The sequence below is a fragment of the Gossypium arboreum genome, chromosome 8, assembly GCF_025698485.1.
Source record: "Gossypium arboreum isolate Shixiya-1 chromosome 8, ASM2569848v2, whole genome shotgun sequence".
Classification (NCBI taxonomy): Eukaryota; Viridiplantae; Streptophyta; class Magnoliopsida; order Malvales; family Malvaceae; genus Gossypium; species Gossypium arboreum.
In genome coordinates, this window is record NC_069077.1 from 15,554,628 (window position 1) to 15,626,277 (window position 71,650).

The window sequence follows — 71,650 nt, forward strand, 5'->3', positions numbered from 1 at the left end:
CATCTAGTAGTAGAAGGCTCGAATCTGAGGGCCGAGGTAAGGAGGCAAAAGAAATCTTCTTCTAAATGATGAATGAATGGTATGGTTTACAAAATTTATAAGAACAAATCCTGTTGTACGACAACCTCCCCCACCTGCTCCTCAACCGGTTCTTGAGATGCCACAATGTGCTAAACCTATTAGAACTGGTAAGCCTCCGGTAGATAAAATCCGTAAATATAAGGTAGAGGAATTTAGAGTTACTGCTGATGATGATCCGGAAATGGTTGAGTTTTGGTTGGAAAATATAATCAGGGTTTTAGATGAATTATCTTGTACACCAGCTGAATGTTTGAAATGTGCAGTTTTTTTACTGAAAGTGATAAACCGTAATTTATACATATTTCTATCCCATGCTTAGCATATTTTATGGATGATTTTTCCTTAAAATTGGTGAATTAGATGCTCCTAATGCCTTAATTTCATATTTTATACTTAGGTGAGCATAGAAGAGAGAAAAGAATAAGAAATGGGCCACAAATAGAGAAAATGGGCCAACATAAGAAATCAACACGGCCTGGACCTCCTCGCACGGGCAGACCACACGGTCGTGTCAATTTGGAAGAATCGAAGCACGACTCACAAGAGTGGACCACACGCCCGTGCTTCTTTAACAGGCTTGACCATGGCCTAAAGTAATCACACACAGGCGTGTCACACGGGCGTGTCCTTGTCGAGCCCAAGTTGAGTCCAATTCGAAAAAGGCTAATTTTGAGGGTCCTTAGGCATTCCAAAGCCTATAAATACACCCTAAAGGAGGAAGAAAAGGGGGACACACAGGAAGAAGCAGGGAACTGCTCAAGAAAAGCCGATTGATCCATCTCAGAAGCCGGATTCATGATCAAGACTAAAGATCTCCCCTTAATTTCCCTTCAGGAATTTTGGGTTTTTCTTTATGTTTTGTATTCATTATTCTTCTGAGATGTTTACCTTTTTAGTAATGAACTAAAACTCCTAAATACCTAAGGGGAATGAAACCTAAGACAGATCTTGTTATTATTATCTGAATTGTATGATAAATATTGGGCTTGTTCTTAATTATGTGTTCTTAATTCTTGTCTTGATATTCCAGGATATTGATTCAAGTTAAGCTCTTATTCAGAGGAGGAATAGACCCTGTCTAAGAGTACATTTGTCATAATTAAGCGGAGTTGATTGCGCGCCAGAGATAGGGTGACAAGATTTTGCCAGATTAGGATGAAACTTAATAAGGGGATCCATAGATCGAGTTAATGCAACCCTAGGAAGTTAACTAGAAAGAGATTTCAATTATTCAACCTAGGGTTAAACGTTGTTAGTCTCGAGAGGGATAATAATATAACTTAGGGATTTTTACGGATCAAGTCAAATGAATAAATCGTCTGATTCAGAGTCAAATAACAAGTGAAGTCTAGGTGGATTTTTCCTCAGGTATTGTCTTGATTCAATCGTTTTCCCCAATTCTATTTTCTGTGATTTCTTAGTTTAGTTAATTAGTTAGTTAAAATAAACCCCATTATTCTTAGGCTAGATAATAAAAAGACAGTCATTACTAGTACTTTTAGTTCCTTTGGGTTCAACAATCCGGTCTTGCTAAAACTATACTACTGTTCGATAGGTACACTTGCCTTCATCATGATAATAGTTAGTTTCAAGAACGATTCATTATAAATATTTAAAACCTGTTACGAATATCACGTACCAAGTTTTTGGTGCCGTTGCCGGGGAACTAAGATATTATGAACACTCGATTTTTATTACTTTAGCCATTTAATTTTATTGCAATTTAAATTTTATTCTAATTTTTATTACTAATTCTTTCTTTTCCTTTTTTTCTGGCAGGTTCTTATTGTTTATGACTAAAAGAAACCCGTCAGGACCATTACTTTTTGATAGTGAGATTGATCGTACAGTTTGCAGAAACTAAAGAGAAATAAGACGAAGCTTAAGATACACAAAGAACGAGCAAGAGGACGATATTCAAACCACAACCAAGGAGATAGCTGAAAACCAAGAAAATCCACTACCTCCTGCGATTGCTGTTAATTAGAATCCTACTCCGCGCACTATGTATGATTATGTTAAACCTAATTTAACACGAACTGAGTCAAGTATAGTTAGACCTGTTGTAGCTGCAAATACTTTTGAACTGAACCTAACACAATTCAAATGATACAGCAATTTGTTCAGTTTGATGGTTTGCAGGACGAAGATCCCAACGCTCACTTGGCAAACTTTTTGGAACTATACGACATATTTAAAATCAATGGCGTTTCTGATGATTTCATACGTCTTCGGTTGTTTCCCTTTTCATTAAGGAACAAAGCTAAACAGTGGTTAAACTCGTTACCACGAGGGTCAATTACTACTTGGGAACAAATGACCAAAAAGTTTTTACTTAAATATTTTCCGTCGGCTAAAACGGCTAAATTATGTAATGATATCTCTTCTTTTGTGCAGATGGATTTAGAAACACTCTACGATGCATGGGAGAGATACAAAGACCTTTTGCGAAAATGCTCTCACCATGGGTTACCACTCTGGCTATAGGTTCAAACCTTTCATAATGGCCTGAATCTTTCGATTCGACAAATGGTTGACACAGCTGCTGGCGAAACCATCAATAATAAAACACCTAAAGATGCTTATGAGTTTATATAGGAGATGTCACTGAATAACTATCAGTGGCAAGTCATGAGGACAAAGCCAACGAAAATAGCTAGTGTTTATAATGTTGATTCGGTCACCATGCTCTCTAATCAAGTAGAACTCTTGAATAAGAAAATTGATGGTTTTCTTAGTTCTTCACAGGTTCACCCAGTAATACTATGCGAAGCAAGTGGAGGTGGATCAAGCAATTCAGAATACCAACCTTATGGCCACAACATGGATAACGAGCAGTTAAATTATATGAGTAGTAATCCTCGATCTCAAAACAATCCATATAGTAACACTTACAATGCAGGTTGGAGGACCCACCCAAATTTCTCATGGGGAGGCCAAGGAAATCAGAGACTACCTCCAGGCTACCAACAACCACCCTATCAACAGGAAAAAAAGCCTAACCTTGAAGAGATGCTCTCAAAGTTTATATCGGTGTTAGAAACTCATTTTCAGAATACTGAGACATCACTTAAGAATCAACAAGCATCGATCCAAGGGCTCGAGACTCAAATTGTATAGCTTACAAAGTTGATTTCTGAATGACCACATGGTAGCTTGCCAAGCAATACAGAATCTAACCCAAGGGAGCAACTCAACGTGATTACTAGTCAAATTGAGGAAAGGTTAGTCACACCTGAACCAGAATCAAGGCAAGAAACTGAGATAAGCAAAGGTAAAGGTGAGGTAAACCACAATGAGCAGAAACTGGTAAGTACAGAATACAAACCTCGTGTGCCATATCCTAATGCGACAAGGAAAGATAGCTCAGATGAACAATTTGGTAAATTCCTTAAACTCTTAAAACAATTGCATATTAACTTATCGTTTATTGAAGCTCTATCGCATATGCCAAACGCAATGAAATTTTTAAAGGAGCTTTTAGAAAATAAGCGGAAGTTGGACGAGAGGTCGCATGTAGAGCTAAACGCAGTTTGCTCAGCTATTCTACAGAATAAACTACCCAACAAATTGAAAGATCTAGGGAGTTTTACAATTCCTTGCTTAATTGGTAGTTTAGATGTTAATAATGCATTAGCTGATTTAGGGGCTAGTATTAACGTTATGCCTTACAAAATGTTTAAAAAACTAGGTCTTAGGAAACCCAAACAGACTAGGATGAGCATTCAATTAGCAGATAAAACTATCAGATTTCTTAAGGGTATTATTGAAGATGTGCTAGTTAAAATCGATAAATTTATATTTCCCTTTAACTTCGTCGTTCTAGACATAGAGGAGGATAGCAACACTACTTTGATTTTAGGAAGGCCCTTTTTTGTAAATGCTAAAACGATTATTGAAGTTGGCACAGGTGAGCTCACACTTCGTGTGGGAGACGAAACAATCACCCTTCAAGCTCGCAATTTCAGCAACACATTGAAAATTGAAGGTGATTGTCTAAACCATTCTACTAAAACTGACAATATAGTGCAACCTACTTTGTAGGAAATGAGTTTGAAGGAAGTACATGAGCCATTTTCAAGCAATAGTAGAGGACTTATTTATGAAGAACGAAGGCTACAAATCGAAGAGCTATATGAATGGCGGACACATAAATCGAGAACACACGATAAACCAAAACTACACCAGAATGAGCTTAATACCTTTCCAAATCAACTTAAGGTTGGAGATAAAGTTTTATTAGATGCCGCAGATCCTCACATTGTCACTATCAAACCAAATGAAGAAATCCCTCTTACGGTACTTAGCATTTTCCCATTCGGTACAGACGAGGTAAATCATCCCAAGTTCGGCACTTTTAAGGTAAACAATACCCACCTAAAACCTTATTTTGATGAGATTCACAGCAGGAATGAGGAGTCTAACCTCCTCGAACCACCATGACCATTCAATAGAGAGGTAAGTCGAGCTTAGACTATAAATAAGCGCTTCTCGGGAGGCAACCCGAGCACTAACAATATTACTTTCTTTAAATTTTAGTTTTTAAAATCTAACATACTAACCAAATCATTGAGCACAGGCTTTTCAGAACCACACGGCCGGGCACACAGGTGTACCATAGGCCGTGCACATACCATGGGATGCAACACGGTCGTGCGATACAGCAGTGTAAAAATAGGACAAAAAATTTCTTCCCCAACACGGGATGCGATAAGTAGCCACGGCCGTGCGACATAGCGTGGCTGGAACTGCCAAAATAACACGGGTGTGCAACACACTCGTGTTTTGAAACCGTGGTTAAACCTGTCAGTTTACCACGGGCGCGCGCCTTCCTACACGGGTGTGGGAGAAGCGAACAGAGATTGACACGGCCGTGCAACATGGCCGTGTACACCAATGCGCCTAATTTCAAAAAAATACAAAACGCACGGGCTGAGCTTAGAGCACACGGGCGTGCCCCACGGCCGTGTGTCCCAATTTCTCTATGAACACCTATTATTTATTTTATTTTATTTTTATCTCTATATTTTGAAATTATTCTTTTTATTTTATTTCCTTTTACTATTATTTCATCCTGAGTTTTTTTATTTCTATTCTTCGGCTATTTCATTACGAGTAATTATGTTTCAGTATACATCTTAAAGAATTTCTAATTTGCTCTCAGTCAGAAAGAGCTTCAAAGCTCACTATTACTCAAGAACTTGAAACTCCACTGGGAAAGGTTCTCCACGACTGCCATGTCCTGCTCGACCATGACCATAGCTACCACCAGATATAATATTCTTTTGGCGCAGGACTTATGGACTAATGAATCTCTACCACCGCCGGAGTATCCTCCTCCACCCTCACGCCGATTATTCTCCAAAACTCCAGTTCAAGGAAATTCATTCATCACTCAAGAAGTTTCACTTCTCTCCCTATCTTATATTTATATTATTTTCTATATATCTATCTTTGTACATTAAGAGCAATGTACATCTTAAGTGTGTAGGTAATTCATTTCACTATCAGAAAAATCCCTGAAGGATTGTCTTGTTCTCTTGAAAAGCTCTCATATGATGTTTAGGATAAATTTTGATTGGTTTATGACTTTTATTGATATATCTTGAATTAAAACATAGGCATTTATGCATTGATTGTTTAAACTTTAAGACATCAGGGAATCAAGCATGATAAGTTGATTTTTGAAGAATTAAAAACTTTTAGGTTGTTTCCCTAAGTTTAGGTATTATCTTGAGTTGGAATTCACAAGTTTAAACATCAAAAAGCCATAATTTTTGTGAGATCTTGAGCCTTTAGAGCATTTATTATTTCTTTCATGCTCACTTTCATTATGAGTGTATCAGTATTGAATTGTTATTCTAGAACTTGCTTGATTATGCATGTCAAGACCACACCATTTGATTTGATATGTCAAAATGAGAAAGGCACTTGGGTTTAACCCATTCACTCCATAAAAGCCTACCTTCACAATTAACCCTTAGTGAAACCTCTTGAGCCTAACAACCCATTTATTGATTTACCATTAAAATTAACCCATAACTCATTATTGTTGAAATCTCCTAAATTAATTTGATCCCTATTTTTGTCGAGATTTGAATTGAAATAGTTGCTCAGCTATGTCTTGTTCTTCATAATTAGTCTATGTTATTTGACTTGTTTTATATAAAAAAAAAAGTGTATACACATTAGTAGTAATCTTTTGTTTTTGAGCTTAAGTATTTAAATTCCATATTCTGAGAAGAAGTTCTGTTGTACGCAAGTGATGATTAAATCTTTTTCTAGTTAAGTGATTTTTTAATTCGATCACGATTCTAACCTTTTCTTTCAGCTTGTGACCACACCCCCTAACCAAGCCTCGTTACAACCCTCTAAAAACCTTTTGGTTGATGTTTCATTTCAATTTATAGTGGTGGAGATTTGATTTTCATGCAAGCCTATGGTAATGACTTTTCATTATTGACTATTGAGTGCTTCATTTATTGTCCTTAAATACCTTGAGTGATTTGAGTGAATCTTTAGTGAGGATGTGAAACTCTATGACATTTTGAATCAAAGGTAATTACTTAACGAAGGGAGACACCTATGTTTTCATGATAAAATACTCAACTTGGAATGTTTGAAACTTTGATGTTCTTTCAGTTGAATTTTCAATGTATGACTACCTATGGATTATTTTGAGATATTAACGATAGAAATTATAAGTTGAGAAGAATTTATTTTGATTATGAGTTGAGGATTTTGCTTGAGGACAAGCAAATGCTTAAGTGTGGGGGTATTTGATAAACCGTAATTTATACATATTTCTATCCTATGCTTAGCATATTTTATGGATGATTTTTCCTTAAAATTGGTGAATTAGATGCTCCTAGTGCCTTAATTTCATATTTTATACTTAGGTGAGTATAGGAGAGTGAAAGGAACGAGAAATGGGCTAAAAACAGAGAAAATAGGCCAACGTTCGAAATCAACACGGCCTAGACCTCCTCACACGAGCAGACCACATGGCCGTGTCAATTTGGCAGAATCGAAGCACGACTCACAAGAGTGGACCACACGCCTGTACCTCTTTAACAGGCTTGACCACGGCTTAAAGTAATCGCACACAGGCGTGTTACACGGGCGTGTCCCTGTCGAGCCCAAGTTGAGTCCAATTCAGAAAAGGCTAATTTTGAGGGTCCTTAGGCATTCCAAAGCCTATAAATACACCTTAAAGGAGAAAGAAAAGGGGGACACACAGGAAGAAGCAGGGAACTGCTCAAGAAAAGCCGATTGATCCATCTCAGAAGCCAGATTCATCATCAAGACTAAAGATATCCCCTCAATTTCCCTTCAGGAATTTTGGGTTTTTCTTTATGTTTTATATTCATTATTCTTCTGAGATGTTTACCTTTTTAGTAATGAACTAAAACTCCTACATACCTAAGGGGAATGAAACCTAAGACAGATCTTGTTATTATTATCTGAATTGTATGATAAATATTTGGCTTGTTCTTAATTATGTGTTCTTAATTCTTGTCTTGATATTCCAGGATATTGATTCAAGTTAAGCTCTTATTCAGAGGTGGAATAGACCCTGTCTAAGAGTACATTTGTCATAATTAAGCAGAGTTGATTGCGCGCCTAGAGATAGGGTGACAATATTTTGCCAGATTAGAGTGAAACCTAATAAGGGGATCCATAGATCGAGTTAATGCAACCCTAAGAAGTTAACTAGAAAGAGATTTCAATTATTCAACCTAGGGTTAGACGTTGTTAGTCTCGAGAGGGATAATAATATAACTTAGGGATTTTTACGGATCAAGTCAAATGAATAAATCGTCTAATTCAGAGTCAAATAACAAGTGAAGTCTAGGTGGATTTTTCCTTAGATGTTGTCTTGATTCAATCGTTTTTTCCAAAAAGTAATTCCCCAATTCTATTTTTTGTGATTTCTTAGTTTAGTTAATTAGTTAGTTAAAATAAACCCCATTATTCTTAGGCTAGATAATAAAAAGACAGTCATTACTATACTTTTAGTTCCTTTGGGTTCGACAATCTGGTCTTGCTAAAACTATACTACTGTTCGATAGGTACACTTGCCTTCATCGTGATAATAGTTAGTTTCAAGAACGATTCATTATAAATATTTAAAACCTGTCACGAATATCACGTATCCGAAAGACACAACTTATCATTGGTGGAATACCATAACTTCTTTGGTACTAAGAGAAAATGTAACATGGGAATTTTTTCAGACTAAATTTAGGAAGAAGTGCATCAGCCAAGGATTTCTGGATCAGAAAAAGAAAGAATTTTTAGAGCTTAAATAAGGAAACATGATTGTATCGAATACGAGCGGGAATTTGTTCGATTAAACAAATATACCAGAGAATGGGTTCCAAACGAGGCTGATATGTGTTAATAATTTGAAGAGGGCTTAAATGAAGATATCAAATTGTTGATTGGAATCTTTGAATTGAGGGAATTTATGGTGTTAGTCGATCGAGCACATAAAACTGAGGAATTAAGTAAAGAAAAGAAGCAAGCAGCGCGGGAAGCTTGGATTTCTGGTAAAAGATTTATGGGTAAATCACAATCATTTGCTTCAAAGAAATAAAAAAGTACCATGATCGTTCTACCACCTTTACGGGATATTCATGGAAAGAGCGAGACTCTCAACGTTCTAACCTAAGATCCTCATCTTCGTCTGTAACCAATGTTGGAAGTGTCAATAATCCTAAACCGAATTGTAAATATTGCAACAAATTTCATTTTGGGAAATGTCGTTTGAAAAGTGGAGCTTGTTACCGATGTGGTTCTCTTGATCATTTTCTCAAAATTGCCCGGAAAGAATTGAAAAAGATATTGATCAAATTTTTAAGCCGAATAATCCCGCTTTGAGAGGCAAACCACCCCATCACCCCGGCAATGTCAGTGGTAGTCGAGGTACTGCAAGAGATTTAACAGTAAAGTCTGAAGCTCAAGCACCAGCAAGGACATATGCTATTCGTGCTAGAGAAGATTGACCAGATGTCATTACTGGTATATGTTCTCTACTTGATACTGATATTAATGCTTTGATTGGTCTTGGTTCAATGCACTCATACATATGTACAAATTTAGTGTCTGTTAAAAATTTACCTGTTGAATTCACTGAATTGGTGCTTAAAGTCTCAATCCCCTGGACAAATATGTTATGGTGGATAAAGTTTGTAAAAACTGTCCATTGATGGTAAAGGGTTATTGTTTCTTAGCTGATTTGATGTTGTTTCCATTTGATGAATTTGATGTAATTTTGGGCATGGATTGGCTAACTCAGCATGATGCATGTTAGAATGGTGAGTTACTCCATGTTGAATCTGATAAACTGGATGGGTTATCTAATGTGATTTCAACAATATCAGTACAGAAATATGTCAGAAAGGGTTATGATGCTTATCTTGCATATATGTTGGATACTAAAGTATCTGAGTTGAAGATTCAATCAGTACCAGTTGTTTGTGAATTTCCTGATGTATTTCCAGAGGAATTACCTGGTTTACCACCAGTTAGAGAAATAGAGTTCTTTACAGATCTTATACTGGGACAACACCGATATCCATAGCACCCTACAGAATGGCTCCTACCGAATTAAAAGATTTGAAAGCTCAGTTGCAAAAATTGATTGACAGAGGCTTTGCTCGACCTAGTTTCTCACTTTGGGGTACACCGGCTCTGTTTGTAAAAAAGAAAGATGGATCATTGAGATTGTATATAGATTACAAACAATTAAAAAAAGTCACAATAAAGAATAAGTATCCACTGCCTCGAATTGATGATCTATTTGACCAGTTGAAAGGTGCCACTGTATTTTCAAAGATTGATCTCCGCTTACGCTATTATCATTAAGGGTAAAAGATTCAGATGTACCAAAAACAACTTTCGAGACCGAATCACGGCACTATTAGGTGTGCACAATTGGTAAAATCGAAAAATTTGTTAATCGATCGATTCATTAATCGATCGATTAACCTAATTTTTTGGTCGGGGGTCGTTAATAAATTTTTGAATTTTCGTTAACAGTTAATTCGGTTCGAATCAGATTAGTTAACCGAATTTTTTCAGTTAACTAAAAAAATAATATATAAATAATAGTCCACTATTTAATATTTACCCAAACCCAACCCAACATAAAACCCAATCTAATATATTTAAACCCAAGTGGCCAACCCAACCCAACCCAATTACCTAATTTAATTACCCAACCCAATACAAATAATTTAATAAATAAAAATAAAAATCTAAAAGTAAAAAATCTACTAAAACTAAAACACCCTTACAGCCCTAATCACTCACACTCCCACAGACAGTCAGACGATAGAAAAAAAAAACCCCAACTTTTCAAGTTTGAAATCCCTAATGAAAATTTGAAATCTCTTAAAACCTTCAAAATCTCCCAAAAGGCCAAGTCCTTCAAAAGTATCATAGTTGCTGGAGGCTAGAGCTATAGCTGATTGCAACTCGCTGGTGTGTCTCGTGAACCTAAGGACAAGGTGCTGGTCGGCTGGTCCAAAGAAAGCGATAGGTAAGACTACAGATGAAGGATAATGAAAATAAAAGAAGAATATTTTAATTTTTAGCCTTACTTTCCTAGTTTCGTTTGTTTCTTAATATTTCTAAACCAACCGACATTTAACTTGCTGTCCATCTCTCATTTCTTCTTTTTAATACCGTTGCATAATTGGTTTATTAATCTCCATTAATTGTAATGTGAAAATTGGTTCATTAATTGAAAAGAAATCATTTATTAAAATTGGTTCATTAATCTTCACATCCAACTTCTTTTCAACTACGCATGAAAATTGGTTCATTAATTGTACCAATATTTTATTTAATTTTGTTGTAAATTTTATTTAACAAGTATTCTATTTACTTTTGTTTATCCTCGTATTTTATGAAAATTGTTTAATATTATAAATATGTATTTTAATATTATAAATGTATTTTAATTTATTATATAATTTTTTTCTTGCAGAATGTCCACCGAACCAACATCTATTGAGGGTAGTGTTACACCTCCTACTTTGATAGATTCTGAAAATCCGGGAGTTAGAGCTTCAAGCCAAGCAAATGTGACTACTGGGAAAAGAAAAGCCACTCCTCAAAGGTCAGAATTTTGGTCTCACTTCACTAAGATTATTAATAGTGAAGGTGCAAGTAAGGCTAAATGTAATTATTGTCAAAAGGAATTTTGTTGTGATGTGAAAAAAAATGGTACAGGGTTATTGAAATATCATATTGGTTCATGTAAGAAAAATCCTAGCAATGTTGTTGACCCTAGTCAAGGGCAACTAGTTTTACCTAAAAAGGGAGTTGAAGGGGGGAAAGGGCATCTTTCAACTTGGAGATTTGATCAAGAAGCATGTAGGAAAGGATTAGCACAAATGATTGTGATTGATGAATTACCTTTCAAGTTTGTTAAAAGTGAAGGCTTTAAGAAATTTATGTTTGTGGCATGTCCTATGTTTCATATTCCTTCACGAACTACTATGACTAGGGATGTTTACCAATTGTATTTAGATGAAAGGGTCAAGATAAAACAACTTTTGAGAAGTTCTTGTTCTAGAGTTTGCTTAACTACTGACACATGGACTTCTTTGTAAAGAGTTAATTATTTGTGTATCACTGCTCACTTTATTGATAACGATTAGAAATTGAATAAAAATATTTTAAACTTTTGTCCAATTTCTAGTCATAAGGGTGAGTCCATTGGGATGGTGGTTGAGAAATGCTTGTTGAATTGGGGGATTGATAAGTTGTTTACTGTTACTATTGATAATGCAAGTTCAAATGATGTTGCTATTGGTTATTTGAGAAAGAAATTTAACCCCTCGAGGGGGTTTCGTTCAAAATGGTAAATATATTCATATGAGATGCATGGCACACATTGTGAATTTGATTGTTGTTGAAGGCTTAAAGGAAATGAATAAATCTGTTGAACGTGTTAGAGGGGCTGTTAGATATGTGAGACAATCTCCAGCTAGATTACAAAAGTTTAAGGAGTGTGTTGTAGTGGAAAAGATAGAGTGCAAGAAGATGTTGTGTCTTGATGTTTGTACTAGGTGGAACTCGAGCTACTTAATGTTAGACACTGCTTAGAACTTTGAGAGAGCTTTTGAGAGATTTGAGGAGCAAGATACAAACTTTAGGGCTGAACTTGAAAGGGGAGAGGGTTGGCCTAGCGTGGATGATTGGACTAATGTTAGAAACTTGAGGGATTTCTTGGAACACTTTTATGAAGTCATTTTGCGTATATCTGGCACTTCATATGTCACATCCAATAATTTTTTTGATGAGCTTTTTGAAATTGATATTCTTTTACGAGATGCTCAGTTAAATAGTAATGTTGATTTCAATGTTATGGCCATCAAGATGAAAGAGAAGTATGATAAGTATTAGAGCGATATTGATAAGATGAATTTGCTTATGTTTGTTGCTTGTGTTTTAGATCCTAGACAAAAACTAAAGTATCTTGAATTTGCACTTAGTGAAATGTCTAGTTCTGAAAAAGCTTCTGAAATGATGCAAAAATTGAAAGAATCTTTGTATGAATTGTTTGATGAGTATAAGCCTTCACTTCATAGTACTTGTAGCCAATCGAGTGTGTCAACACATGTTTCTCTCGGTGAACCACAACAAAAAATGAAAAGGCGAATGCAAGCTTTGTATAAAAAGCGTGAGTTGGAAATTTGTGGTGAGGATAAAACATCTGAGTTGGATAAATATCTAGCTGAGGCTAACGAGGAATTTGTTGAAGATTTTGATATTTTATTGTGGTGGAAAGTGAATAGCCCTATATTTCCCACTTTTTCAAAAATGGCCAGAGATGTGTTAGCTATACCGGTTTCTACGGTTGCTTCAGAGTCTGCATTTAGCACCGGGGGACGTGTGCTTGATCAATATAGGAGTTCTTTAACTCCTAAAATTGTACAAGCTCTTGTGTGTACTCAAGATTCGATTCGAAAATTATCATCACAAGAAGACATCAAAAAGATTGAAGAACAAATCCAAGAGCTTGAAAAGATTGAAAATGATATATTTATTGTTTTATTTTAATAGTTTCAATATTTTTACCATATCACTCCTACTTATTTATTTGATTCAATGTTTAGACTTTTCTTGAAATGCATCAGAACTTACCCTAAATTCATGAGCTTTCGTGAGTTGAAGGGTATGTTTACTATCTTATTTTGTTAACTTATAATCTATTCGTTTGTTTATATTATTTGATTTTTATTAAATACATATATTTAATATTTCTATTATATGCTAAATTGTTGTACATGTTTTTTTTTTTGTAGATTTAATGCAAAAATAGATCTTTTGGAGAGAAGAAATGGATGCAAATGAAAAATATTAAAGACTTACATTTCAATTATGTGTTAATTTCAAGACTTATGTAATGTTTTTAATTATGTAGTGATTCAAAGACTTATGTAATGTTTTTAATTATGTAGTGATTCAATTTGAGTAATTCGGGTAATCGGTTAATTCGGGTAATCGGTTAATTCGGTTAATTTGGTTAATTCGAGTAATTCGTTTAATTCGGTTAATTTTTAACCAAAAATAAAAAAAATATAATTTTCTGTTAATTCGGTTAACTGACCAAATTAACCGAAAAATTTCATTTCGGTTAATTTTTTTTTAAAAAAATTCAGTTCAGTTAACGGTTAAAAATTTTGAAAGGTCGGTTAATTCGATTAATGATATTTCGGGTCGGTTAATTGAATGAACACCCCTAGGCACTATGAGTTTCTTGTAATGCCGTTTGGGTTGACAAATGCACCTGTTGTATTTATGGATCTGATGAATAGAATCTTCAGACCTTATCTAGACAGGTTTGTGGAAGTATTTATTAATGATATTTTGGTTTACTCCCGAGATGAAAATAAACATACAGATCATTTAAGAATTGTATTGCAAACTTTGCGTGAGAAATAATTATATGCCAAATTCAATAAATGTGAATTTTGGCTTCGGGAAGTTGGTTTTCTCAGACATATAGTTTCTGCTAATGGTATCAGGGTGGATCCGAATAAAATTTCAGCTATTGTTAACTGGAAGCCACCGAAAAATGTGTCTGAAGTTAGAAGTTTTCTGGGATTAGTAGGATATTATCGGAGGTTTGTTAAAGGGTTTTCAATGATAGCTTTTCCAATGACTCGATTGTTATAGAAAGATGTGAAATTCGAATGGTCTGATAAATGTCAGTAGAGTTTTGATAGGTTGAAAACCTTATTAATAGAAGCATCAGTGTTAGTTCAGCCTGAATCAGGTAAAGAATTTATAATTTATAATTTATAGTGATGCGTCATTAAAAGGTTTAGACTGTGTATTGATGCAAGAAGGTAAAGTAGTATGCTATGCTTCAAGACAGCTAAAACCACATGAAAGAAATTACCCGATACATGATCTTGAATTGGCAGCAATTGTGTTTACATTGAAAATCTGATGACATTACTTATTTGGTGGAAAATGTCACATATTCACTGATCATAAAAGTTTGAAGTATTTGATGTCGTAGAAAAACCTGAATTTGAGTAAGCGTAGGTGGCTTGAGTTATTTAAAGATTATGATCTGGTTATTGATTATCACCCAGGAAAAGTCAATGTGGTTGTAGATGCTCTGAGTAGAAAATCCCTGTTTACTTTGCTAGCGCTGAATACCCGATTGTCATTATCTGATAATGGTTCAATCATAGATTAATTAAAAGCTAGACCGACATTGTTGCAGTATATTTCTAAAGCTCAGAAATATGATATTAAGTTACAAGCAAAACAGATATAGTGTAAATTGACTCCTGAATCAGAATTTTAGATTAGGTCTAATGATTGTTTATTATTCAGAGGTAGAACATGTATTTTGAAGAACTCGGAACTAGTACAGAAGATTTTACATAAAACTCATAAATGTACTATGATTATTCATCCTGGTAATAACAAAATGTATAATGATGTGAAAAAGATGTACTAGTGGCCGAGAATGAAACGAGATATTTTTGAATATATAACTAAATGTTTAACATGTTAGCAAGTAAAAACTGAAAATCAGGTACCTTCAAGACTATTATAGCCAGTTACAATACCGGAATGGAAATGGGAAAGAATTACTATGGACTTTGTATCAGGGTTACCTTTGTCTCCGAAGAAGAAATATGTTATTTGGGTAATTGTCGATCAATTAACAAAGTCTGCACACTTTATTCCGGTACGTATGAACTTTTCCTTGGATAGATTGGTTGAATTATATGTTTCTGAGATTGTTAGATTGCATGGAGTGCTAGTCTCCATGATTTCAAACAGAGATCCAAGATTTACATCTCGATTCTAGAATAAATTGCAAGAAGCCTAGGGTACACAGTTACATTTCAGCACTGCATTTCATCCTTAGACTAATGGATAATTTGTACGTGTTATATAGATTTTAGAAGATATGCTTCGGTGTTGTGTACTTGAATTTGAAGGTAACTGGGAAATATATCTACCTTTAGTTGAATTTTCCTACAATAACAGCTATCAGTCCAGCTTTAAAATGGCATCGTACGAGGCTTTGTATGGCCAAAAATGTAGAACTCCATTGTATTAGACAAAATTTAGTGAGAAAAAGATACATGGAGTTGACTTGATCCGTGAAATAGAAGAAAAAGTAAAGGTAATTTAGGACAATTTGAAAGCAGCCTTTGATTGTCAAAAGTCCTATGTTGATCTTAAATGGAAAGCAATAGAATTTCAGCTCAGCGACAATGTATTTTTGAAAGTATCACCTTGGAAAAAAGTTTTCCGATTTGGCTGTAAAAGAAAATTGAGTTCACGGTTCATTGGGCCATATGAAATCACAGAAAGAATTGGACCTGTTGCATATTGGTTAGCATTACCACCAGAACTTGATCGGATTCATAATGTTTTTCATGTGTTTATGTTACAACGGTATCAATCGGATCATTCACATGTTATTTCTTCAACAGAAGTTGAGATTTAGCCTGATATGACTTACAATGAAGAACCGATTAAAATCTTGAAACGTGAAACTAAAGAGTTAATAAACAAAAAGGTGGCTTTAGTAAAAGTTCTTTGGCAACGACATGGTATAGAAAAGGCTACCTAGAAACTGGAGGATACAATAAGAAAACAATACCCGAATCTTTTTACTGGTAAGATTTTCGATAACGAAAATTTTTAAGGGGGAGAGTTGTAACAACCCATTTTCAGTGAAATAAAAAAAGTGGTTTCGAGACCACAAATTCGAGCTAAAAATATTTTAATATTATTGCATGATCTGCATTGTGATAGGAATGTCATATGAAAATTCTGATAAGAAACTTTCATCGATTATGTCCTTAATTGTAGAAAGGACCAAATTGCATAAAATGCAAAAGTTGGATTCTAGTAGCTAGAAGAATTAAATAGCTATAGAATTCAAAATTTGAGGTCCTTATATGGTAATTAGACTATAAAAGAAAAGTTAGTAGATATTTTTTATGATTCATCCATGGAAAAATTAAAAAAGGCTAAGGACTAAATTAGAAATCAAAATAATTAAAGATGATAAATAATTAAATAGAAATATCATCTTATACTATTATCATCTTCATTCCCAAGTTTCATGGAAACCCTAGGAGAGAGAGAAAAAACTAATCAAGCTTAATTGGGTAAGTATTCTTGTCCCGTTTTTAGTAATTTTTATATTTTTGAGATCGGGATAGTCTAATCTATCTATTTTGACGATTAATTTAAAAAGTTATCAAAGTAACAAAGTTTTTCCATGGATGAATATATTGAAAATTTAAAATTTATAGTAGAAAATGAAAGATTGTTGATTGATAAACAACTTTTACAAAGAGAATTTTGATGAAATCATGATTTAGGGACTAAATTGAAAATGGTAAAACCCATGGAAAAATTCTAATTTTTGTGAAATTATACGGTTGTTATTGTAATATGTAAATTTTGGTTAGGCTTGGAATAAGGATTAAATTGCAAGAATTTCATTTTCCGAGCCAAGGGACGAAATTAGAATTTATAAAAAGTTTTGGAGCAAAATGGTAACTTTTCCTAGGGCGTAAATTGAATCTAATTGAATATGAAATGGATTAAATTGATGATTAAATTCATTTATATAGATCCGGACAACTCAAATTCGAAACTAGATCGAGGAAAAGAAAAAGTTTCGGATTAATTGAATTTCTTGTACGAACGATTATTAAGGTAAATTCGTGTAACTAAATTGTGTATATTTATATGCTTGTATTGAATGTGTTATGTGATTGTATAAATTATAAATGTTTAAAGTATGAAATAAATTATATGCCCGATATAGCTTAAATAAATGTTAAGTTCCGTTTGAATAATGAAATTTGATGGATATATGTAATTTCCCAATTTGAATGTGGCCCTGCATATGTTGCAGGCATGATTTAGCTCAGACGAGTAATCCTAATAAAGCCCTCTCGAGTATCCTGATAAATAGTTCTTTCGAGCATCTTGTTCAATAGTGAATTTTGCATGTGTTGCATACTATTGCAGCTCTGTGTGAGCGTCTTGTTACATGATTTGATCGGTTGTGATCCAACATACAATGCAGACACAAACGCAGCTCTACGTGAGCGTCCTGATATAAGCTCTTATGGGCTTCTTAACATGGCTCGCTTTAACTCCCTGCTACCTTATCCAATGCTCCCTAATTTTAACTCTCCAGAGTTATCTGTTACGCTCTATGAGCTCTCTGAATAAAACTCTTATGTATTTCCTGTTTAGCCCAAATAAGTGTCTTGTTACATAGTTCAACTGAGCATCCCGATATGTGGCTCGAGAGTGTACTCCTTGTGTGTATTACTTGAGTATCCATCGAAATTTCAATTATTCAATGGGTAAATTCTTGAAACAAGAAATTATAAGATTAAATGAATTCTATCTCAAATGTGCCTGAAATACTTGAAAGCTTGTAACATGATGAGCTCATCTATGCTTATTTGGTGTAAATGTGAATTATGTGACTAACATACTTGTTTGAGTGTATGTGTTTAGGCAAACTTGTCAATTTGTTGGGAATCGTGTTATTGTATGTTTATTATAATTAATGTGCATGGTAAGTTTAATTCTTGTTATTCGAACTTACTAAGTATTACATGCTTATTAGGTTTTATTTTCTCTGTTTTATAGTGCTCGGAAGCTTGTAAAGGTTGGAGGTTGATCGGAGCAACATCACACTATGCTCTAGCTTGTTTTGGTATAATTAATAAAATTATTTTGATATAATAGCATGTATAAGCTATCTTGGCCATTGATGGCATGTAAATGTTTGTAAGTAATCTAGCCATTCGAATGGCTAGGGTGATATATTTTGGCATGTTTATATAAAGGTTATAGTATAATCAATATGTTTGAGAATGATTCAATAGTAGATGGTATATCTAATGAAGGGTAAATTTGAATTAGTAAAATTGACTAATCATGTATGCTTACAAAAGGTAAAAAGTTTTCGACATGAATGCATGAAAAGATATATCATTTAAATGTTAGAATTGACTTGATTATAATGCTTGTATTAGTTGGTATATGTTTGTAATTGTTGGTGTAGGTTGTTTGGAAAAATTTGGGTGAGAAATAAAGTTAGGAAATGGCTCTATTTTGTCTACACGGGTAGACACACAAGCGTGTATCTTGACCGTGTGTAACACATAGCTTGGCACATGGGCATGTGGTTTGGCCATGTGTCCCCTGTATTTAAAAATTTGAGAAATAGATTGATCAGAATTGGGCACACGGGTAGAGACACGGGCGTGTGTCTCAGCCATGTGTGCTACACGGCCCAGAACATGGGCGTGTGTTTTGGCCGTGTGAAACCTGCACATAAATTGTAAAAAAATTAAATTTACGATATGGCCTAGCACACAGGCATGTGGCAAGCTGTGTGACACAAGTCAAAAAGTTATACGGGGTCGGACACGGCCTACAGCATGGGCATGTCCTATGGTCACACGGGCGTGTCCCTTGACCACACAGGCTTGTGTACCTACACCTAGGAAAAATTTTAAAATTTCATGAAAATTTTTTTGAGTTCCCAATTTAGCCCCGATTCGATTCTAATGTTTATATTAGGCTTCGAGGGTCCATTCAAGGGACAATATGACTAGTTTTATAAATGAGTAATAATTAATATGAATTATCTGAAATTGTTTTGTAAAGTCCGGTAATACTTTGTAACCCTATTCCGGTGATGGATATGGGTTAGGGGTGTTACAGTGAATGTGTATATGTTATGTATATGTTAAATGTTAGTGACAGTGTTTCGCTAAAGATGCAAATATGCAGTGAGTGTGCACGGATAATCAATATTTGTTTGATTTAAGATATTTTGGCCTTGTGATCTTGAAACCGTTGGATATAGTTAGCATGCAATAGGATTGTGAGTACTTACCTATATGTATAGTGATTTTTGGCATTGAGGCCCTAGGACATATTGGAGGGATAAGGGACTGTGAGCTAAGCTCCATTCAACGGGACATGTGAGGGGAAATAAAAAGAGTACTAGCTTTATGCTTCACTTTTGGGACATGTTTGACTCTATGAGTCTATGTTTGGTGTCTTGGAGATCCGTGTATTCTATGTGTGATGATAGAGCTCGCTTTTATGTTTCATAACTTAAGTGTCGAATTATCTTAAATTATGAATATTTGTGTATTGTGATAAGTGTTTATATGACATGTGACCATTATGAAATTTGTCTATAAAGATGTTTTTGAGTATGGTGATAAACGTTTGAATGTTATGTAATTATATGAGTATTGTGATATATGCTTGAATGTTATGTGATTATATGTGTAATTTGATATATGCTTAAAATTGAATGTGATTACTATCTAAATGAACTAGTAAATAATGCATGAGTGAGTATAATATAACACTAGAGTTGGAACTGTTGTGGTTGTGCTTTATGGTTGTTTTGTTAATAATTTATGAATTGTTTGCATGGTAGTTGTTCTAGGCACTCACTGAGCTTGTTAAGCTCACCCACTCCTTTTAAACCCTTGTAGAGTGGTTAAGTGTTGATGTGAGCAGTGTGGTTCTGAGAGATGATCCAAGCAAGTTCATTTCTGTGATTTCGTAGGTGTTATTTTTATTTGTTTATGTTTAGGGAATAAGGCAACGTGATAGACTTTTACTAATATTGGCTATGACATTTTGGATGCTTCCAGAGACTATTTATTCTTAAGTTTATGATATTCCTTTCGTATTACGTTGATTATAGCTCGGATTTACTTTTAATTGTTGAGACTAGTATTACGGTCGTTGATTCTAATTTAATAGTCTCTATTGGAATTCTCTACCTATTAGATAAGTCACTCAAAATTTACAAAGGTGTAGAACCTTAATCTACCACCATGCTTTTGTTGCCTAATCTGGCCTGAATGAAACCCTTAACAAGCACTCCTATCAAAATTTCCAACTTACTAGCTAATGCACTCAGAACATGCGAATACATCCGCACTCACATTAACATGTCTAGGAGGCATATCTAATAATCTAGCATACAAACGAACGAACAAATAAATGGTGTGAGTGGCAAGGAGATGACCCAAGTCTCATTCCTACAAGCAAACCTCAAGGCTAACGGCAATGTGTTATCAATCCTACTCCGCATACAATTCAATCAATGGCATTTTCCACAATCTCATGCAACTCTAATAGTGATATTTCAAACAATTCAAGTATCCAAAAAAATTTAAACACATGGGTTTCGAAACCCCAAACACACAACAACCACCTAGGTTCGAGAGTTAATAAACCTAAAACTTTGATACCACCAAATGTAACACTCTATACCTAGCTCTTTCGCCAAGCCAGAATATCGGGATGCCATACCACCATCTCATGTCATACACAACAAATAAAAGGCTCATTCTAGAAGAAATGTCTTTCATATTAACATTCGTATAGGTTTCAAGTCAATCATACTCTTTAATTATCTGTTAAACTATGTTTCTTTATTAACATTCTAGAAATGTCCTTCACAGAAAAGGTTGCTTCTTGTTTGTTTTATTGCAGTTTTATGTTTTTTTATTATAGTTTAACAGTTTGTTGATGATGATCTTCTTTGAAGCCATCGTAATTTTGAACTTTGACTTTTAGAGAGGAGATGAAAAGAAGAAATTGTTCCATCATGCTAGAAATTTGTCCACACAAATTTTGAATCGAATATTGATTTGAAAATTTTGGTGTAAAATTTTATTTATCCAATTTATTAATAAATTGCAATTACTTTTCCTAAAAAGACCTTGAGAAAAAAATCTCATCCCACCATACATGCTAATAATGAAGCATTATTTCAACGCAGAAAATGATGGAAGGCCACAAATCAAGTTGAATTTAGGGACAAGTTTAAGTCCAAGTCGCAATCATCTTGTCTGTATCTAAACAGAAAGAACACAATACTTCTTGTCTTGGTCTCCACTTTTTAAATCTCAACTATTAAATCGTAGAAACGCATCCGTACACATTTTCACATGCCTCTATTTTGCCTCTCTTCCCTTTCCTCTACTGGCCTTTGCTATTTAGTCCTATTCTTCTTCTTCTTCTTCTTCTTTGCAGGGCTGTTAAAGTCACCATTCAATAATTAAAACATCCTCCTCCTTAAAAAAAAATAAAAAATAAATGAAAACTTCAATTATTTAATAAAAAAAGTTGAAAGAAAAACAGATGGGACGTATCAGTTGAAACCCAAATCTATTTACCTTCACATATAGTGCGATGATCATACTTATGTGGTCCCTTTTATTACAGTTCATGATGTATATAATCTTATTCTTCATGCATAATTATAATATGGATTACTTTTATATTGATAGATAAAGTTTAACGTATTATTGTATAATTTGCATGAAATCTATTTATAAAAGATACAAATTGCATTAAAAAACCGTCCAACCAATTGGGTCTCAGCTGTTGAATAAATATTTGTTTAATTTACCGATTTGACTTAACCTAGTTTATTTTAAGTGTCCAGTGTCAACCTCCCAATTTGTTTAGTGGAATGCTTCATGGTTCAAGTTATATATATGTATATATATTTATGGTGGGGTCTAACCAAATCTTGGTTGCTGATGGTGTAGAGTATCAAAATTTTCTTCCTCATTTATGAGTTGATTGTCTTAGTCAGTGTTTTGGTTTGGCTTTTATAACATGTCATCAAGTTTCTAAGTTTGTTCTCAACATTTGTGGTTGTAATTATTTTTCTTGTTATTTTAAGGGTGACTTGATGACCTGGGTTCTTAGTATGTTTATAGGTAAGGAGCCAGCAGTTTTTCATCAATAATTGTATATTATCTTTTAGGTTTAGCTTGTTTGGTTCAATTCTGCTGGGTTTTCATACGAGTTAAAAATTTTCCTCTTTTAATGTCAATGGATTCCTTGACATTTGATTGCTTGAATACAAAGCATGTTGCATTATAATTTGGTTTAAGACACTATAGTTTTCTTGTATTGAAAGCGACATTTTGATTTTTACGGGCCTGTTCTGGGGGATTACAACTTACAACTTATAATATTATGATTTGCTTAGTTTGGCATTTTAGATCAGGCAATTGGGGTGTGGGAGGAGAATCACTCAGAATACCTTTTTTTCTTTTTCTTTTTTAAAAGTTATTTTTGCAATTTGAGGTTATGGATGTCTGTTAAAAATGGCCATAGTTTTGCTGTCCTTTTCTGAATGGTCCTAGCATGAATTTTCCTTGTGCTTGGCATCAAATAAGCCAAATTAAGGCCTCTGTAATGGGTTTTGAGATTTCTATATATTAATCTCCTAGAACAGTGACAATCATACTCCTGCTCTTGTCTCTCCGTATTCAAGGTCAAGGACCTGTTTTTCCTTTTTTTTTGGAAACTTACTATATAAGTTTTTTGTACGCTGTCTATTCCTCGAATTCTGACTATGAAAACTAGGAGGGGAAAGCGTTCTGAGGTATTGTTTTGATGCTTGTTAAGTTTTTTTTTTTTTTTTTGCTTGTACCCAAAATTGCAATTTAGATGAAAGCGATGGTTTAATGATTAACTTGGTCAATTGTGTTTGATTGCAGGCCTTTTGGCCATCCATTGTGATGAAGAAATGGTTGAATATAAAGCCCAAGGTGTATGATTTTAGTGAAGATGAAGTCGACACTGAAACTGAGAGTGAAGATGATGGTATTACCATCTTATGTTTACCAACCTATCCTTCCTCGTTCTTTCTGTTGTTTGATGATGTTTATTTTTTCTGCAATATCCATCCAGCTTATTCTCTTAAAGATTCAAGATTGCATGGTAGTGAGGATCACAACCATAGGACATTGGAGAACCATTCTGAGTGCAGAAACCAAATTCCAGGCACTATTTGATTTCTTCGTCTGTGCTTTGCCTGATTTACTAGGATTGTTCATAAATATCTGCTCTACTTAGTCATGAATTGCAGTTATTATCTAAACTATTTGTCAGCTCTAAAGGTTTTTGTGTATGGTGTTGATGTTTCATCATTCAGATGCACCTTCCAAGGGTTATCGATTAGGACACAGGAGGGGAAAGTCGGAAACTCTGCGTGCACAGTACATAAACACCAAGGATGTGAGGTTTGACTGCAAGATGCTTAAACTTAAAGTGTAAGCTTTAAGGTGTTACTGTTTTAATTCTTATTGAAACATGTATTGGTTGCCTATAGGGTGACAATAAGCACTTGGAATGTTGCTGGAAGACTTCCATGTGACGATCTTGAGATTGATGATTGGCTTTGTACGAAAGAGCCAGCTGATGTTTACATTATTGGGTGGGTATTTTCTTTCCCTGTTGGATTCTTTTCTCTAGATTTCTTCTCAAATCTTAGTAGTCGGTACTCGATTATAGGTATTGATGTTAGATGTTCCACTTTTTCCTTGAATAATCTAATACAAGATCTGGTTTGGACAGCTTCCAAGAAGTAGTCCCTTTGAATGCTGGAAATGTATTTGGAGCTGAGGATAGCAGGCCAATTCCAAAATGGGAGGCAATCATTAGAAGAACACTGAACAAATATTGGGAACCTGAAACCAAGCACAAATGCTATAGTGCTCCCCCTTCTCCCGTTTTAAGAACTTCTTCAGTTGCAGATGCATTAGCAGATAAAATTGATGCTCTGCCATCAGAAGTGATGATTAATGAGCATTTGGAGACTGCTATTGGCTATGACTTTGAAGGGCAAGATTTGAAAAAAGATGCTACTATTGGACAAAATTTACAGCTGAACAGAATATATGGTATCGATTTTGACTCTAGGTTAGACTGGCCTGAATATCCATTAGATGCAACCCCACAAGTTATCTCTTCAAATTTGAAACTTCGGAGAGTACTGAGCAGCTCAGCAAGAATTGGCTTTAATATGACAGAGAACTCTATGTTCTACAGTTCTCATGATGTGGTGTTAAAAGAAAGCATATTGAAAAGATCCCACCATAGCTTTGGAAACCTCAGGTCAACGTGTGTGCATGAACAACAGGAGCTAGAAACTGTTGATTCTTCCTCTGATATATCTGATGAGAAGTCTGAAGAAGAGGATGACGCTTTCCTAAAAGAACCAATGGAGGAACAAGACAACAATAAGGCAAGGTCAACCCCAAAGTACATTCGAATAGTTAGTAAGCAGATGGTTGGTATATACATATCTATATGGGTGACAAAGAGGCTGAGGAGACATATAAACAATTTAAAAGTCTCTCCTGTTGGAGTTGGTCTTATGGGCTACATGGGAAACAAGGTAATGATCGTTCTTCTGTTCTAGGTGTCGTTTAGTCTTTTCGAGGCTGTATTTGGCACCTCAATTGTGATGCTCATAACTTCTGTAAATACATGTAAAGTGGATGTTTTGGGTAGCATCACTGTCTGGAAGGATGCTTCATTTCATTTCAATTTGACATGAAGCTTCTTTTGGTTTGTTTTTAGATTGATGAAATCAATGCCCTCCATATTTTGATGTGTTGCAGTTCATAGTTGGCTGCAGGGTGGATGACAATATACCATTAACACTAATCAATCGCTGAAAATGCCTGTTAAATTATTATTGAATGACTAAACGGCTTTTTCTTTTGCAGGGATCTGTTTCTGTTAGCATGACACTTTTTCAGTCCAGGCTATGCTTTGTGTGTTCTCATTTGACATCAGGTCAGAAGGATGGAGCTGAACACAGGCGTAACTCAGATGTCTATGAAATTATACGACGTACCTGTTTCTCATCTGTCCTTGATTCAGATCAACCACAAACAATTCCAGCTCATGAGTAAGCAAAATTTCAGCATCTAGTTTTGTTTATGCAGCTAGCAAGAATAATTAGTTTCCCTTACTGATCTTTTCTGGTTGTTACCTATATTCTAGTTTTAACAGCATGAACTGTGCCAGCTTAAGAATATGCCATACCTCTTGTTTCTTAGTTTAACTGTTACGAAAGATTAACTTAAAGTGAAATAAGGTTAATAAGAGATAGATTAGTAAAATAATGAAGTTAGACTTGAAATGATGCTGTAATTTTGAGCAAACTTGAAGAACTGGAGGTTTTAGAAAAGGTTTTATCAGTAACTTCTTCGCTTAACTACTGAGTACCTTTGATGGTTGTGAAAGTTTCTTCTGATTGCATCATCAATTCATTCAGCCTGAAACATAAAGTTTTAACTGGTTGCTTCTGTAAATAGTCAGATATTTTGGTTTGGGGATCTGAATTATCGTCTCAACATGTCGGATGCGGACATAAGAAAGCTTGTAGCTCAAAAGCGCTGGCATGAACTAATCAACTATGATCAGGTGAGTATCACAGGGATAAAGTTTTAATACACTTTTGTTGTTGCAATAAGACATCACGTTGTTTTGAATCAAATGTAAATCTAGTCAAGTTTTCAGTATGATTGTTGAGACACTAAATATTTTATATGATTTACAAATAAAATTTGTGGGTATCATCACTACTTTAGTTTGAGGTTACCTTTCTTGCTGGATGGTATTTCTGCATTGTTTTTTCGTTCAATATATACTACTTTGATGAGAACAAAAGTCGAAGGATTCAATTCTGTGCCACAGCTTCACAAGGAACTGCGTAGTGGTCATGTATTCGAGGGATGGAAAGAGGGGATAATAGACTTTCCTCCTACCTACAAATACGAAATGGACTCTGATAGATACATTGGTGAGATCCCGAAAGAAGGCGAGAAGAAGAGATCACCAGCATGGTAAGCACAATTTTCTGTAAAGTAGCCGGATGACAAATCTGATATAAAACAGCTGGAAAGGGTTTCTGGAAATCAGACATAATCTGGGATAATGTCAATGATCATTCATTAAGTTCCACACAATTCAATTGCTTATGCCATCATTTCCCTTTGGTAGGTGTGATCGAATACTCTGGTCAGGGAAAGGCATAAAACAACTTTCTTATAAACAATCAGATATAAGACTTTCGGATCATCGACCAGTCAGTTCAATGTTCTTACTTGATGTTGAAGTCCTGGACCATCGGAAGTTGCAAAGGGCTCTCAATGTTAGCACTGCTGCTGTTCATCCAGTGGTTTCCTTCGATGACAATGGAGAACCAGAATTTTAACCATAACCAGGTAATCGATCTTAGAATTAAGGAGTTGCCAAGCAAACCTGTAGTAACCGTGTTGTAACCTTCACTTTTCATTTATATACAATATTCAAATGTAAGAAACAATAATGGGAAAGATCAATCTCGAGTTTGAACCCATTGTTTGGTGATACCTGCTGTAGACCTTTTTTTTCTGCTCGTAAGGTTGCCAACCAGAATCTTAATTAAAAAGCATCTGGCTCTTCACCATTTTCCCTCCTGGTTTCCAGATACAGGTGAAGTCCTGAGATCATGAAAATGAACTTGGCATTCTCCTTGGCTAATATTTCAATTGCTCTTCGCTAGATAGTCCATGATGTACAAATTTCTCTTTCAGTGGCTAGATTTTACAAAAACAATTTTCTGTTGCTTCTTTACGTTTTTAATGTCTAATTACAGGCATTGTTTCTGAAGCAGGATATCCAACAACTCAATGAGATGAAAGAAAAGGTTACTCCTTCATGAAACTGGTTCCAAGCTGCCATGCAAGGATATCAATAATACATAGCATATCATTTAACAAATGATAGCAGAATTAAGTAATTTGTACAGGGGGGAGTCAGACTATTTGGTTGCATTTAAACAGCTTTAAAACTTGGGTTTGACTGTATACATGCTAACATTCTTTGCTTCTTTTTCCCTTAGCTAGAGTGTCCCAAAAAGCTTAAGCTTTTTTGTTTTTGTTTTTTCATCCATGTTGTAATATCAATCTGTATATAGTTATAATGTAGCTGTGTTTTGAAGGGTGAGTTCTCTAATTGCACAAAATAAGTTGTAGCATGTCTAGTTACTTTGTTTCTTTGAATGCTTTTTAATTGGCATTTTCAGTTCGGAATAATGGAAAGGGTTCAAACAGAAATGTCTTGGCCTGTGCTTTTTTAATCATAAGGAGGTAATGTAAAGTATTGGAAACATATGAAGCAGAGTAGCAATACTTGGAGTTTAAACCACGTTATAGTGTAGTTTGGAGACCCGCGGTTGGATGTGGTCCAGTCTCTCAAGTGCCTAACAACCTTGGTTTCTTTACAATCATTTCATGTAAAGCTCCTAAAAATGTAAATATATACTGGTTATAGTGAGTAACCAATCAACAATCCAACTTAATGCTCCTATTTGTAGTAAGCCTGAAGAACAACCCTTTCTCAAGTTAAAACCGACTTACATGGATTCCTATTTCCTGGTCTAGTTTCAGTTTTCCGCAGAGTAGGTTACAAAAAATTAGGTGCGACTGATAAAGAAACTCTAGAAACCAAAAAAGGTATTGGGTAAGCCTTGTCCTTTTCCCTATGGCTTTCAATGTGGCCGGATAATTCCTATCAAATTGAGAGAGGACGGACAAGGTTGCAAACGACGCTTAGAAATTAGCTAACAATGCGACAAACTGGCTGTAGAATTTAGACCCCCTTTGGATTTCATTTTACCTACGGGAGAGATGGAAGTTTTAGAGAATATTCCATTTCAATCACACAGCAACTTGAAATTTTAACTGGAGAAAGCTAACTTGTGAAAAATGGCTATTTACATTTTAGCCCACTAGTTAATTCTTTCTTCTTCTTTTTTTGGTATTCTTGCTTTTAATAAGCATTAGTTTATGTATTACTTAAGAAATAATTATATAATAAATTATGTTTATTACATAATAAATATATAACATTTATTTTTATGTAATAATTAGACACGAACTTTTATTATAAATTTAATATTAATTAATAAAATAAAAATCATTATTAAAATAATTATTTAATATATAACTTCAATAAAATGTAATTGTTTATAAATATCAAATAAACTAAATTTTTATGTACATATTTTAGCCAAACTCATCGCCTATCCAAAGCATCCTCAGCGCATGAAAATAAATCAGACTTTTGTTAGATTTGAGAACTAGACAGCTTCATAGAAAAATGGAGACGGGGGTGATCAACAGAGAGGGATTTGGTGGTTCTTTACCTGTTGAAAATGTCCAAGCTCTTGCATCCAAGAACTTGAAAGACATCCCATCCAGGTATATCAGGCCAGAGGTCGAGTTCGATGTAGTTTCCATCGATGAATCCTATCAGATTCCTGTGATTGATATGAGCAAATTAGGCCATGATGATGAACAGCAGAAACTCCATTTGGCGTGCAAGGACTGGGGCTTCTTCCAGGTACCTAATCTAAACAAAATTCTTATTTATTGTTTAACTTTTACATCTATCAACTATGTTCTTCTTATTTACTGATGGTGAAACAGTTAATCAGTCATGGGGTAGGGGATAAAGTAATTGATAAAATGAAGATAGACGTACAAGAGTTCTTCGAATTACCATTGAATGAGAAGTTGGCTTGTGCCCAGCTACCGTATAACATCGAAGGCTACGGCCAAGCCTTTGTAGTGTCTGAAGACCAGAAGCTTGATTGGGGTGACATGCTTTTCCTTCTTCCCCGGCCTGTGCCCTTGAGAAACATGAGATTTTGGCCAACTATTCCCCCTTCATTCAGGTAATAAATTCTGTGCATATTCCGAATCTAAACCAGCAAGCAACTTTTCTAATCAAGTATAAATCTTATTTGAAATTCAGAGCAACAATGGATAAGTACTCAATGGCATTACAAAAGGTTACAATTCATCTCATGAGGCTGATTGCAAAGAACCTGGGGACAGACCCGGAGACGTTTGCAAGCTTCTTTGAAGATGGAACACAGGGAATAAGGATGAACTACTATCCACCTTGTGCACAAGCAAGCAAGGTTATTGGTCTAGCACCACACTCTGATTCCACTGCCTTGACGCTGTTGATTCAGGTGAATGAAGTTGAAGGACTACAAATCAAGAAAAATGGCAAATGGATACCTATTAAACCCATATCTGGTGCATTCATCATCAATATAGGAGACGTGATGGAGGTAATATGATTAATATCCAATATATTTGTTTCTCATGGATTGCTTGTATAATATGCCTAAGCAATGGGATAATGTGAAAGCAGATAATGAGCAATGGAGAATATGAAAGCATTGAGCATAGAGCAGTGGTTAACCCAAACAAAGAACGACTGTCAATTGCAGCATTTCACAGTCCAAATATAAGTACCATGATTGGTCCACTGCCAGATGTTGTTAAGGCAAAGGAAGCAGGGTTCAGGACTATGCCACATGAGGAGTTCGTGAGACTGACAATAAGCAGCAAACTTGATGGGCAAGGTCTGTTGGATCAAATGAAGCTCTAATTGGTAATCTTGGTTATCAATCTCTATAACAACAAACAGCGTTCTCATCAATGGAAAGATGCTTGTATGCTATGTCTGCAAGTTGGGTTTATCCAAAGTGCAAAAACATCATCGGTCACCTTTAATAATAAAAGGTTGAAAGAGGATTATGAATTATGATGCCAAAACAGGGCTAACTCCGTTGGTTCAGCATACGAATTTGTTAAATTACTACACACCGATCGAGGTAGAGATGTGCTGAAATCGTAACCAATTGCAACAATCTCAATCACCCCCCACTTGCCCGCTGCTTTTGCTTACAGAATAATAAGTTTCGACCCATGCCTTTCTTGATAGCTGCTATTATGGTTCTGCATTACCTGATGATGACCTTACTCAATGAATTTTTTATGCCAGTATTTTGTCCAACCCTTTTTCGAAGTTCCACACATTTATTATTTCAGGTTTAAGAACCACAACTCCATTTCGAGGACGACAATGTTTTAAAAGGGATTCATCGTCCCATCAAAGGGTTTAATCACTACTTTGTATAATGGCTTGCTTTGATAGCTTTTAACAATTACTAATGTTGTGAATCCTCAGCTCCCTTTCATGTTCGATGATGAAGGAGATTCAAGTGTATAAACTTCCTAGACCGTCTGACTTGAGCTTTGGATTTATCAGCTTTTAAAGTTTGTTTTGTTTTAACAGGAGAGTACCTAGCTTCAAAATTATCGCTCCTGTTCACTTGTACTGAACTTGGCTCTCTTGCTATCGGCCAATTCTAGTGCTAAATGGAACTTGGACAATCTCATGTGACTAACAAACTCACTGCCACAATTAATGTGTAGCTTGTCAAAAATTGCCATCACAACCTTTGTAAAAAAAAAAAAAAAAAGCAATTCAAAGAGCTAAGCATAAGATCTAACGAAATGATGTTAGCTAAATACAGTGAAAAGGTGGGCATCAGGTCTCCAAGGTGATTTACCATCAAAGATATACTAATTCAGACGCAAATTACCCATTAAAATATGAGATTCATCACATGCCCACAACTCGATTCACTATAACAAGTTCAAAACCTTAATACGTTGTTTTAGAAAATAAAAGGAGAACTATAAAGCGATCAGAACCTGTCGGAACTTCAATTTAACATCAAACTATTTTATCAGTGGATTGACAGACCATTGAATTTCTATCATCACATCGCTTTTGTTTTCTTAAAAAATGAAAATCCGAGAAAAACAGATTTAAATATCGAAAGAGGGTAAGCTCAGAACTTCTTAGAGGGATTGTATTACCGTCACTGGAGACTCCTCTGGCACACTATAATATTCATCATCGCTATTATATCTACGACTCAACCAAAATTTAGAGACACCAGGGCATCGAGGAGCAAGAGCTAATTTGGTATAATAGCGAAAAGAGAGTATTTATAGAAGCAGAAAGAAACCCTAGTAGCCGCTTTCAAATGTGCGGCGATGTTTAGGGTTTATAGATAAAGGTTAAAATATGCCTATACTCTCTGTACTTTCGGAAAATTAATAATTTAGTCCTGTACTTGTATTTCTAGGCATTTAGTCCCTGTACTCTTTCAGATTTTAAAATTTAGGATCAATTGTTGACATTGTTAATTCTTTTTATTAAATTTGTCACTGTGATATTTTGAAATAAAAAAAACAACTCACTTAATAGCCATGTAATTAAAAAAAATTTAATTAACATAAATTTAACAAAAAAATAACGGAATTAACAGTTGGATTTGCTTTTAAAAATTGAAAAGTAGAGTATTAAATTCTTGAAAATACAAATACAAAGGCTAAAGTCTTAATTTTCAAAAAGAATGAGGAAATATATTTAATTGTCTCGTTTAATAAAACTACGATGATTAATTGATTTAATATTTAATTCAAACTTTAATTATTTAATTACTATCAATGAAATAATAATTTGAATTAATTGATTTACGCTTTAAGTCATCTTTTGTATTTAGCGAGAAAAGCATTCACAATGGATAGTAATATATGCGATTTATTTCTCTTAATCATCGTTTTCATTCCTTCAATTATATTGATTCTACATGCAATTTATTTTGGGTTATGTCGAGTTAACTGAGAGATTGATTGGACATATTCAAATCATTTGTAATTAAATTTCGATCTTTTATCTATTAATTATAACATTATTCAATTATTGAGTCATTTCACTAAAATATCATAATTGAATTCTCACTTATTATATATCATTATGAAAACAATTTAATAAGTGTTTGTTTAATGACCTTTTCGTAAGTGTTTTACTCTTGTAGGATGATGTTAATCTCTTTGGGTTAAATCCACTCATCTAATATGATTCTATTTTATTTCAAAGTAACTATTACATATTCTTTTGTGAAAAAGTCAATTACTAACATATAGTAATTAAATAATTCATCTTAGACAAAGGACTTGTGTACCTATTACTTTTCCTACTATTATGTAATGCCAATGAGAGACTATCATTTACCCTTTATCGACTACGAATTCCACTATTGTGAATGAAACTGTGCTATATATAAGTCATACATCCAACATACCAGTTTTCGACTTTTTGTCTTTTGAACTTAAGCTTTCAATGCATCAAAATATATGAATCACACAAACATAATCAGTCACTTACTTAGGATTGAGGTAGATCACATTATGAATGTCAATCCATAAGCGGATTCAAAATTAATTTCACTTGAATCATATCCGATATATTGTCAATCCAAACAATCACATCTATATATTTATCTTCAGGAAGTCAATCGTTCTAACACTCAAGACAATGTGTCTCTCATATTGAACTTGATAGACGACATAATAATCTTTTAATAGATTTGCTAAATCTCGATTAATGCTTAATGATAACAATTAAGATTGATATTTATAGAAATAAATATATAATTACTACATTATTATTTCAAAAGTAGTAATATTAACGCAAAAAATTGTAAATTAAAATGAAATAATGTTTAAATAGTGTAAGTTGTCTACAAGAAAAAGGAATTTAGCCTAAAAAAAAAAAAACTAGGAAAAAACTAGAATCTCGAGATGCAGAGAGAAAGGAAGAATGAGATATGAGAGGCATGTGTTAGTAGATTGTCCCTCCCCAATTGGACTAAAGCTTATTCCCTTTCAGCCAACGCAAAACATGCATAAATTTGAAGAAGAAAGTAGTTTGGGGATTTGTCACAGAAATATGCTACTGACGGAACAATCATCATGAACGCGCCAAATGGTTTCACCCAACAGGTTTGCCACTGAAAGAACCGTCAACTGCGGGAAGTAATTCTTCTCTGCCACTGGTAGTGTATTTGTTATGATTACTTCTTGAAACACACCACCTGATAACCTCTCTATTGCAGGAGGGCTGACAACACATACAACAACCACAACCACAGCAAATCAGTACAGCATGGTTGAATGCTATATATCTGTGCTTATTCCTACTAGTTCATCCAAAGCACTTTTTAAGTTTTTAAAACCTGAAAACTGCATGAGTACAGCATGCATAAACTTCCCTTGCCCCCTCTTGGTGTAAAAGTGCTGCCCCCTTCGCAATCGTTCCTAGAAAACATTGATGAATTAAATTAACTTAATTTGAAACAAATTAGAAGGTTCGTTTGTGATTAAGAACAGGTTTTTGGAGGCCATCATCATATTGTTTTCACTCACCAGCGGTGTCAATCATGTCATCCACCATAACTGCAACTTTTCCTTTGACATCACCGATTAGATTCATTACCTGAGCAAATAAAAGTCAGGCAGAGTTTTGAGTCATTAATAATGTATATTAACCATAGAACTAAACACAAACTGAGGAATTAAAAGACTCATTAGCCTCAGAAATCAGCCTGCTATCAAGTCTGAACCCTCTTTATATCAATTAACTTCAGCAATTACTGAAACACTAACTGTAGACCAAAATGTCAGCTCCATATGGGAAAAAGGTGCAACATTTTTAATAAATACTTGTGCCTACTATAGCTGACAAATGTACTGTTACGTCCCTGAATAAGAACATACCATCTTAATCTCTAACAACTGTATATCAAAAACCTTGGAACAACGTTAAGTATAATAATATAATCGGTACGGAAGAAAAATAATGACAACATAATTGTGGGGAAAGGCATTACCTCTGCAACATTGTGTGCGTGGCGCCTTTTATCTACAATGGCTAAAGGTGCATCTGACAATTTTTTTGCAAACGAACGAGCTCTTGCAACTCCACCAACATCAGGTGAGACCACTACCAAGTCACCAGAACAAATTTTCTTGCTAGCAAGATAATCAAGAACCACAGGCTACGGTACACAATGCAAAAAAATATAGCAGAATCAGCAATCATTTAGTCATTGACAGACAACAATTATAAGTTTGAAGTTTGCTGACCAAATACCTGACAGTACACATGGTCCACTGGAATATCAAAATAACCCATGGACTGCCCAGAATGAAGGTCACAAGCAAGAACACGGTCTGCACCAGCTTCTGTTATAAGATTTGCAACTAGTTTGGCTGCAATGGATTCACGTCCTTGAGTCTGAAAATAAGATTACAGACACGAAGAAGAAAGTTAGCTTCAGAAATTCATACCTTAAAGAAATAAAAACAGCAAGAAGCAAGGGCATTGTCCCAATAAGCATAATTCTAACATATGATAGCACAAATTTGTTACTGATTCTGAATGGGGCAAGACTAGGCTGCTTCAAATGGTTGGCTTTCAACCTATTCAATTTGCAGCTTACATCTCTATACATATATTCATCTTTTTATGATTTCATCCCTGATAATTTATTACAAAATATATTGAACTTGCCTTTCTATCAGCTCTGGCATAACCAAAATATGGAATCACTGCAGTGATATTTTTGGCTGATGCTCTCCGACAAGCATCTATCATTATGAGAAGCTCCATGAGGTTCTCATTTGCAGGAGGGCATGTTGGCTGCACTAAATATACATCACAGCCTCTAACACTCTCTTGCAGCTGAACATATATTTCCCCATCAGCAAATCTCTTTATGTTGATCTTTCCCAGCTCCAGGCCCATGTACCAAGCAATTTCCTGCAACAAAAAGAAAAGTGAGCAAACGCATCAAGGAATAAGAAAGTATAATTGCTCAAGTTCAGAGAAGGGTAATGCCAATGCTCAAAACCAAGAATAACCCATGAAGCTTGACACGATAGGACATGTTCTAAAAAGAATTCAAAAAAGAACTACAAAAACTAATCACTATCAAAATGAAATACAGATCGACTAAGAACCCAAGAGGATAGAGAGCCCCACATACAAGAAAAGGGCACAAATAGGGTTGAACCAAGTAACATTGCAAAGGCATAATGATAGTAGGGTTGGGATATCCCCGCTCTCAGAACAGATCCGTCTTCATAAGACAAATTGTGGCACAATATTCAAGCAGACATAACATACACATCATATTGTCTGGTTCAAACTACAAGGGATGAGAAGAGATGATGGACGAAACTTTACCAAATGATCTTTTGTAAATGAACTTTATCAAATAGTCAAAACGTATAACGTTTCTTCAGAACTGAGACAGTTCCAGAATTTCCTTTCACTCACAATCCATCACCAAACAGCTGCACAGGCAATAGCCATTAAGGTCTACAAACCTATTAATCTTATATTTCTATATGCACACTGAAAGTAAAACCTAAAAAAAGAATTCTATGGAAAGCAATACGGTAAACAAAATAACGCAATGACCTTACCTGAGAAAGTGCAGGATTGGCGGTGCCAGAAAACAATTTGAGCTTGGCACCATTTCTGTTAACAGCTTTATCCATTCGATTTGATTCCACGAACTTGGGCAGTATCCTTCCATTGAGGACTGGGATCGTTGGTATCCCATTTTCATAATTCACAGGTTGAGGCAGTTCACATTTCTAGTTTTAAAAAAAGAGAGCAAGCACCCATATCAATACAGCTTTAAAGATCACTCAAAACAAAAGCATGTTAATAGGACATTTTTTTCTTTTCCAGGAAGCACAGTTTTACGAATTTGAACGAATAATCTTTTGCCGGAAAATAGTTGTAGAGGAATCAAAAGGAAGCCAATTTTTTGAAAGAAAAGTTTGAAGAAAAAAAAAATTGCAGTGTCGATTTCATTACATATCCACATGAGCGGCATATTTTATAAAATTAATACTGATAAATATAAACTCTTCAATTTCAATAGAACTCAGACAACCATTAAAAAAAAAAATAAGTCTTCACTGCAGAAACTTGAAGACACTAGCGAATATAGCATACCAAACTGTTGGGAGCGCAGATAGGAGAACGAGAGATATTGAAAGCGAAGCTTTTACGGCTAAGAGAGGAAGGAGTGAAGAGAGAAGATAAAGAAGAAGACAAAAACGACGACGATTTAGACGGCGAAGAAATGGTGAAGGAAGCCATTTGTAATGCTGGAAATGGGGTTGGGGGTTTCGGCGTTTAGGAAATTAAGCAGCGGCGAAGGAGAGCGGTTTAAAAGGGAGAAGGTATTGCGGTGGCATTGGCCGTCTACACGTTGTGGCTCTGCTCTTCTTATTTCTGTTCCTCCACCAAATTTGGATTCCCACGCAACGCCTCGTCACTGTAATTACCTTTCCCTGAAGTCTAACGGCGTCGTTTACCTTCACTCTTCACATGCGTTTCGGTACTCATGCGTTAAGACTTAGACCGGATCAGGTCCGGCTTAAATATGAAATTCAAAATTTTATGTAAACAATAAATACGCTGGGGAATTAGGAGGCCCTTTATATTATTTTTCTTTAATAAAAAATTTTAGAAGTAGTAAATCCCAAACATAGCTATTAAAATATTTTACCATTATACATTAAATAATATTTGATATACTTCACAAATAACATTAAACATTAAAATAAATATTTATAAAAAGAAACAAAAAGTCGTTTCTAAAATAAATATATATAAAATATTTGTTTATTCCTTATGTTATATAAAATATTCATTGGTATTAAAATATTTTACTATTATACCATAATATTCATAGATATAGTAATATTTTATTATATGCTTAGGTTTCTAAGTCTTGTTATGTATGAGAGTTTTAGTTTAGTTAGCCTAGATTATATCGCTTTTAGTTAACCTAGATTGTATCAGTTTTTAGTCTGTTTATACTGTAATAATTTGATTCTACTTAATGGTTGCTCAAAGTTGCATTCATAATTACATTGTACTTAGAAAAAAGTATAATGATTTTTCTATGCCTTCCAACTTCATAAAAAAAATATTTTTTAACCATTCATTTAATTTTTTGCATCCTTTTTAAATCTTAAACTTATAATTTTTTGTCAAATCATCCCAAAATAAATGAAAAAGTTAATGTTTATTGAGGTGACATACATGTGAATTGCGACATGGATGACATGCCAATAATTAATTAATTTTTAAAATTTTAAAATATATATTTATTAAAATTTAAAAATAATTTTTATAAAATTAATTAAATCTTGACATGTCATAGATATGATGTCAATAAAGGTAAATCCATTTTGTGGTAATTGAAAATGATGATTAAGAAAAAGAAACAAATAAAAGACCACAACCATTTGATACGTTAGTTTTGATTGACATAAAGAGTTTTCCTTTCTAAAATAATATGAATGGAAAATATTAATGTCAATGTTAGAAAATGTAAAAAAATTATGTCAAATGATTTAATATTGTGCAATTGTTGTATTTATGCAGTAATCAAAATTTACAAAGTTGATGCTTATTAATTTTGTATTTCCAACAAACTAATTATCTTTCTTTTTGGCGAGAAGGAATGAAATCTCATTCAAATCAATAATCAAACTATACAACAAAATAAAAAACAGTGCACCCAAAATAGAATCTCAGCCATCAACCTAAGTACAGTAGAGAAGGTGGCTAATCACAGCTAAAATCAGTCCATTTTTGTGAAGAACATAACAATTGATTTTCGTTGTTATCAATACACATGTTCTCCGGGCCTGATTACCATTCCTAGATACAAAACCAAGAGTACAATCCTGAAACCCTGCCCTGAATTGATGAATTTTATTCAAAATTGGCTCACTTTTTCATTGCATACACCTCCCCTTTCTCCTTGCAAATTCCATATGTTCAGTAATTGCTCAGTCAGCCACCTATTCTTCGTAATCTTAATGTTATTACCTTAACCCATCCCTGCATTTAGGATTTCTATCATTCATGGCGATAGCTAGCACATGATCAACCCTGAGGCTGGGAAGTTTCTGGTTCCAAAACTGCATATTTTATATAATAAAAATACTTGCATATCAATTAACCACCATATAAGCACATAAAAGCAGGAACCAGCAAGTAGGTCATCCAAAAGGCCCAACAACACTTGAAAGCAATATATTGTTTACTTGCAACTTCAGGATAAAACAGAGCTGATACCAGCTTTGAAATACTTCTAATAGGACAAAGGGGAGTAGAAATAAGCGAAGTAGCCACCTCTTTGAATTAACTTGAGGATCTATGTGTGTATGGAAGTGTCCTAAAGCATCTCATGAATTTATTCTCACGGATGATATCTAAAATGCTCCATAAACAGATTACCATTCAAAAGAAAATGTTTATATTACTATACCATAAGAAGGAAGAATTCATGGAATCCATTACTGCAATCCTCAACATGGGATAAATAAGTTCGATCCTAAAAGAAAAACAGCTTAAATTCAGCAAATGGCTCAACTACTAATCAGTATACACACATTCAAAGGGACAATGTAGCCAAACCATACAAAGAAAACATCAAATTCTAACCAGGTTAAGTGGGAGCAGCCTTGATAGCTTTCTGTAATTCATTCTCCACCTCACTCAACTTGCTTGCAGTCTTCTTCCCTTCTTTTCCACCGTTGTCTTCAACTGAATTTTTCTTGTTCCTCCATCGCTCAAAGTCGTTTGAATTCTTCACGGGAGGTGTGGGAGCCCTCCACCCATGACCTTCATTTTCCCTACTAGTTTTCCTGGCCGATATCTCATGTTTCATACCTTCTAGACACTGCTTCATTTCCCTATTCTCATCCTCCAACATATCCAAATCCTTTCTCATCCACGAATACATGCCTTTCAGCAACTTAAGTTCATCATCATTCCTTGCCATGCTCTTGTTTTTCTCTTCCTTGGCTTCCTTGGCTTCCTTAGCTTCTTCAATCTTCTCAACCCCAATCTTGTTTATTGTCAAATAAGGCATTTTGGAGCCCAGGTCTGAAGGCAAATTCACAATCCACCTTAGTTTCACCACCGCCCTTTTTGTCACAGGAAACATTGTTCTTGCTCTAACAGCAATTCCACCAAAAATCCCAGCTTTGTTGTCATCTTTCCTCACCAATGACCTCTCCATACCAAACCCATCGGTTGAATATAAACCATTACCATACCCAAACTTAAGGGTGTCAAGCCCATCATCACTTGCGTTTCGAGGTTCCAATTTCACATCTTGCCAAATCGAGGCCGAATCAGGGGTTCCAAACTCGGAATTCGAAGGTGAAGCAGATTGTCCTGAAACATGGTGAGGCCTAGAATCCGGCTCAAGGCTAGGTTTGGATGAAGTGGCCTTGTACAAAGAAAAGTTGCCAAATTGGGGCTTGAAATGGAGAGCGAACGTGGGGATTATAGTTCCAGGGTTAACCGATGAAAGGGAAAAGTAGGCAGAGAAAATAAGAGGGGAATCTTTAGGGGAGCCAAAGAGGCCAAGACCCGATTTTAGAGAAAGAGAGAAAGGGATTGTGATGGCAGAGGAAGCCGAGGGTGCATAAGAGAGTTTGAAGCAAGGGCCAGAAGGGAAATTCGTGGAAAGAGAAAAGGAGGTATTTTGAGAGGATTTGTTGCCGCCGCTGCCGCTGGAATCGGTGGTGGTTGGAGGGGCGGTAGTAAGGCTCGAAACGAAGGGTTGGCTAAATATGGAAATGGGTATTCTGGCTTTCAAGACTGGGTTCTTGTCTTCTTGGAGCTTGAATGATAGCTTCATGTCTTTTTTCAGTATCTCTTCCTGTTCCCTGTTGGTTGGTTATCGAAGAAAAGAGGAAAGTGCAGAAAGGGGAAAGATGAATCCTATATCCAAGCTGAAATCCATGAATTTGATTGGTTTGTGATTTTGTAAAACCAAGATTGTAGGAGCCTCATGTTAGAAGGGAGCGAGTCCAGCTCCCAACTCATCATCGCATTGTGCCAATTTTGTTTTCCCCCACAGAAAAGGCTAAAAGGGGAGCGTGTCAACTGTTAAAATCTTTGGCTATAGCTTGGCCCATTTTGTTATCTCTATTGGGCTCAGTGTAGTTCTATAGGTCCCATTTTTCCACCACAACTTGGGACTAGCTTTCTCACAAGGTAAGCACTCTCCTCTTTGCATTATTGAAAATGTATTCTATTGAAAATGCTCAAGAAGCTTACATAGATGATGGATAGATCTAATAGGCGGAGGAAAATTACACTTTCATTAAAGTCCAAGAGAAAGCTTTTTTATGCAGATAACATTCTGCATATTTACAAACAGATAGGACAATTCAAGTGATGGGAATTCAAGAGAGTTGAGAGGAAAATTGACTTCTCTCTCACGATACCCCACTTTTCTTTCGACTTAAATCTTTAATTTCTCAACATCATCATGTTGGGTACCAACCCTCTAACCCAGTTTCCTCATTATTCTATTAATCTACACCGTTATTTATATGTTTTAGCACCGATATGTATATATTATAGCTTAAAGCTAACTTGGTCATCAATATTTTCTGCAGTTTTTCCTTCCAGCTTGATACTCTTGTACCATCGGGCGCATGCTATGTAGACAATCAAGTCAATTGTCGTTAGTCCAGCTAAGAGGAAGTAAAACCAGTCTAGGTGACCCTTGTTCAGGTTGCCCGGTATCCATCCTGGCATGTGATCTTCTGTCGAGATCTTCATAACCATTGTCACTAGTAAGCTGCTAACATAGTTCCCTAGCGAGATCGATGTCATGCAAAGGGCACTGCCGAAGCTTTTCAATCCGTCCGGAGTCTGTGCATTGAAGAACTCCAGCTGACCAACATACATGAAAACTTCAGAGGCTCCTATAAATGCGTATTGAGGAACTTGCCAAAAGATGCTTAAGGAGCTTGAGCCTTCACAATGCATGCAGTCTTTGTCGGCATGTTTTAGTCTATAGCATTCCACTATCCCGGCAGAAACCATTGCCATTATGGCTATAACAAGGCCAATGCCCATCCTCTGGAGTTCGGTGAGTCCCCTGGAACCCTTTTTCTTAATCCTTGTAACCAGTGGATCCAGAACTCGTCGGTAAAGAAATATGAAAAGTGCCACACTGAGAATGTCGAAGCTAGACATGCTGGCTGGTGGAATCCGGAAATTCGAGACCGTAGTTTTCATTGCAGCACCTTGCTCAACGAATAGGGATGCCATTTGTGTGAAGACCACAGAGTAAATTATGGTGCAAAGCCAAATCGGGAGTAGTCTTAATACGCATTTAACTTCTTCCACTTGTGTGACAGGGCAGAGACGCCACATGCTGTGTGTTCCCTTCTTCTGCTCTTCAACATCCCTCGTACTAATGTATGCTGCTCTGTCCAAGAACCTATAAAACATCATCACTTAACAAATTAGCACTATGTAATTCATCTTGTAATGTTTGGTTTAATTCCAAGGTCGGGTTATGCTTTGATATTTACTTGAATTCATCGGTGTGGAGAATCTTTCTGTTGCCATTCATGGACGAATAGTTTCCATCGATATCATACAATTCGTCCGTATCCGGTGGCATATCAACACTGCATTTCCTTATTGCAGCTACTAGGACTTGAGAGAACCTGGAGAGAGGATTTCCACTTGGTTTGAAGTGCCTGTACCTAGTGGTTCCTACCAGAAACAAAACAAGTGCTGCCAAGGCAGAGCCTGCAGACACCCAGAAGCCAAGGGCCCACATGCCTTCATCCTCAAAATACCCCAAAATGGTGTTGGAGAAAAGGGATCCAAGGTTCAAAGCTAGGTAAAAGTAGCTAAAAAAGGCAACCTTAGAGTGGCCTTCCTTAGGGTCGTCTTCATCAAACTGATCAGCCCCAAAAGTAGCAATGTTAGGTTGATAGCCTCCATTCCCTAGGGCAACCAAGTAGATGGAGAGGTAAAACAACGTAATCTCCAATCCAGAATGTGAGCCGCACGGCATTTCTTGATTCCCGCAACCTCTTGGTCTAATCAAGAAAAGGTATGATGATAGCGACAGTGACACCAACCCCTGCATTACAGGGATGTTTTCAAGGCACATACACAATTAGAATGCAGAAATTCCTAACAACTTCTAAATTTATGAAAATATACAAAGTTTTCATCTTTCGGGAATGATAAAAAAAAATTTAGAGGTTGAGAAACGAGTTGCTTACAATAACAAATATGACTTGAAAGATAGCACAGGTTTTGTACCTTCCCCAGTAGGAATCACTGAGGAAAGCACCAACTAGGGAAAATATATAGACCGTCCCAGTCCATTTGCTGACATTATTAGCAGCCTCAGCATTATTTTGATCCAATACTCTTGTCAAGAAAAGCACCAAGTTCACCCCGACCCCGAAGAAAGCTAGAGTTGCCAGCCCCTGGTTCACTGGTTAATCATTTGACAAAAAAAAAACATAAATATTAACGAGAGAGACGTGCAAGAAATAACAAAAGACTTTGATAGTAAGATATGAAGATATGAACTGCATGGTAGACGTGGGAGGGTGAGAGACTTTCACATCAATATCAGGGAGGGATGCCCAGTTAGGTAAAGGAATTAAAACCTAAACCTAAAACCATAGGAAACTTCGAAAGGTTGCTTTCCAACACCTCTTGTATCTTTAGAATTCAATTATTTATCAGATTTTGGAAAATGCATCACTACAGTCAGTGTCAAGATCGAACAGTACCCAACTAAATTACATACGACGAGTGGCCTCTTGTTTTAAATTAAGAGATATATATATATCTATATGATGATAGGTGGCCTTTCATTTTCTTTTACATATGTGGAATATGAGCTCTCTTATATTCTCACCCTCAAATTTTTTTTTTAAAAAAGGGTTCGAAGCAGCTTGTTTGATGTGATTTTTCGATGTTCATGTGCATTTATATCACAAATTTAGCTGTCTGAAAAGTACATTAACGGCACACATTGCTGTGAAAATTAGAGCTAAAACAAAATATCCCCCCCCCCCCCCAAATCAATAAAAGCAAAACCAAGAAACATGTCCATGTTGGCTGTAAATACATACTCTTTTTGATCATTCGTGAAACTGGTTTCAATCTGATCAAAATTAATCGTGGTTGTCACTTCCAACCCCTTAAGTTACAATTTTATACTACACCCCTAATGTTTTAAACAGTTTTTATTCCTTTTCCATAGTTGGTGAGGGGTTGAATATATGTTTGTGAGTAATTAGGGTTATTTTAATTTTACCATTTTTCTATAATTTTAATTTATTTTCACCCACAAAATGGGATGTGATAAATTTAGTAGTTAAAAAAGACTATTAAAAACATTAAATAAAATGTATATATAAAAATAAGTTATTTAAATTATATTTATATTAAAAAAATCATTTGATACAACAAACAAAGTTTAAAAAGTGGCAAATGTCTCGTTTAAGAGGTAATAAAAGTAAAAATTTGAATATAAATAAATAGACATGCGGCCCTATTTGAAATCTCAAGTAGAATTAAAATATATATATTTACATTCTATTAATCCTTATATTAAAATGTAGATTAATAAAATAAAATGAAAAATGTTTTATCTATTATTTGTCTAATTAATTTTTAATTGACGATTTTAGTTATAGAGAATGGATGGTATGAGATGAAATATTATTCATTTCCAATAGTTTTATATCACATCAACAATTTCATCTTAAATTTTAATATTTTAATTTAGATTTGATTTTTTAGGATGGAAATGTTGTTGTGACATAAAACTATTGAAAAAAGATACAGATGACGTAGTATCACTCTTTCATACCATCCTTACCCTTTAATTATAGGAAATAACTTACATTAGGATGATCCTAAAAGCTAAAGTTTTTAAGCACCAATAAAATTTTGCCACATCATCAAAATTCAAAGGCATGAACTTATTATTATATACTCATCCATATAGAAATTATTTTATGGATCATTCTTACCACATTATTCATGGTTTCTTTCCAATTATTTAATGACATTCCAACAATATTTTTTCATATCATTGACACAAAATTTTGATAAATTTTTAACCCGTAACCTTGAACCCCCAACCCAAAATCTAAAACTTGAACTCTGTATCTTAAATCCCGAACCTAAATCTTGAACCACGAGATTTGGGGTTCAAGGTTCAAGCTCAATGTTTGGAATTTGGGGTTCAAGGTGAAAATTTATCAAAATTATTTATCAATGACATGAATTTTTTACAAAAATTACAATTTTTAAAATTAGTTGCACAAAAATAAAAAAAATTAGCTTATGAAAAAAAACAAAATGATTTAAATTTTGTAAAAAAAGAAAAAGAAAAGATGTTTGTTTATAATTTTAAAATTAATTATTTTAAATAATTTAATTAAACTTAAATTAAGTTAAAAAATATTCGATATAAATAAATATGTAATAATATTTTATTATGACACTATATACTTTTTAATATCGTCCTAATATAATTTATTCTCAAATATTTTCAATCACAACATAAATATAATATAATCTATCTTTTATATTAAATAGATTAGGTTAATAATCAATTTTCTTTTATAAAAAAATCTTTTAAATTGAGGGTGTTTCATGAATAAGGTGGAACACAGTCATTTGAAAGAGAGTGGCAGGCAGCCGAGGAAATTGCTTTTTGCGGTGAGAAGGGTGGATTTTGCAAGTTAATTATTAGAGAGGGGGACACGTGGGAACAACTCACGTCATGCAATACTCACGGAGGGTGGAGGGACTATTACGTGTTAAACTCCTCTTCCCCTAAATTGCATGCGCTCTCTCTCTTCTTTTTTTTTTTTTTCTCATTATTTTGGCAATCCCTTCACTTCATTAACTGGCCCTGCCAAAACCAAACAAAATCCCACAACCAACCAGCTACAAGCCTACACTTTAACCCAGCTGAGCTCTCCAAACGAGAACAATACATGCAACAGAACTTCGACACTTGGGTTATGGTTTGTGTAGGGTTTGGTTTAAAATCTTACACGTTTCTTCTTTTTGTTAATTATGACAATTTTGTCTTTTTGTTTCTTTTTTCTTTTTAATTTATTTCTCTTATTTTCTGGAATTCTTCAACTGAACCTCTCAGTTCTCATTTCACCCTTTTGATAGCTTATCCTAAACCTGCTCTGTACATATCTTTTTTTTTTCTTTTCTATTTTAAGAAGTTCATTTTTTCACCTAGAAATACCCTTCCCCTACCTACTCATAGCTTTATATTACTATATCATAAATACGACTAACGATGATTGCAATTTAAAAATCTTCCGAAATTGACACCTTAATTTTGTTACTATTTATATTAAGCTCTTTGTTTTATGAAAGCTAATTAAGTTTGTTGATATAACAAGAAAGAAAGAAAGCTTACAGAGAATGATAATTCCAGCAGTCCATTGTCCGGATTTTGCTTTGATTGCGGGTCGGCCATGCCAATCAACACTTCCGTCTTGAGTGCATGCTTCTTCTTGTTCCTCTTTCAACTTCCCCTGTTTTATTATTATTATTATTATTATTATTATTATTATTATTCTTTATAATTTGAAACCATAAAAAGGAAAAGAAATAAATCATCGGGAAACAGAATGGTTCCATTAATGCATGAATGTATCCGTTATTAGATGTCTTTGCATCTGCTAATGACTAAAATGTTTTTCTTTATTAAACCTGATAACTTTAAAAGGCAATGGAATAGCTGATGAATACTTGGGTTTGTGCACAGAATGAGAAGAAAATATTAGGATCCCTTAGGTAGACCCTTACTAACCTCCTTGCACACCTCTAAGCAAGCCATTGGTGTTAGTTAATAACGAAGAGAAAATTTGTATATGAGGGTGGTGGTGTAGAAGCTGCCAGAGAGTAGAGGAAAGGTCGTGAAGAAGAAACTATGAAGAAGAAGAAGAGTAGTGAGGGAGTCGTTTGGAAGGAGGAGGAGGGAGAGCAATGTGAATAAATAGAGGGTGCGGGAGGTGAGTTGAACGGTGGAGATTGTATTAAAAAAAAGGGAGGAGGATGCCCACATGGGCCAATAATTTACATATTATAATTAGAGGGAAATTATTTGGACTTTGACAGTGATAGAGAGGAGGGTGTTTTTTAACATATATCAATTTTTTCTCCAATGGTTTGGAATTAGAATTGATGAACAAAATGGGGTTCCTCTCCAATATCCAATATGTTGGGGGTTTGATTTGATATTGACAGATTTGAGACAGTTAGCTTACATGGTTTTCCAACAATTTGGTACACACAATTAAAACTCTTTGCCTAGCTTCCAACTCCCAAACTTAGTAAAAACGAAACTCAGTTTCTCTTCCACTTCAACCCATATCTGGTTTTTCTCTTCAGTTCAAATCTATATGAAATTCATACCCCACACTTGATGCTAACAATTCCATGCTTAATTTCTTTTATGTGAGAGTTTGGTATGATCTATTAATTCAATAGCTCATTTAATAATTTAGTGAGATGGTTATTTATGATGTTAACTTTTCATATAGAAAAACAAAATCATGTCTCATTGAAATTCCACATGCTTTTTAAAATTGTATTAATTCGATAATTACAGTGGTTAATTTTAATCTTGAGCTTTTTGAATTGGTTAATTTCAATCTATATTTTTTAATTTTAAATTTTCAATCTTAACCTAAATGGTAACAGTTGAATCATTATTAGTTTTGTATTATGCATAAAATTATAGATTTAATATATATTTTCCAACTTGATCATTCCTATATTTTTGAATTTTAAAATTTCAATAATGATATAAACGACAATCATTAAATCCATTAACTAGCTTTTTTATGATCATAACATGTTAAAATATCAAGTGACACTATGTTTTATAATATGTTTGCTGTACAAGATTTTGAAAATACCAAAATTTAATAAATTTAACAACTATCATTTGGCTAATTTTAGAGTTTTAAAACTCAAAAAATAAAGAGACTAAAAATGCACAAATTAAAGTATAAAGACTAAATCTATAACTCGGGCATAATATAGGGACTAGTAGCATAGTTTAACCTTTTGATTATCATCAAATGTTAATTTTGAAGCAAAATAGACCTGTTCATGGGTCGGGTTGCCAGTCCAGGCTCGAAAGCCTGTCGAAAATTTGGGAGAGTTTGGGCAAAAATATTAAGCCTGAAAATTGGCTTGGGGAAAAAAATAGGCTCGTTTAAAATATGAGCTAGGCTCAGGCTTAAACATTCAAGGCTCGAGTTTAACCCAACCTGTTTTTAAGTTTATATATAATACTTTAAATTATATTATTTTTATATATTATGTAATTTATAATACATAAAAAATAAATCTATACTAAATATATAATACTACTCTAATGCAAATATTAAAATAACGTTAAGATGGCTATATAAAAAATTCTAATAAGATAATATGGGTTTGGATTCGTCTTTTGTAAATATAAATGGACTTGAGCAAAATTTTAGGCTTATATTTCAGATCAGGCTGGACTTAGACAAATATAAAATATATTAATATCATGCTTAAATATGACCTGAATTGAATCTAACTCTACTTATGAACAAGAAATAAGTCCCATAAATAAATGTTTTCCTTTCCAAAGTATCAAGTTAGATATTAGGCAATGCAGCTAGGAATAAGAAGATTGTAATGATTATTTAAAAAAAAAAAAAAAGAAGAGTGGAATAAGTGAATCAAGTAAAAATGAACATGCGTCAGAAATGCTTGTTTCCACTTAATTATGAATCTGAAATCATGGCAACAAAGTGTCATTTGACAAGCCAAAAAAAAAGCTGAATTGGAAATAAGGAGAAGCATAAATTCTGGGATACCCCATCTCATAATGGTTGAATTATTTTGCTAATAATACATCCCCTTTTAAGACTGTAGTTGCAAATTAAAACATTCTTCTTAATATGCTGATCCTCTTTTATTCTTTTACCCTTTCCATAATTTCAAGTTCCTTGTCCCCAAATATTCCTCTCCCATCATTCCACGTGAATATTAGAATGTACAAATATTAGCCACCACATTTGGTTCCCTTCATATACTTGGGTTTTATAATATTAACGTCACACTAAATGAGTATGCTGAATTAAGAGAGATTGCATATATGCTTCACATTTATTAATTATTCTGCTAAATTTAAAGATTTGATTCTACATGGATAATTGTGGACTTTGTCACCCACATGCACGTAGGTTGTAATTTGTAAGACTAAGAACAACAAAAAGAGATGGAGTATATGTCATTTCTCTTTTAAGATGCTTCCTTGTATATGCTGATATAATATAGAAAAACTAAAAACCGACAATTAAACTGCATATAAGATTTATGATTTTCCAAATAAAATTAAACCTGGTGACAAGTTCTGTTCAAGAGACATCTTACTGTCGACACCATGCATGCATATCGATATTTGAAGAAGTGGAAGAAATAAAATTATAAAATATGAGAACACGGGAATTTGCATGGTTGGAATTAATTTGGTTTCCAAACTACTCATCTTCCACTTTTTGTTCTGATTTGTTTGAATAATATATATATATATTTTCTGTCAGAATTTGAGCATTCATACCTAATTTATTAGGTGAGGATGACCTCACAAAAGAATGAATGCAATCCAATAATTCCTTTCACTTTGAATGAGGATCTCTCAATAGTAGCAACAAGCCCTTGGCCTTCTTTATGTTGCCCTTAATTTCCTTCCTTCATTTTTACTCTATATGGAAAGAAATACATTTTTATTGAGGTGGCTGGCTTGGGTGATAATTACATATAACAATATATATACATATATATATATATATGTTAGTGTCTTGTCAAATTTGTTAGGGTTTAAACCTTCCACTAAATTAGTTAATTGTATGGTTAGATTTTTCTCAATTTCAACCAAAAACTTAAGCATTGGCATGGAAACTTGTTTATTCATGCACATGTTTGTTCTATGATTGTAATTTCTACCATTCTTTACCAGTTTCCTATGTTCAGATTGAAAAAATGTAACTCAGGCCAAACTTACTTAATATTTTAAAAGATAAATTATAAAATTAATCATATCGTTAAACTATTAGCTCCAATTAAGAGTACATGTACTGGTAAGCTAACGTAACATCTTAACCTCACATATAAAGTTTTTAAGTCGAATTGTAAAACCAATCCCAGTAAATTTTCCAGTTGATTTTTTTTTTATTTTCTTTATATTTTTTTAATTTACAAAAGATTTGAAAATCACAGGAGACTATCAAACTTAAATCCGTCCATCTTATAATAAAAAAATTCCATCAGCAAAAATTTTAATTATTCCCATTTTGGTTCTTTTCATTCTTAATTTTATAAAAACAAAAAACAAAAAAAAAATTAACATCAAGAACTGACCATGGTGGTGTGTCAGAACCAGCAATTGAACAGTTATCTTATAGCTATGGTTACTATTTCCATCCTTTATAATATTTGTTTTTTAAATGATGGGTCAATAAATTGCATCATTTTTTTCTGAAACTTTGTTTTTGGACGATCTAAGATTTGAGCACTTAAAGTATTGATGTTAAGTCTCGCGACAAGTTGGTTGAAATTCGCATAAAAGTCCCTGTTGTAGACCTCTCAAAGTCTGCTTAAAAACACTAGATAACCAAAGCCTGTGAAGAGTTTGGATTGTTCAAGGTGATCAAACATGGGGTTCAAATGGAATTTATTTCCAGGTTGGAATATGAAGCCACTAAGTTCTTCAGTTTATCACATCGTGAGAAACAGAAAACAAAACCTATGTTTATGGTAATAAAAGGATCGGAATACATGTTGATGTGTTATGGCATAAAAATGTTTCTGTTATTTCCTGTTTTATTTTTGCTTTTAATGACTGTTGGTGCTGCGCACCGTTTTAGCTTATAGACACCTTAAGTGAAATGGAGCGGATTGTTCATATTTTAATTTATTTGAAACGATGTGTTTTGGGCAGTATTGTTAGCTAAGTGAAACAGTGCGAATTAAGGGAAGGTTACAACTGTCAATAAAAAGCTCGCCACAACCAACCCCTTGACTATCAACCCCTTGACTATTTCTAGTGGGAAGGGTGTATTGGGTCGGTTATGAAAAGAATTGTGGATTTTTTTTTCTCTTCTTCCTTTCAACTTTCTGCTTCTCTCTTCTCTTATCTTTATTAAATCTCACTCACAAAAAATATGTGTCAAAGGTATCAGAGCCTTGACATCTCCATGGCCGGGGAAGGGGTTACCACGTGAATGCAGAAGGAAATGAGTTAGTTGCAACAGGACCTTAGTCAGCTTCAAGTGGAATTTGCACAACTGGACATTAGGTTGGACGACCATTTTAGGGAACTCAAGGATAAAGTCAAGGGTGAGATTAAAATTGAGTTGCAAGCTCTCTTTGAATAATACCTGGGTCAACCGCAATTAGTAACGAGCAATAGGTCTTTACAGGATAAAGGCAATGGAGTGCTTGGAGGGGCTCATCTTGGTTTTCCTCCTAAGGAGAACTTTTTGGCATCACCTATGCCAGAACCAAGGTATTTGAAAACTTCCTCGAGAGTCAATGTTGTAGATCTATGCTTGAGATCTTCTAAACTTGATTGTCCCAAATTTAATAAAACAAATTTCAATAGGTGGTGGTCGAAACTTGAGTAGCATTTTGAAGCTGAGGGGATACTGGACAATGTTAAGGTCAGAACTGTAATGCTACACCTAGAGGGCAAAGCTCTAGATTAGCACAATTTCTTTAGTCAAAGACAAAGAGGACTTCACTGTCTGTCTTGGGATGTTTATGCTCGAGGGCTATGAGAATGATTTGGCTACACAACTTTCTTGGATCCAATGTTAGAATTGGTCTCTTTAAAACACCGAGGGACTGTAGATTAGTACCACGACTAGTTTGTAAGCCTACTAAACCAACTTCACCTACCTGAAAATTATGCTCTGAATATTTTTCTAGTAATCTGAAGGTTGAAATAGGCCAATATTTGCATATCTTTAAACCTAAGACTCTAGTTAAAGGGTTGTTGTTGGATAGACAAGTGGAGGAAATGTTAACCAACAATCATAAAAGGTCTGCTCCCACAAGAATAGGAGGGTCTCATAAACTTCTCTCGTTATTTCCTACTACTCGAGCCCCTGTATTTTTTAGCTCTACTTCATCTTCTAGTGGACCCTATACTATTGTTAGTGTTTAGAAGGGAACTACTAAGGCTCTCACACACAATTAGACATGAAGGACATAAGGAAGAAAGGGTTATGCTTTTGGTGTTCAGCTAAGTACACACCTGGACACAAATGTATGAAGGCACAAATGTACTAACTTCTATTAGACCTTCAAGATGACGTGGATGAAGAAGCCACAAGTCCATAATCTGAAGAATTTTTAGATTGTCAGGAGCATTTAGACAATACTGAGTCTGAAGAAGAACAATACCTAGCTCCAGTTCTTTTTTTGCATGTATTACATGGTTCTCAGGGAAGCAAAATAATGAGAATTACTGCTACCATTGGGACTGTTACTGTCATCATCCTAATTGATTCAAGCAATACCCATAATTTTGTGGATACCAAACTGGTCAAGAAACTTAGTCTTCCATTTGAGCATACAACCAAGTTGAAGATTACTGTTGCTAATGAAGGTATTTTACACACTTAAGGATAATATAGGGCAATGTACTAGACATCTCGAGATAGTCACTTCAACATTAGCTTCATGCTTTTACCTTTAAAAGAGTGTGATTTTGTCCTAGGGGTCCAATGGCTCTTATTCTTATGAGATATTGTCTGGAACTTCTCCACTCTCACTATGCAATTCACTCACCAAGACCAACAATGTATATTGCATGGGATCTCACCAGGAGCTATCCAAATTATTTCTTGAACTCACTTGAGCAAGTTATTTGAACTCAATCGAACAAGTTATTTTTTTTCTTTAACAATGGCTCCTGTACTTTTCTCTTCACTACTGGTGCTCAAACTTCTTTTTTCACTACTACCAGTAACTTGGATGTAACGCCCCTTACCCGAGACCGTTGCCGGAGTCGAGCACAAGGCACTACTAAAGTTATTTGAGCACTTAACCAAATTCAGATAATTTATATCATACTTTTTAGACAAGCTATCCAACTGCGTCATAGTTTCTAAATAATTCATATCTCGAGTTATAAAGCTCAAAATCCAAATCCGTAAATTTTCCCCGAATTTATACTCATATATCTACTTACCAATTTTTTTATATAATTTTTGGTTGGTCCAATTAGTACATTTTATTAGTTAAATCCTCCCCTATTTCAGGGTTTGGCTACTTTGACCCCTGTGCACTACGAACCAAATTTCTCTCTGTAAAAAATTCAAATAACCATGCCGTTTGTTTCTCTTAAAAATAGACCCAATGAGGAATCCATACATATACAGTATGACTTATAATTATTTTTGTGAAATTTTTAATGATTTTCTAAAATCAGAACAGGGGAACTCGAAGTCATTCAGACTCTGTCCCACCACAATTTAAATATCTCATAACATAAAATCCAATTGCATGCACCGTTTCCTCTATATGAAACTAGACTCATTAGGCTTTAATCTCATTTTTTTCTCAGCCCTTAACTCAATTTCCATAATTTATGGTGAATTTTCAAAGTCAAACTACTGCTACTTACCAAAAACTGTTTTAGTACAAATATTGTTAACTAGTTTATAACATCTTTACTTCAATTCATTCAAACTCTATACATGCCACATAAATCTTTAAACATAAAACAAAACTACCGAATTGATCTGAATAGTGTGCCTGTTGTGTTGATCCGATCTACCACTTCTCTTTAATTCAATCTACAAAAGAAATTATCAAACACACACAAGTAAGCTTATTGAAGCTTAGTAAGCTCATAGGCATAAAAACACAAATCATATCAAATATTGTACACAATCATATATCTATTAGTTTAACTATTTCATCCTCCAAATCACAATTTCATTAATAACTCATTGGAATAATTTCCATATGGCTACTCACAATTTAACTCCCTTAGGCCCATTTCTCATTTACTTCATTGTCAAATTAGGGAACAATAAGGGAATTGAGTGCTTCATTATCACATTGCCATAGTAAACTATGGACTTTCACATTGTTACGCATCACACACCGAAGCCATAGCCTTGCCATGGTCTTACACGGTTCACATATCATACCGAAGCCATATCCCAGACATGGTCTTATACTGAATCACATTATCACATTATACCGATGCCATAGCGCAGCTATGGTCTTGTACGGAGTCACATTATCACATTGCACCGATGCCATAGCCCAGCTATGGTCTTAAACGGGCGCACTTATCACATATTTTTCGTCAATTCATCAGGGTCACAGAATAGAAGCACTCAAATCTATTGTTCCTACTAATTTGTACTTTTAGTTACACATTATTTATTAGTTAATGCAAATTGATAGTATTCATCAACAATAAAATACTTTAACAATCATAAGATTTTCATATCAAAACATTGAACTTTGCCATATGAACTTACCTGGACTAATTTGCAAAAGTCGTAGAAATTTAGGAACTATTCTTGAATTTTCTCCTTTCCACGATTCAGTTCGTTTTCTTGATCTATAATTATAAAATCATTCCTTCATTAGCATCCATTTCAATTCTATTCTATTTCACAATTTATGCCCTTAAATTTTCGAAATTACACAATTACCCTAAACTTTTCAATTTTTACAATTTAGTCCCTGCTCAATTTATTCATCAATTGAACTAATTCTTCTCAAATAACACTTTATTTAAACATTATAAACTATTTCACAGCCTTTGACATTCAAAGTTTCATCACAAAACCCTAATTTTATAACTTTCACAATTAGGTCCTAAATAATGATTTCTATGAAAATCTCTTCATAAAATCATTATATAATAGAATTAAAACCTCAATTCCATGATAAATCATCATAAACTTTCAGCACTTATTCATGGAAACTTTCAAAATTATCCATATAATCAAAAACTAATGAATTAAACATATGGACCTAGTTGTAAAAGTCACAAAAACATAAAAATTATCAAGAAAAGCAAGAATTAAACTTACATGATGTAAAATATGAAAAACCAGCTTTCTCCAGACCTTCTATGGCGTTTCGGCTGATAAAATATGAAGAGATCTCTAGGTTCTTCAATTTTATTCTTATTTTATATGTTAAAGTTGTAAAATTTCCAATTTTGCCCTTATTTCCTTATTTTTTGCTGATTTTCTTGCCTTTGCCGTCCAGCCTATTCACTTTTAGGCTTAATTTCCTTTAAATCTTCCTTCTTTTAACACTTGAGCTATTTAATCCTTTTAGCAAAATTTATTTTTATTACAATTTAGTCCTTTTTATTAAATTGACTACCTAATCGTTAAAATTTCTCAACAAAACTTTAATACTAGCTAAATGAAACTTCATAAATATTTATAAAAATATTTATAGCTTGATTTTCAAATCCGAGGTCTCGATACCTCGTTTTTGACCCGTTTGACCTAATAAATTCTTTTAATTCACTAATTTCACCATTTCACAAATTCTTCTAAATTCTTACTTGACTCATAAATATTAAATTACTATCTTGTTCAATCTTATTTGTCGGATTTAGTGATCTCAAATCACCATTTCCGACACCACTGAAAATTAAGCCGTTACAACTCTCCCCCCCTTAGGAAATTTCGTCCTCGAAATTTCGTACCTGAAAATAAATGCGGATATTGTGATCTCATAGATTCTTCCGTTTCCCAAGTTGCCTCCTCCAATCTATGTCGATGCCATAACACTTTTACTAACGGTACTCGTTTATTCCGTAGTTCTTTAACTTCCCGAGCTAATATTTTCACTGGTTCCTCCGAATAAGTCATATCTGATTGTAGCTCTATCTCAGTATGAGGAGTCACATGTGAAGGGTCTGATCTATATCGTCTCAACATAGATACATGAAATACATTATGGATCTTCTCAAGTTCTGGAGGCAAGGCCAATCTATAAGCTACCGGACCGATCCTCTCAATGATTTCGTATGGTCTGATAAATCGTGGACTAAGCTTTCCTTTTCTACCAAACCGTAAAACTTTCTTCCATGGAGAAACTTTCAAGAACACACGATCACCCACATTGAACTCTATATCTCTTCTTTTCAAATCTACATACGACTTTTGACGATCGGAAGCAGCTTTCAAACTTTCTCGAATAATCTGAACTTTCTCTTCAGTTTCCCGAATTAAATCCACTCCGACTAATTTCGATTCACTTAATTCTGACCAATACAATGGGGTTCTGCACTTCCTTCCATACAGAGCTTCAAACGGTGCCATTTTGATACTAGCTTGATAACTGTTATTATAAGCAAATTCAGCTAAAGGTAAGTACCTTTCCCAGCTGCCACTGAACTCAAGTATACAGAACCTTAACATATCTTCCAAAATCTGAATCACTCGCTCTGATTGTCCATCTGTCTGAGGGTGAAAAGCTGTACTAAATTTTAACTTAGTACCTAAAGCTTCCTGTAGTTTATTCCAAAATCTCGAAGTAAACCTCGGATCTCGATCAGAAATAATTGATGTCGGCACCCCATGTAATCTCACAATTTCTGACACATATAATTCCACTAACTTATCAAGTGAAAAATTTGTTCTGACCGGAATAAAATGCACCGATTTAGTTAATCATCTACTATCACCCAAATCGAATCTTTTTCTTGAGTCACCGGCAATCCGATACGAATCCATCGTCACATGTTCCCACTTCCATTCGGAATCATTACGGGTTGTAACAAACCAGTAGGCACTTGATGTTCACTTTTACACATTGATGATTAAACATTTTGCCACAAATTCACAAGTTTCTCGTTTCATACCAGACCACCAATACATTTTTTTCAAATCACAATACATCTTCGTACTACCCGGATGAATCGAGTACATACTACTATGAGCCTCTGATAAGATATCCTTCTTCAATTCTAGATTATTCGGGACACAAATTCTATTACGATGGTATAACATACCACTATTATCAATAGAGTAATCTAAGTTCAAATTATCCCGAACCATTTTTCGTTTCAACACCAACTTCGGATCTTCATCTTGCAATTCCCGAATTCATTGAAAGAATATTGGTTTTGTCTTTAATTCAGTTAATATAGAACCATTTTCATTAACAGACAAATCAGCATTTAACGCCCGAAGAGCAAATAATGATGATTTTCGACTAAGTGCATCTGCCACTACATTTGCCTTACCCGGATGATAATCAATGATAAGATCGTAATCTTTCAACAGCTCTAACCATCGCCTCTGTCTCAAATTCAGCTCTTTCTGCGACATTAAATATTTCAAACTTTTATGGTCTGTATACACATAACATTTCTCTCCATATAGGTAGTGTCTCCAAATTTTTAAAGCAAATACTATGGCAGCTAATTCAAGATCATGTGTAGGGTAGTTCCTCTCATGTGGTTTCAACTGTCGAGAAGCATATGCTACAACTTTTCCTGACTGCATCAATACACAACCTAAACCATTCAGAGACGTATCACTATATACTACATATGGCACACCTGATTCAGGCTGAGTTAACACCGGAGCCTCTGTCAACATTTTCTTTAATTGATCAAAACTTCGTTGGCACTCATCAAACCATACAAACTCAATATTCTTCTGTAATAATTTAGTTATCGGTGAAGCAATCAGTGAAAAATCTTTCACAAATCGACGATAGTAACCAACTAATCCAAGGAAACTTCGCACTTCCGTAACATCCTTTGGAGTTTTCCAATTAATCACCGCTGACACCTTACTCGGATCTACCCGTATACCATCAACTGACACAATGTGACCCAAGAATCCCACTTCATGAAGCCAAAATTCACATTTACTAAATTTTGCATATAACTGTTTTTCCCTTAATATCTGTAATACAATTCTCAAGTGTTGAGCATGCTCGGATTCTGTCTTTGAATAGATCAGTATATCGTCAATAAACACAACCACAAATCTATCCATGTAAGACTGGAAAATTCGATTCATTAAATCCATAAAAGCAGCAGGAGCATTTGTCAAACCGAATGGCATAACTAAGAACTCATAATGACCATACCGAGTTCTAAAAGCTGTTTTCGGTACATCACATTCCTTTACCTTTAACTGATAATACCCAGATCTGAGATCTATTTTTGAAAACACTGTAGCATCCTTAAGCTGATCGAATAAATCATCAATACGAGGCAAAGGATATTTATTTTTAATCGTTACCTTATTCAGCTGCCTGTAATCTATGCACAGCCTCAATGAACCATCCTTCTTTTTCACAAATAAGACAGGTGCACCCCATGGTGACATACTCGGTCTGATAAACCCTTTGTCTAACAGTTCTTGCAACTGCGCTTTTAACTCTCTTAATTCTGCTGGAGCCATTCTATACAGTGTCACTGATATGGGAGCTGTTCCCGGAAGCACATCTATCACGAACTCAACTTCTCTATCGGGTGGTAAACTTGGTAATTCTTCAGGAAATACATCTATGAATTCATTTACAATAGATAGTTGCTCTAACTTTGATTTAGAACTTCGAGTATCAAGAATATAGGCTAAATAAGCCTCATTTCCTTTACACAACAATTTCTGAGCAGGCATAAAGGAAATCATTCTAACCATGTCATCCAAATTTCCAGACTCAACCAAAATAATGTCTCCTGTTTGACATTTCAAACTAATTCGTTTTTCTCGACAATTCACTATTGCGTCATGTTTCATTAACCAGTCCATGCCCAAGATAATATCAAATTCCCGAAAGGGTAGCAGCATCAAATCAGCGGGGAAATCACGACCCTTAACTTTCGGTGGGCGGTTATGACATATTAAATTAACTACCACACTTTGACCTAACATTTGTAACTTGTACATCATAATCGATGAGGCTCAACTAATAAATTCTTTTCAGATGCTAACATAGTGCAAATATATGAATGAATAGACCGAGGTCTATTAAAGCATACAGAACATCATAAAGATAGAAAGTACCAGTAATTACATCTAGAGCTGTTGCTTCTTCTCTTACTCGAATGGCATAAGTACGAGCAGAGCCCTAACTTCGATCGACTAGCGGTATCTTTCATACCGAATGAGTAGCCCTCAGAAGCCTTTTCTTCGACGAGCGTCTTCCTTTGAGGAAGAATTTTCTTTCTCCTCTGTTCCACTTCTTCTACTTGTAATTGGGGACAATCACGAATAAAGTGATCGGTGGCCCCACATTTATAACAAGCCCTAACTTACTTCTACATTCATCGGGTGACTTCTTCCACAATGTTGACACTTAGGCTTTTGGGTATTTTGTACACTACCCACACTAACAATGGTCTGTCGGATGCTTTATAATCAGTTGTCTTGGCCTACTTTTTCCTGATCTTTCCAGATCTTGAAGTGGCTCGATTGAATTCCTCTTTAGATTTCTTCACCGGTAAAGCGAAAATGACTTAGATGCACTTCTTTTGAAAGATTCTTTACTTCTTCTATCTCGTTGCATCTTTTTATTATATACTTCTTCAAGCTTCTGAGCACGATCTGATAGAACAACAAATTTTCGTATCTCAATGCCCCCTATCATCATTTTAATCTCATCATTAAGCCCTTCTTCAAATCTGATACACATTTCTTCTTCAGTGGGTACTATATCTCGAGCATATTTGCTCAGATAAACAAATTCTCTTTCATATTCAACCATTGACTTGTTTCCCTGTCGCAAGTCGAGAAATTCTCTTTTCTTCTTATCCAGATATCTTCTACCGACATATTTCTTCTTAAATTCATTTTGAAAAAAAATTCCCAAGTGATATTCTCAGCCGGTACAACAACTTCTATTGTTTCCCACCAGTTATAAGCTTCTTCTTTCAATAATGACACGGCACATATTAAGTAATCATCTGGTGAGCACGCCATTTGCTTAAAAACCCTCATTATACTTTGTAACCAATATTCAGCTTTAACAGGTCATCATCTGTTCTTCCCGAAATTCTTCACCCCATGTTTTCTCGAGCTTTTCAAATGGAGAACGTTTGCAGATTCAGTTTGTCGGAGGAGGTGGAGGAGCAACCGGGGTATTACCGATGTTGAGATAGGGGAGGAGGTTATGAGTCTGATTTCTTTCTCGCACATTCTCATTATACCACTGATTCATGAATCCATAAATCATATTTTTGAGTTCTTGTTCTCGCATCAATGAAATCGGAGCTTCACTACTTGTTCCTTGTTCAGAGGTTTGTACTCTGCTATTAACTTCTTCTTGCTCAGTTTGTTCTGGTCTATCTGACATCTTTTCAAATCGAAGATAATCTATAATAAAAACAAGGATTAGATCGGATCATACACAGCACACTATCACAGATTTATATGGCATGTAATTCTAGACACTTTTCACATCATACATATTCCGAGAATCGGCTAAACCGAAGCTCTGATACCAATAAATGTAACGCCCCTTACCCGAGACCGTTGCCGGAGTCGAGCACAAGGCACTACTAAAGTTATTTGAGCACTTAACCAAATTCAGATAATTTATATCATACTTTTCAGACAAGCTTTCCAACTGCGTCATAGTTTCTAAATAATTCATATCTCGAGTTATAAAACCCGAAATCCAAATCCGTAAATTTTCCCCGAATTTATACTCATATATCTACTTACCAATTTTTTTATATAATTTTTGGTTGGTCCAATTAGTACAGTTTATTAGTTAAATCCTCCCCTGTTTCAGGGTTTGGCTACTTTGACCCCTGTGCACTACAAACCAAACTTCTCTCTGTACAAAATTCAAATAACCATGCCATTTGTTTCTCTTAAAAATAGAACCAATGAGGAATCCATACATATACAGTATGACTCATAATTATTTTTGTGAAATTTTTAATGATTTTCTAAAATCAGAACAGGGGAACTCGAAGTCATTCAGACTCTGTCCCACCACAATTTAAATATCTCATAACATAAAATCCAATTGCATGCACCGTTTCCTCTGTATGAAACTAGACTCATTAGGCTTTAATCTCATTTTTTTCTCAGCCCTTAACTCAATTTCCACAATTTATGGTGAATTTTCAAAATCAAACTACTGCTACTTACCAAAAACTGTTTTAGTACAAATATTGTTAACTAGTTTATAACATCTTTACTTCAATTCATTCAAACTCTATACATGCCACATAAATCTTTAAACATAAAACAAAAACTACCGGAATTGATCTGAATAGTGTGCCCTGTTGTGTTGATCCGATCTACCAGCTTCTCTTTAATTTAATCTACAAAAGAAATTATCAAACACACACAAGTAAGCTTATTGAAGCTTAGTAAGCTCATAGGCATAAAAACACAAATCATATCAAATATTGTACACAATCATATATCTATTAGTTTAACTATTTCATCCTCCAAATCACAATTTCATTAATAACTCATTGGAATAATTTCCATATGGCTACTCACAATTTAACTCCCTTAGGCCCATTTCTCATTTACTTCATTGTCAAATTAGGGAACAATAAGGGAATTGAGTGCTTCATTATCACATTGCCATAGTAAACTATGGACTTTCACATTGTTACGCATCACACACCGAAGCCATAGCCTTGCCATGGTCTTACACGGTTCACATATCATACCGAAGCCATATCCCAGACATGGTCTTATACGGAATCACATTATCACATTATACTGATGCCATAGCCCATATGGTCTTATCTGAGTCACATTATCACATTGCACCGATGCCATAGCCCAGCTATGGTCTTAAACGGTGCACTTATCACATATTTTTCGTCAATTCATCGAGGTCACGAATAGAAGCACTCAAATCCATTGTTCCTACTAATTTGTACTTTTAGTTACACATTATTTATTAGTTAATGCAAATTGATAGTATTCATCAACAATAAAATACTTTAACAATCATAAGATTTTCATATCAAAACATTGAACTTTGCCATATGAACTTACGGACTAATTTGCAAAAGTCGTAGAAATTGGGGACTATTCTTGAATTTTCTCCTTTCCACGATTCATTCGTTTTCTTGATCTATAATTATAAAATCATTCCTTCATTAGCATCCATTTCAATTCTATTCTATTTCACAATTTATGCCCTTAAATTTTCGAAATTACACAATTACCCTAAACTTTTCAATTTTACAATTTAGTCCTGCTCAATTTATTCATCAATTGAACTAATTCTTCTCAAATAACACTTTAATTAAACATTATAAACTATTTCACAGCCTTTGACATTCAAATTTTCATCACAAAACCCTAATTTTATAACTTTCACAATTAGGTCCTAAATAATGATTTCTATGAAAATCTCTTCATAAAATCATTATATAATAGAATTAAAACCTCAATTCCATGATAAATCATCATAAACTTTCAGCACTTATTCATGGAAACTTTCAAAATTATCCATATAATCAAAAACTAATGAATTAAACATATGGACCTAGTTGTAAAAGTCACAAAAACATAAAAATTATCAAGAAAAGCAAGAATTAAACTTACATGATGTAAAATATGAAAAACCAGCTTTCTCCAGACCTTCTATGGTGTTTCGGCTGATAAAATATGAAGAGATCTCTAGGTTCTTCAATTTTATTCTTATTTTATATGTTAAAGTTGTAAAATTTCCAATTTTGCCCTTATTTCCCTTATTTTTCTGCTGATTTTCTTGCCTTTGCTGTCCAGCCTATTCACTTTTAGGCTTAATTTCCCTTTAAATCTTCCTTCTTTTAACACTTGAGCTATTTAATCCTTTTAGCATAATTTATTTTTATTACAATTTAGTCCTTTTTATTTAATTGACTACCTAATCGTTAAAATTTCTCAACCAAACTTTAATACTAGCTAAATGAAACTTCATAAATATTTATAAAAATATTTATAGCTTGATTTTCAAATTCGAGGTCTCGATACCTCGTTTTTGACCCGTTTGACCTAATAAATTCTTTTAATTCACTAATTTCACCATTTCACAAATTCTTCTAAATTCTTACTTGACTCATAAATATTAAATTACTATCTTGTTCAATCTTATTTTTCGGATTTAGTGATCTCAAATCACCATTTCCGACACCACTGAAAATTAAGCCGTTACATTGGATACAAATTTACACAAACTATTGGTTGATTTTAGTGATGTTTTCTAAGTACCTCAAGAACTAACTCTTCCTAGGATGCATGACCACCACATCCCTCTCAAGGATGAAATTGTTACAGTTAAGGTCAGGCTTTACAGGTATCCAACACTCCAAAAGAATGAAATGGAGAGAATGATTCAAGAGATACTTCAAGCTAGAATAATTCAGAACAACTGTAGTTCATTTGCTTCAACAATTGTCATGTTGAAAAAAAAGGAATGGGAGTTGGCGTTTATGTGTAGACTAAAAGTACTTAAATCAGCTTATAGTAAATGATAAGTTCCCTATACTTTTGATTGAAGAGTTGCTCGATGAGCTTGGCTAGAAAACCTTTTTCTCTAAGTTGGACATCAGATCTTGCTATTAGTAGATCAGAGTGAAGGAGGAAGACATATATAAAACTGCCTTTAGGATACATGAGGGCTATTACGAGTTTATGTTCATGCCCTTTGGCCTCACAAATTCACTATCGAGGTTTCAATCCTTAATGAATGTGGTCTTCAAAGCACCATCGATGCTTTTTTTTTTATAATATCCTCGTATATTTAATGGGTTGGTCAGCTCATTTAGTCCATTTAAAGGAGTTTTTTCAGTTACTTCAAGAGCATTAGTTATTTGCCAAAAAGAGTAAATGTACTTTTGGTTTCACTATGATAGAGTACCTGGGACACATCATCTCTAAAGGCACAATATTTATGGATGCTACCAAGGTGGACAGTGTGTTGAACTGACCAACACTAACCTAAGTGAAGAAACTGTAAGATTTTTTTGGGTTTGTTTAGCTATTATAGATTGTTCATTCAACATTATGGGGTAAAGCTACCAACAACACCTTTTTACAGCTCAAGAAAGTCATATATACAACACCTATTTTTACATTGCTTGATTTCAACTCATAATTTTTCCTAGACACTGATGCTAGTGGTTATGGTATTGGAGTTATGCTACAACAACATGAGAAGCCAATTGCCTTCTTTATCAATGCCTTAGGAATAAAACATCAGACACATTTTATTTATGATAAGGAGATGCTCATTGTCTTGTTAGCATTAAAAAAATGGCACTCTTACTTGGTTGGTAGATGGTTTTAGATTAGAATCGACCATCAAAGTTTGAGGCTCTTATCTGACAAGCAAGCTATTACTCCCTATCAGTAGAAATAGGTTTAAAAAATGCTCGGGTATGATTGTGTTAGACTTAAAGAAAAATGTACTCATAATCTGGTTGCAAATGCTGTATCCAGGAGGCCATAAGAGGAAGATGATCAGCTCCTTCAGTGTCTTAGCAAGTCTAACTAGTCCCACCTTTAGACAAGGGTATTGGATTCTTGTGTTAGTGATCTTAAAATGCACCAGTTGTGTAATAAAGTTCATCAACAACCACATTTATGGCACTGATGCCAGTGGTTATGGCATTTACAACAACATGGGAAGCCAATTGCCTTCTTTAGCAATGCCTTAGGAATAAAACATCAGACACATTTTATTTATGATAAGGAGATGATCGTTTTCTTGTTAGCATTAAAAAAATGGCACTCCTACTTGGTTGGTAGATGGTTTTAGATTAGAATCGACCATCAAAGTTTGAGGCTCTTATCTGACAACCAAGCTATTGCTCTCTATCAGTAGAAATAGGTTTAAAAAATGCTCGGGTATGACTGTGTTAGACTTACAGAAAATGTACTCATAATCTGGTTGCAAATGCTGTATCCAGGAGGCCACAAGAGGAAGATAATCAGCTCATTCAGTGTCTTAGCAAGTCTAACTGGTCCCACCTTTAGACAAGGGTATTGGATTCTTGTGTTAGTGATCTTAAAATGCAACAGTTGTGTAATAAAGTTCATCAACAACCACATTTACACCCTAAATATTCCTAGGATGGCACATTTTTAAGAAGAAAAGGGAATACCGTTGTGGGAGACAGTGACACTCTTATAAATGACTTATTTTATTATTTTCATTGTAGAGCTATTGGTGGCCACTTAGGGGTGTATGCCACTAGTCATCGAATGGCTGGTCTTTTCTATTGGAAGGGACTCTCTAATGGTGTTAGATAGTAGGTAAGTCAATGTGTGACATGTCAACAATGCAAAGCTAATAATTTCCCATATCCAGACTTCTTATAGCCTTCACTAGTTCCTATTTGAGCTTGGTCCTCAGTTAGTACGGATTTCATCGAAGGCTTGCCAGCTTCAAAGGGCAAGAACACCTTTCTTGTGGTTGTGAATCGTTTGACCAAGTATGCATATTTCTTAGCCTTAACTCACCCCTTCTCTGCATTGGTTGTTTCTCAAGAATACCTTAACTAGATTTATAGACTTTATGCCCTCCTTGATTCAATAGTGTTTGATAGAGATCGAATTTTTACAAGCAAATTTTGGCTGGAGTTGTTTAAAAGGCTGGGCATTAACTTGCACATGTCAACGACCTACCATCTAGAGACTGATGGGCAGATAGAAGTGTTAAACGAGTACCTCGAGGGATACTTATGATTCATGACAGACGAGTGGCCAAGTGACCGGGTGTTATGGCTACCCATGGCAAAGTGGTGGAATAACACCACCTATCACACTATATCCATTACACACCTTATGAGGCACTCTATGGTCAGGAACCTCTTAACCGTTTGCCTTATTTAACTGGATCTTCATATGTGGACAAAAGTTTAAAACATCAAGAGGTAGCCGGATAATTGCCTCGGTTTTACTTTAAAAGAGCACAGGGCAGAATGAAACATATCGCAGATCGAAAAAAGAGTGATTGAAAATTTTAGAAAGGGGACTTGGCGTATCTGAAATTACAACCCTAGCAACAACACTCTATAAGGTGATTCATGAATATAAGCTCTCACCAAAGTATTTTGGTCCCTACATAATGGAAGGGCGAATTAGGAAAGTGGCTTATCAATTAAAGCTACCACTTAACTCCAAAATCCATTCGACCTTCCATGTATCCCAACTGAAGAAACATGTGGGAAAGGCTCTAAGCCAAATTTGTCTGCCACCAGTTGACAATGATAGAACTTTGTCTAAAGAGCCATTGAGGGTACTTCATCGCAAAATGTGTAATAACCCATTTTTTAGTGGTGTCAAAAATAGTAGTTTCGGGACCACAATTTCGATGAGAGAGTCTAATTACTATTTATGAGTTACATATAATATAAAAGTGAATTGTGCTTTAATAGATTTTATTAATTGATCAGTTAGTTAAAGTACAAGTGGTACATACCGAAAGTTAGTGGTTTTAAAAAATGAGGTATCGAGACCTCGTTTTCATAAATTGAGCTCATAAGTATTATTATTTAGTATATACATAACTATTGTATAAATGGATTGAAGTTTGGCCTGAAAATTTTGATGATTTGATTGTTAATTAAGGTATAATGACTAAATCGTAAAAATCGCAAAAAAGTTGATTAGTACTATAGTTACATAAAAACTAATATAGTATTTCATGAGGCTTCTAAATGGAAATTAACCACTTTTTATAACTGTTTGACAGTTTGGCATAATTTTTTTTAAGTGAGAAAAATGTTAAAATAAGATTAATTTAATATTAAAGACATTAAAACATAAAAGAAAAGATATCATCTTTTTTATTTTTGGGTCTTCTTCATCGATTGCACTTAAGAGAAAGAAAATAAGCCATTGTTAAAAGCTTTCTCATATTCAACCTTGCATAATTGAATAGTACGGAGGAAAATTGGAAAAAAGGAAAAAGTGCTGAATAGTCCCTATAATCTAAAGTGTCACCATTTTTTTAGGTAAGTTCATACAGTATAATCTAATTCCTATTGCTGTTATATTATGTTTAATTGTATAATGGAGTTTTACTAATAGAATGAATTGTATACAAATGAGGTTGTAAACTAATTGAGATGGATTGGTACAAATAGAAATGTTAAGATAAAATCCTGATAAACTTAGTAAAAGTCTCGTATATGAGGTTACGGTTTGATACTCGATAGTATTAAGCTCTAGTATTTGTTGTGGACTTGAGGTTACATATATATTAAGCCATGGTTAGACTCTTTGTTGTGTAGGTTAAGTCGGACGAGTAACCAGACACTATTACTTATGATTAGCTCAAACGAGCAATTTATACTTTGTGTGTAGTTTTAGTCCGAACGGGTTACCAAACACTATTGTTCATAATTAGCTCGGATGAGCAATTGATAATTACTGTATAGGTTTAACCCATACGAGTAACCAAACACTATTATTTTCACTTGTATACTGAGTTCTTTATGATGTTTCATCGGGTAGAAATAAAGAATGGAAATGTAAAAATATGCAATTTGATGCTGGCAAAAGAATGTTTAAGATAAAGGTGTATGGTGCAAATTAAATGGTGAATGTGAACAAGGTGATAGAATAGAAAATGAATTATGATGTGTTATGAGTTGAAGTTGGTGTTTCACCATTTGAAGTTGCATATATATGTGGATCAGAATTTAATCTCATTTGGTTGATGTTGTTTTGGATGCCATGATAGGTGGGATTGTTTCATATTGATTCATATACTTGTTAAGTGATTAAGGTAAGCTAATTGTTATATTGTATGAGCTTACTAAGTATTTTATAATACTTACTCGTGTTACTACTTTTCTGTAGATTTTGGACGTCCGGAACGTGTTGATCGGATCAACGAGAAGCACATACCTACCGTATCTTAATTCAGTAGACTTTTGATGTTTCAAACTTGGTTATTTGTGGCATGTACATAGATGGTTAAACCTTTACAAGTTAATGAATGTGTTTTGGTTTAGTTGTTTTATATATGAGCATTCATGGTAACTTGCTTAATGATGGATGAATTGTTGCAAAGTCTGGTGTTAGAATGTTGATGTAAATTGTAAAGTTTGAATGATGTTAAACATATGTGACTTAGGTTATGGTATAGAATGGCTAAATGTTTTGGTATGAATTGTGGATTTATATAGATGGTTATGTTGGTGCCAAATGTGATATATTGGTTGTACGTTTAGTTGATTATGGAAATTGAAGTTTTGATATAGATTTATACATGTTTTAGATAGGTCTAATTGGTTATGGAATGCATTATAGGTAAATTTGAAAAAGTTGGTTTATGTTATGCTTTAGGTGGTTTATAATGCCATACACGGTCTAACACACGATCATGTTCACATACGGGCAAGTGACACGGTTGTGTGCTCTGTATTATCAAAATGGTTTTAGGTTTACACGGCCTAGCAGCATGACTGTGTGACTCAGATTTACATAGCCTTAGTCTGTAGCACGGTTTGAGGACACAACAGGGTGATACATCACAACACAGCCTCAATCTGTTACACGACCGTCTGACCCTTATTTTGCATTTGTACCATTCTTTTTGTAAAAGTTTCAAAATAGTCTTGAATTGATTCTGAGTTGTTTTTAAAGCTTTCGCGAGCTCGATAGAGACTCATGTTTGTTTGAAATTCATGTTAAACATTATATTTAACTTGTATTTATTGATTTATTGAATATTATTGATGAAAATGTATGTGATTGTTTCTGTTTACTGTTTAGCATCCTGTAGCTTAGGTCTGACAATCGAATCGGAGAAGGAGTGTTACAGAATGGTTCGTAAAGGAAACCATGCAGTCACTGAGTTCTTAGTCCAATGGGCTAATACTTTTCCTAAGGACTCAACTTGGGAGGTGCTCCACGACTTCCAACAAAAATGGCCCCATTTTGATCCTTGAGGACAAGGATCTTTAGAGGAAGGCAATATTGTTATGGCATAAAAATGTTTCTCTTAATTTGTGTTATTTCCTGTTTTATTTTTGCTTTTAATGACCGTTGGTATTGCACACCGTCTTAGCTTAATAGAACTTTAAGTGAAACAGTGTGAACTGTTCATGTTTTAATTTATCTGAAATACTGTGTTTTGGGCAGTATTGTTAACTAAGTGAAACAGTGCGGATTAAGAGAAAGTTACAGCTGTCAATAACAACTCGTGACAACCAACTCCTTAGCCGTTATGCACTCCTATTTTTAGTGGGAAGAGTGTACTGGGTAGGTTATGAAAAAAATTGTCTTCTTTCTCTCAACTTTCTACTTGATCTCTTCTCTCATCTTTGCTAAATCTCTCACTCACAAAACAGCACGTATCATGATGTTGGTTGGGTTGAGTATCTTCTCTTGACCACCGTTCAATATCCTAATCACCGTAGATTCCAGTGTTAAGAGTAATTATATGAATAAGTACTATATGAAATCAGTGAAGAAAATGGCGTGTGGAATAGTTGAAATGATGGTCCATGGGCTAAAGATTCAACCCAGGACTGTGTTGAGTAAGCTGCTGATGGTGACTCTGTTTTCAAGGTGAACCATTAGCCATGATCAACCTTTTAATGATAGCAGCAATGTCAATGGCAAGGGTGATGTCGTTGGACTTTGCTTCTCAAATCTTTTGTAAAGAAAAGAAAAAGAAAAGTTAAAAAAGAAAAATTGCTCAAAAGAAAAAGTATAAGGATTAATTATAGAATGTGATTTATAATTTATGTTTAAAATGATGGTATTAAAATGTAATGTTAGCTTATCGATACATCTTTAACGAAATCATAACATAATAAAACGATAGTCTTAATTATTATATTATAATTTTTTTAAGTTTGATGACTAAAATGAAAATGTAGTTAAAAATAAGTGACTAATATTGGAATTTATCCAATATTAAAAGATTAATTGCTTTTTGGGATAGAAAGTTTCGTTTTTGAGCCACACGCCATTTCTAGTGTCTTGAACCAATGGATCGAGGAAGGACATTAATACAGTTCACAGCAAATCATAATTATTATGATGTTCATTTCCACCTCGTTTTCTTGATTCCTCAAAACTCCAATATGATATAAATCAGTCTCAATCCTTTCCCTAATCATATAATTTATGTTAAAAGAAGGTTTACATATAATCTTTATTTTGGGGAAAAAAATAGTCCATGACCTAACAATATCATATATCCCTGAATTCCACAGAGCAATATGCAGAAACGGACAAAGGGTTTTAGTGATCAATTTTCTTTTTCAAATTAATTTGTGGGGGCTCCGTTGGCACCACTCCAATATATATACAGGTAAATGACAAGACTCTGTCGTTTTCCGAGCATGGTAGTGCCAAATACTATTTCTCTTTAAACAAAATGTTTTTTTGGCTCACAAAGTTCCAGCACAAATCCACCAACGTAAGAAAGTCAAGTTTGTAACTGTAGGTGCAACTATTTCCAATATATATATAAATCATTGAAATCCCCTCCCCCCAAACAGACTTCATTTTACTACAGTAATATATTTCATGGTTTTGTCTTAGTGGGGTTAAGTTTGACCAAGAGTTCTATTATGTTTAGTGCTCATTTCAGACAAGTGCTTTAACCCTGATCCATGTGTTGTTATGAGGGGTATTTATCTGGTGTGTTAGGTATGCTTCATTTTGTAATCTTGGTTCAAGGTCTTTTTTTATTAATAAAATGAAAAAAGAAGAATAGAGGCAGGTAGCCAAGGCGAAATCTGATGGTGAAATGCAATTCCTCGTATTCTGTCCCATGCACTAACTTATCAGTGACGAAACCCTAATTACTAGTCTACAAGATTTACTTTCATAGGCATACGACATTTTCAGCCAAAAAGGTGTTTTAATTTTAATGTGTATATTGGGTGGCTTATCATCTACACCATGGTCATTTCGCCATCTTTTAATAAGTAATAATTAGAACTGCTCCCAAGAGTCAGATTCCACTTATTTTAATCTTTTCGAAGAACATCAACGTCGTTACCAAATTTATGGGAATATCCATTTATTTTAGAGATTGATTGATGTTCCATCATCAGCTGTTATTGTGCCAGACAGTGACCAGATATAATCCTTGTTTTCAGCATTTTTCTATAACATGGTTGGTTTGCAGCTGTGTGGTGCCCCATTTATGATGCCATATTTCTTCCAATTAGCTTCTTTTTTATTTTTCTTCTTCTTTAAAGCGCGTCCGTGTGATATCCATGGATTCACCTGTATTCACTTTTTCACCATAAGCAAAGCGCCAACCTTTTATACAAATCTAGAAATTCGTTGATCATATATCTGTTCCTCTAGAAATCATCTTCTTTCTTGTATGGTGGGATTATGTCATTGCGAATACAGCCAATATTTTTTTCTTTTTTGGTAATATTGATTGTATGTTGAATTAACTATACATATAAAGAAACTAATCATTTAGATTAAGACCCTACTGGTCTGATGATTCAGAGGCTTCTTCCAGGCAGTATAGCTAGCCCACTTGCTACAAACAATAACCTAAATGAGCCATTTCAACCTATTTACCACCACAAGTTTCTTCGCATTGTCTCCCCTTCCCACTCTCCCACTTGAATTGTTTATTTTTATTTTATATTTGATCTTTCCTACAATTTTAGTTGATTGTGAAGGAGTAGCTACATATCTGTCCCCATACGCTGTACTGAAACTGAAGCACTTGCAATAGCAGTTTATCATCTAATCTAACTCAAAAAATTATTGGACATAATGTTAAGATACATTGCATTCTTAAAAAAAAATGTGGATTCGAATTTTAAAAATAAAGGAACAACTATGAATACCGAACATAAATTATATCGAAAAATTTAAAATCACAATATTATATTTTTATGTAATTTACGTTCCTTCTATCTAATTACTAAATAAAATAAAAATATTCATATCTTTTTATGTTATAATGAAATATCTATTTTATGTTTTTCCAATAATATTACTTATGAGTTTTTACATTTATTTTTATGAAATAATATTTCACATTATTCACAACATTAATAAGATATATGCAAAATATTTAATATTTTAATTGACACATCCAACATCCTACTATATATCACAGGAACGAAACTACTATTCATATGATTGTAAATAAATTAAATAATATTATATTCATTCTAATATCAAGAAAATTTAATTTCATGGTTATTATGTTTAAACTTTTTAATTATGTTATTTGTAAAAAATTAAAATTTCATGTTTATTATGTTATAATTATGTTAATTATATTTTTATTATAAGAAATTTTATGTTAATTGTATTTTATTGTAATAAGATTATTTATGAGATTGAGTTTCTAAAAGAAAATTTAAAAAAGAAGAGAGATTGAAGACATTCATTATAAGTAACAAATTAATGGGTTCCATAAACACCTTTTCATCTATGTTTAATATAGGAAATTGTATATATCATATACATATAATAATTTAAGACATTATTTTTGAATTAAAAATATATAAAAATATAAAATGATTTAAACTGATTAATATAATATCAATTATAAAATTAAATTTATATAAAATTATAAA

The 71,650-nt window shown here is 34.3% G+C and overlaps 5 protein-coding genes, 1 long non-coding RNA gene and 4 other non-coding genes across 19 annotated transcripts; 2 read left to right on the top strand and 8 right to left on the bottom strand.

The window, feature by feature from the left end:
• Positions 1-2,445: 2,445 nt before the first annotated feature.
• On the bottom strand, positions 2,446-2,552 carry LOC128279657 (small nucleolar RNA R71). Its single transcript, XR_008269856.1, has one exon. It is a non-coding gene; the product is annotated as a small nucleolar RNA R71 (small nucleolar RNA).
• Positions 2,553-21,887: 19,335 nt separating this feature from the next.
• On the top strand, positions 21,888-27,569 carry LOC108469916 (type I inositol polyphosphate 5-phosphatase 2-like). Of its 5 annotated transcripts, none has more exons than XM_017771028.2 (11): positions 21,888-23,059; positions 23,175-23,280; positions 23,368-23,460; positions 23,612-23,699; positions 23,789-23,893; positions 24,034-24,856; positions 25,191-25,375; positions 25,785-25,893; positions 26,167-26,315; positions 26,473-26,696; positions 27,128-27,569. In XM_017771028.2, exons 1-10 carry the CDS (start codon positions 23,030-23,032, stop codon positions 26,684-26,686), a joined length of 1,902 nt encoding a protein of 633 aa, XP_017626517.1. In that variant the 5' UTR covers positions 21,888-23,029; the 3' UTR covers positions 26,687-26,696; positions 27,128-27,569. The 5 variants fall into 5 exon arrangements, with proteins under 5 accessions (XP_017626517.1, XP_017626519.1, XP_017626518.1 ...); XM_017771030.2 differs by having other exon boundaries at positions 21,895-23,059; positions 27,110-27,569; XM_017771029.2 differs by having other exon boundaries at positions 21,896-23,059; positions 27,125-27,569.
• Positions 27,570-28,434: 865 nt separating this feature from the next.
• On the bottom strand, positions 28,435-31,376 carry LOC108469919 (uncharacterized). Of its 5 annotated transcripts, XR_008287127.1 has the most exons (4): positions 31,200-31,376; positions 29,784-30,729; positions 29,017-29,512; positions 28,435-28,774 (listed from the first exon to the last, which is right to left on the bottom strand). It is a non-coding gene; the product is annotated as an uncharacterized LOC108469919 (long non-coding RNA). The 5 variants fall into 5 exon arrangements; XR_001869218.2 differs by lacking the exon at positions 29,784-30,729; XR_008287128.1 differs by lacking the exon at positions 29,784-30,729 and having other exon boundaries at positions 28,435-28,861.
• LOC108469918 (S-norcoclaurine synthase 1-like) lies at positions 28,615-31,108 on the top strand. Its single transcript, XM_017771032.2, has 4 exons — positions 28,615-28,857; positions 28,944-29,191; positions 29,272-29,596; positions 29,680-31,108. Exons 1-4 carry the CDS (start codon positions 28,615-28,617, stop codon positions 29,917-29,919), a joined length of 1,056 nt encoding a protein of 351 aa, XP_017626521.1. The 3' UTR covers positions 29,920-31,108.
• Positions 30,857-30,952, bottom strand: LOC128279877 (small nucleolar RNA Z101). Its single transcript, XR_008270069.1, has one exon. It is a non-coding gene; the product is annotated as a small nucleolar RNA Z101 (small nucleolar RNA).
• Positions 31,021-31,108, bottom strand: LOC128279884 (small nucleolar RNA snoR14). Its single transcript, XR_008270076.1, has one exon. It is a non-coding gene; the product is annotated as a small nucleolar RNA snoR14 (small nucleolar RNA).
• On the bottom strand, positions 31,168-31,245 carry LOC128279879 (small nucleolar RNA U61). Its single transcript, XR_008270071.1, has one exon. It is a non-coding gene; the product is annotated as a small nucleolar RNA U61 (small nucleolar RNA).
• Positions 31,377-32,856: 1,480 nt separating the features above from the next.
• Positions 32,857-36,657, bottom strand: LOC108467994 (ribose-phosphate pyrophosphokinase 1-like). Its single transcript, XM_017768834.2, has 8 exons — positions 36,202-36,657; positions 35,661-35,834; positions 34,744-34,992; positions 34,324-34,467; positions 34,061-34,228; positions 33,597-33,666; positions 33,407-33,488; positions 32,857-33,291 (listed from the first exon to the last, which is right to left on the bottom strand). Exons 1-8 carry the CDS (start codon positions 36,346-36,348, stop codon positions 33,111-33,113), a joined length of 1,215 nt encoding a protein of 404 aa, XP_017624323.1. The 5' UTR covers positions 36,349-36,657; the 3' UTR covers positions 32,857-33,110.
• A 1,919-nt stretch (positions 36,658-38,576) lies between these two features.
• On the bottom strand, positions 38,577-40,171 carry LOC108467775 (uncharacterized). Its single transcript, XM_017768537.2, has one exon. It carries the CDS (start codon positions 39,917-39,919, stop codon positions 38,717-38,719), a length of 1,203 nt encoding a protein of 400 aa, XP_017624026.1. The 5' UTR covers positions 39,920-40,171; the 3' UTR covers positions 38,577-38,716.
• Positions 40,172-40,362: 191 nt separating this feature from the next.
• Positions 40,363-48,635, bottom strand: LOC108468153 (protein NRT1/ PTR FAMILY 7.3). Of its 2 annotated transcripts, none has more exons than XM_053018012.1 (5): positions 48,484-48,635; positions 45,512-45,629; positions 42,321-42,538; positions 41,613-42,175; positions 40,363-41,518 (listed from the first exon to the last, which is right to left on the bottom strand). In XM_053018012.1, exons 1-5 carry the CDS (start codon positions 48,526-48,528, stop codon positions 40,645-40,647), a joined length of 1,818 nt encoding a protein of 605 aa, XP_052873972.1. In that variant the 5' UTR covers positions 48,529-48,635; the 3' UTR covers positions 40,363-40,644. The 2 variants fall into 2 exon arrangements, with proteins under 2 accessions (XP_052873972.1, XP_017624514.1); XM_017769025.2 differs by lacking the exon at positions 48,484-48,635 and adding an exon at positions 45,908-46,271.
• Between the last annotated feature and the right edge of the window lie 23,015 nt (positions 48,636-71,650).

Bases quoted from the DNA above. Each gene is read 5' to 3' on its own strand.
- LOC108469916 (XM_017771028.2), top strand. From the start codon at position 23,030: ATGAAAACTAGGAGGGGAAAGCGTTCTGAG. The intron at 23,281-23,367 runs GTATTACCATCT...ATATCCATCCAG, and splicing joins AACTGAGAGTGAAGATGATG to CTTATTCTCTTAAAGATTCA. The intron at 25,894-26,166 runs GTGAGTATCACA...TCTGTGCCACAG, and splicing joins AACTAATCAACTATGATCAG to CTTCACAAGGAACTGCGTAG.
- LOC108469918 (XM_017771032.2), top strand. From the start codon at position 28,615: ATGGAGACGGGGGTGATCAACAGAGAGGGATTTGGTGGTTCTTTACCT. The intron at 28,858-28,943 runs GTACCTAATCTA...ATGGTGAAACAG, and splicing joins AGGACTGGGGCTTCTTCCAG to TTAATCAGTCATGGGGTAGG. The intron at 29,192-29,271 runs GTAATAAATTCT...TTTGAAATTCAG, and splicing joins ACTATTCCCCCTTCATTCAG to AGCAACAATGGATAAGTACT.
- LOC108467994 (XM_017768834.2), bottom strand. From the start codon at position 36,348: ATGGCTTCCTTCACCATTTCTTCGCCGTCTAAATCGTCGTCGTTTTTG. The intron at 35,835-36,201 runs GTATGCTATATT...TTTTAAAACTAG, and splicing joins TCTGCGCTCCCAACAGTTTG to AAATGTGAACTGCCTCAACC. The intron at 33,667-34,060 runs GTAATGCCTTTC...TTATTTGCTCAG, and splicing joins ACGCACACAATGTTGCAGAG to GTAATGAATCTAATCGGTGA.
- LOC108467775 (XM_017768537.2), bottom strand. From the start codon at position 39,919: ATGAAGCTATCATTCAAGCTCCAAGAAGACAAGAACCCAGTCTTGAAA.
- LOC108468153 (XM_053018012.1), bottom strand. From the start codon at position 48,528: ATGGTGTCGACAGTAAGATGTCTCTTGAACAGAACTTGTCACCAG. The intron at 42,539-45,511 runs GTAAGCTTTCTT...ATGATTAACCAG, and splicing joins TGCTGGAATTATCATTCTCT to TGAACCAGGGGCTGGCAACT. The intron at 42,176-42,320 runs GTAAGCAACTCG...CCTGTAATGCAG, and splicing joins TTCAAGTCATATTTGTTATT to GGGTTGGTGTCACTGTCGCT.